Here is a 70,959-nt window from a genome sequence, read left to right on the forward strand (position 1 = left end):
GGGAGACCCTTGTGGCAGCTGCAGATTGTCCATGGAACGGACAGTAGCTCTCTCCCTCCAATCCGAAAGGAACAGAGTGAACTGCATTGGGGTCATTATAATCTTTGCTATCAATTTCCAGTCATGCGCGGCGAGCTGCCAGGAGTCTGCGGCACCCTCTATCAGATTTAAAGTATACGGGGCAGTAAGACAATTCTCCTGTACTGCTTTTCTAATTTCCTTTATCAACTCATAACTGATAGCCTCCCATCGAGGGAGATGATTTGCAGAAAATATCACAGGACATACTTGCAGGACATCAACGTCCCCTGCTGCCTTCGCTTGTTGCCGAAAGTTAGCCCACCGATCGTGAGTGTCTGAGGGAAAAGGGTCTGGTTCAAAAGGCTCAAATGGACATTCTTTCGGGGGTTCAGTTCCCACTAATGCCTCTATCTTGGCAGGCTCTGATTGTCGTGTACTCCCACCCGCCTCGCAGGAAGCTGGGGCAGGCGCGCCGGACCCTACATGCTCCTTCAAAGCTTCAAACAAAGTTCGCCAGGGGGCTAATAACTTGGCGGCAGTCTTGTCATTACGAGTCGCCCTGTCCCATAACCAAACACCAACCGCATCCCATTTCTCAGGCTCATACATATTTTGAAGATTAAGATCAGGGTCATTATCTCGCGCCCATGCCAGTAAACTTTTCAAATCATGGTCAGCAATACGCTTATGCTGTCGGGCCAAAATCTGTTTCAAGACTTCCAATGCATTTTTCTATTCAAGGGTCAGCGTATTGCCCATGTTGTCCCCGGTTGCTTACCTTCTCTCCGGCAGAGAGGCAATAGTGGTGCACCCAGCGAGCTTCCTCTCAGCCCCTCGCAGTTCAGCCGGGCTACGCCACCCAAGCTTCAGGTCCCTGTTCGGGCGCCACTTGTGGCGTATTGTTCAGAAATAATCAGCGCAACGCTCCGTGGAAGTAGCAAAAAGATCTTTATTCTTGCCCATCCGCACAGCTTATATACTACTCTCTGCTTGTTGTCTACGTGCTACAACACTGTCCATGTGTTAGCCCTTGTTGCAGTGTTTGCACCTCGTGACAAGCAGCCAATCTTTGCATTACTTTGTTTCCAAGGCATCAGTCACGGGGGTTTCGGCCACCTGCCTCACTGTTCCCTCTCGGTTTCAGGATCAGCAATATTCACTCCCTGCTTGCTGTTCTCATGGTTTCGGTGCCAGCAAGGCTTCAGCGCTTGCCCAGGGTTTGTTCAATGATACAAAGTCAAAACCATCCACTGTTGTTCTTGTCCCTACTCCCACAAAGGAGGATCATGGCCGGGAGTTTGGTGCGGCTTTCACCTGAGAGTGGTGTATCCCTGCATCTTTACCTGCAACTTGGAGAGCAGAATAAGCACATAACAATACTTGCACAGGACTCTCCCACTTGGGTTGTAATGCATCTTTAGTCTTACGGACCTTTGTCATGACACAATCTCTGCGTCGATACGGATGCAAATGCTTTCCTAAAGGTAAAGTTTGTGTAATTACAGCTTCATACCATTTCTTTTTAAACTATCTTGTAGCTATAAGACGCATTGGGTTGCTGCTTCATCCCCTGACAGAAGGCTTGTGTGTGCTGGAAAAAAGGTTCCTGGAATTCTATCTGGTCTTCCAAATAGAGTCTCAAAAGGAGTTAATTTATGACCTGAGTTTGGGCATCACCTTAATTCCCATAGTGCTAATGGTAAAACTTCCATCCATTTTAATTGAGTTTCTCTACAAATCTTTGCCAGTTTACTCTTTAGAGTACGGTTCATTCTCTCTACCTGTCCTGAGGATTGGGGGTGGTAAGGTGTATGCAGTCTTTGTCAAATTCCTAAAGCTTTATATAGGTTTTCTAATATTTCAGCTGTAAAATATGGTCCTTTATCAAAGTCTGTTTCTTCAGGCACTCCAAAATGTGGTATGATACCTTTCACTAAAGCTTTAACCACTACTTGAGTAGTTGCTTTTTGGGTAGCGAATGCCTCTACCCAACGGGATAATTGATCCATTATAACCAGTAGGTGTTTTTGTCCGTCTTTGGGAGGCACATCTTGGAAGTCAATCTGTAGTTTCTGGAATGGCATCCAGGCCCAAGGGCACCCTCATTTTGATTTTGCCTCTATTTTGGAGTTTGCATTACATTCTGCACATCTCAAACATCCTTTTGTGACTTGTAATATTGCTTGGGTCAATCCAGTGCCACCCATGATTGAGAGACCTGATTTTCTAGACAAGATGCTCCTCTGTGTGTCCAATGGTGGAGTTCTTCTCTGACCAAAGGTGTCAACATAATCCTGGGGAGAAGAGGTTTTCCTTCTAATGTCCAGATTCCATTTATCTGTTTTGCTCCTAAATGTTTCCATTTTTCAGTTTCTTCTGTGGGTAGGGTTTCATGTTCCCTTTTTAATTCTTCTTCAGTTATGGTTATTAGCATTTCTTCTTGTATTTTTCATTGGACCTGTAAGGATTGTAAAGCTGCTGCCTTAGCTGCACCGTTGGCAAGATTGTTTCCTTCAGTCAGATCAGAAATATCTCACTGGTGGGCTTTATGGTGTAATACTGCTTCTTGTTTTGTTTTTTCTAGAGCATGTAGAAGATCCAAAATTTGTTCTAGATGTGCTATTTTGTGTCGTGCTGATGTTAGAAACTCTCTTTCTTCCCAGAGCATATTTGGAGTCTATGTGGATGTTAGCAGTTTGATTTTCTGGTAAAATACATGCTCAGGTAAAGCTATTAATTCTGCAGCTTGTGCCTCGAGGTGTCCCAGAAGAGCTCTTGCTTCCAGCACCACAAATTGTGTAGTTACAACATATCCTGTAACTTGTCATCCCTTTTCATAGTAAGATGATCCATTGCAGAATAACACCAAGTCTGGGTTGTCGAGGGGCTGTTCCTTTAATTTGGCAACACTGTTGGTTTCAATTCCAGAGTTTCGAGGCAGTTGCGAAGCGATCCCCGTTCCTGCTGTAATATTTCTGGCAGTAGGGTTGCTGGATTTAACAGGTCCCACTGTTCTAAGGCAGTATTTGTTTTGGTTAGTAGTATCAATTCATAACGATGCAGGTGTTGACAGGTAAATAAGGAATGACTCCTCTGCATTAATACAGCTTTCACTGCATGGGGCACCGTTACCCTTAGAGTGCCCTAGGACTATGTTTCTTGCTTTCTCAATCATCACAGCTGCTGCTGCAACACCCTTAGCACCTTAAATCATGCCTTGAATTATGAGGTCTAGTTCTGCTGAGCAATATGCTATGGCTTGCAGACGTTTGGCTGTTTTCTGGGCCAAAATGCCACTGCCTATTCCTTTCTGTTCATGTAAATATAATATAAAAGGTTTGTTGTAGTCTGGCAGGGCTAAAGAAGGAGCTTCCATGACTGCCTGTTTCAAATCTTTAAATGCTTTTTTGGGCTTCCAGAGTCCATGCAATTCAGTCTGGCTCTTCATCTTTAGTAAATGTTATTAGGGGTTTTGCTTTTTCCCCAAACCCAGGTATCCAATATCTATTAAATTCATCTGCACTTAGAAATGCTCTGATCTGTTTCTTTGAGGCAAAGGTATCTCTTGTATTGCCTGTATTCATTCTGATGATATTATCCTTTCCCCAGGCTGAATTACCATCCCTAACTTGTCACTGGCACAGCTTCATTTTGGCAAGGGAGACTGTATGACCCTTTCCCGCTAAAGCAAATGACAATGTCTTAGTGTCTTGTAAGCAAATATTGCAGTCTTTGCTTGCAATTAGCAATCATCTATGTATTGTACTAGTACAGTATCATTTGACAGCGTTATTGCCTTTAAGACCTGTTTCAATATACATGAAAAGAGTGTGGGAGAACCAGCAAATCCCTGTAGCAATCTTGTCCAGGTATATTTTTGTCCTTTCCAGTTGAAAGCAAAAAGGAATTGTGATTCTTCATGAACAGGTATACTAAAAAATGCAGCTCTAAAGCAATTAGCATCAGAAGGTCGCCTAACTAAAATTTCATTTTTTAATACAGGTTCAATTCCTTGTTCAGCTTCTCGAGGAAGGGAGTATTGTTTTATTGATGGCCAGTCATAGTGTTTTACTGAAATTTTTACAGGTGTAGCTGATTTTAATAGTCCAGCCCCATTTCCAGACATAGCCCATAATCGCTTATGAAGTACCATCTTTCAATTCTTGGGGTATCGCTTGGAACTCCTCAGCCATCATTATCTGATCAATTACTTCTGGCAGTTCCAACGCAATGCCCTTGTTTTTAAACATAACTCCTGCCTGTAATTTTTCCAGTAAATCCTTTCCCAAAAAATGAATTGGACTGCCTTCCATTATCACAAACTGATGGTATAATAAATGTGGACCAACTTTTACTAATAAAGGGATTATTATCCCCAATGTCACCAGGTGGCCCTCGGTTCTCTGCACTTGTACTTTCTCTTGACTTAATTCACCTGAGTATTGATTCACAGGGTAGGTGGCACCCATGTCTATCAGAAATTCTAAAGTGTGATTAATGACTTTTATCACGACTCGAGCATGATCTCCTACCGCTGGCTCACATGCCGCAAGGGTTACAGACTCTCCCACCTCCTGTCATTGTTGAGAGTCATGCCGAGGGAATTCTGCCAGTTCCTCAACATTTTCTCTGCTTGGTGGCTTCCAAACAGGGGGATTCCCAAATCCTCTGGTCATTTGTGGTCAAAATGGACAATCTCTCTTCCAGTGGTCTGGTTTCTTACAGTATTCACAACAACTTGGGTCCAATTGTCCTCTTCTCATTGCTTCTGCTGTTCCTTCACCCCTTCTCATATTCATCCATCTTCCTCTCATCACCAGTCTTCCTCCCATTGCTACTGCCAACATACTCACTTCCTCTCGCTTACTTCTTTCCGCTTCTTTTTTTTATTTTTATGACCTATCATCATATACATGTGCTGCCGGAGACAATACCTTTTGTGGATTTTCCCTCTGCCATCCTGGAGCATGCTGCACAAAGTATTTATAAATGTCTGGGGCTGCTTGCTGAACAAATACACTCACTGTCAATTTGTCATTAAAGTAATCTTCAGTCATTCCTCCATATCGCAATAATGCTTGCCGCAAGTGACTCCAAAAGGTGCTCGGGTGTTCATCTGATCTTTGCCTCACTTCCTGAACACTTTCCCAGTTGACACCAGTTTGTCCTGCAACCTTTATTGCCAAGACCAGATTATGGCAAGCTGTTTCACAGGCAGCTTGGTCATTTGCATTGTTATAATCCCAATTAGGGTCCACACTTGGCCAAGGCTGTCTGTTTCCATCACGACTTGCTAATTCTCTGTCTTTTTCCAATATCCAATCTCTATCTCCCAACCAAAATATTTGCTGCAACAGCACTTGAACATCCCCCCAGGAGGGGTGATGTCCCTCTGTTATTGTAGAGAAGAGCTGGGCAACCTGTCGTGAATGAGTGGTTTGAGGCTTAAAGAATCACCATCAAAGGTATTAGCAGAAAATGATTTTAACAGAAATTTATAAAAGCGCAACTTAACAGAATTTGATGGCAAGGTTCACTCTATCACTTATTAAGCATACAAAGGAAAATCGTGTTAGAATTGAGTTGGAATGATTTATGCAGAGACTGAGGACGAAAAAGGTAAGGGAGACCTTCCCGTTGAGTCACAAGGTTCGGAGAAGACCCGGCTGGATCCAATCTTACTCTCAGACTTGGACAACGGTTTATGTCTAACACAAAAAGGGTAAGGAGACCCTCCCATTGAGTCAATGAGATTCAGAGTAGACCCCCTTGCTTTCTAAACTCCTTCTCAGAGAGGAGTCTAGGTGTGGGGGGGACCTACCCCTAGTCTCAAACTTGGTCAATCGTTTATGTCTAAGGGATTAGATGTGTCTAGCAGCAATCTAAAATACATTCATAGTTTTAAGCTGGATCACAAGATTTTAGCAGCACTTGATCATTGATTAATTTAACATTTACAAAGTGAGTTAACAGAATTTACTACAGTCACTACAATGACTTAATTAAGATTATTCTTACTATTGGTTATCTAAATCAATTTACACACACACTCACATAAGGGCCCAAAGCTAGATAAAAGTACCTGTTAAAAATTCCCCTTGAATCTCGTGAAATACTCACATTAAATGTCTTGGCATTTCTCAATGGGCGAAGGGTTGAGCCCCGGGGAGTGTCTTGGCCAAGGAGTGTTTCAGCCCAGGTCCCGACGGTCCTCCGAATATCGCAAACTCGACAGGTCGCGAGCTTTGAGAGGCGTCCCACTCAGAGGGAGATGCTGGGCGCAGCCCGCTGCGGTCCAGGAGAGCTCAAAGGGTCTTGCTTGGGACCACTGTTTATAGGTTCGCAAGATAATTGGCTTTAGTCATCCGTAAATTTTCATCCTGCCCACAATCTGGAACAATCCAGGATAATAACAATGGTATTGTTCCACAGTAAGAATGGTATCGTTCCATTTGAGCTACGATCCAGGTAGGGAATGTTTCAGGGCTGTCAGGGATGATGAATTATTCCCACCCTGGTTCCCTACCTTGGTCAGGCAACAGGAGTTCCTGGTACGATCAGTGCTGCTCCCCACCTTAGCCATGCAAGAATGGCTGGTACAGTCAAGGGACGCTTAACTGCCCAACTCATTACACAAAGGCTAAGGTCTGATGGGGGTTCCTGAAGATTGTAGAATGGTCCAGGGGAGGGGGGGGAAATGCACCACCACACAATATTTTCTGGGTCCTCTTGTACCCAGGGCATCCGTTGTGCCCATTGAGTCAAATATCCTGGAGCCCATGGCTGATAAACATAGGCATGTAATATTGGAGGGGGTGGTTGCTGTCCTGCTGCCACAGGCACTCCTTCAGTTGGACTAGCCATCACCGTCCCAATCATAGGAGCTTGCAAAGCAGGAGCGTGATTTTCAGGAGGAAGCGGCGGGTACAGCATCAGGGTCTGAGGAGCAGCAGGAGCAGGCGCAGGGTAAAGCACAGCAAGGGTAGAGTTTAGACTCGAGTCTCCCAGCATTTGTTGCACTACCATCTGTCTTACCTTAGCTGAATCCCCGTATTCCCCTGGTCATTTAAAAGCCCAGTTATCCCAGACAAACCAGTAGTTCGTTTGCTAAGGTTTCTGATCCCCCAAGTGTTGATGCAGGAAGGTCAGCTCATATCAAATGAACTTTCTAGGGACCACTGCTTGGGGGCATCTGCTCCCGAGTTTCAGCTGGCCCCTCAACCTGACAGAGAACTATAGCTTGAGCTTTCGAGCTTTACTGAGTCCTGAAGTACCATCAATTTTCTTCCAGTTTTGCAGAATTTCTGCCAGCGGCGAATCCGTTTTTCCTTATCTACTGGACCCCCCATGACTTATGCTGCCCCCAGTTTCAGTACCTTGCCGGTGAACGCAGACCCTGCAAGGACAATCGGGTGAATTTACCCAGTGCCAGCTGTGTTGTGTGTGGTAGCTACACTCACCAGGCTGGAAATCCACAGAGTCCCACCTGGGTCGCCAAATTGTTAGCAAAAAGGACTTGCTTGCATTTTCTTCTTTTCGTCTAGTTCGTGCGCGGGTACTGGAAAGAAGGCAGCAGAAGTACACACTAGGTAAAATCCCTTTTATTGCCAGCGTTAAGGTGCCTCTTGGCAAGAAGGACTCCATGTTACACTCTTAATTATACACAATTTTAAGACTACTCACATATTCATTTTTACAGTTTACATAATCTATTGGCTTTGGCCATGACATCACCTGTTACCATTCACTTTTGAATATTTGTTCACGCAAACCCCCTGTGCAAGTGTGCTTAATACATATTTATTTGCAGAGTTTGCACTATTTTGTTGCAACTTTGCCACTTTGGTCTGGTTTCTTCTAAGAGCAGACCCTCTTGTACAGGAGAGGTCACTGTCGGTCAAGTTCTCTTGCGCAGGTCTTGGAAACCATCTTTACATTGGAGCTTTTTCTTATGTAAGAGCCTCCATGGTCTGTCCAGCTCCCTTAGGAAAAGGCTTCTTGGCAGGCACCTCCCCTTGGGGAGAGGAACTATCCCTCAAGTCCAACTCCTGCCTAGGGCTGCCTCTGCCTTCTACTGAGGCACCTGGAGTGACCTTGGAGGAGTTGTACATGTCTGTGGTGGGGACACATGTCCATGAGAGCTCCTCAGCAGAGGAGCTCTCCCATGGTGACCAGAGGCAGGGCTTGCTTTAGTCTTGCTTGCAGATCTTGAGCTTAGACAGGTCTCCAACCTCGTTGTTCCAGTATCATCCCTCTCTCCGCGTCTGCCCTCTTGATGCATCTAAGGATGTCATTCTCCAGCCTGAGGATCCAAAAAGGGCCGACCGCAACTCTCCTCCCTCCTCTGCCAGGCCCAGCCTTGGAAAACAGCTGGTAGCATCAAGGAGCTCTATCAAAGGGTGGAAAGTTTAGGCAAGGAGCGTGGGGAGGCACGGCCCTAGTTCTGGCTGGGGTCTGAGATAGCATTCCCAGAAAAAGTCATGGACATCCCTCCCCACACTCTTCCCTCCCTCCATCCCTGACTAGTCAGGCAGCCCCAGCTCCAGCTGTGCTCCTCTGGCTCCAGCTGTGCTCTGCCCCTCGCCTTTCACCTTGAGGTGCAACGGGTGGCAAAACCCCTGTGCGCCCCAGAGCCTTCCTTCAGCCCTTGGATGAGCAAACTTACCCTCTCACCCCTCCTTCCTTGCTGGAAAGCCCTCTGCTCCTTGGGGCTCAGGGTGACAGGGCCAGACCATGGTGGGATGGCAGGGAAATCTGTCGGCCATTGGGGGGACACCGCAACTGAGGTGGGGTTTGTTCTGGCCTCTGGAGGGATTCCTGCCTGAAGTTTTGAGAGCAGCAACAAGGACAGCCACACGTGAGCCAGTCGCCCAGGGTGCCTGTTCTGCTCCCAGAGCAGGGAATGTCCCACAGCCCAAGAGCCTGGCCCCCCCCCCAGCCCGCCATGCACAGGGAGTGCCTGGGGACCCCTCACCTCCCACGGAGGTGGTGTGGCACAATGGGACAGTGCAGCCTGGTCATGCCCTGGGGAACTGTTTTAGAGTGAGTTTCGAGGATTCCTTTAGAAGGTGAGCACACATAGACAGACTATAAGGAAGGGGAAAAGCAAGCACTTAATTAACTACAATCATGCATTACACTAAGGGTATTTTGCAAAGCGATTGTCTTACCAACCCGAGGCCCAGAAGAAAGATGAACCATCTGTACATTCTTGTATCATCTTGCGCCACAAACTCAGCCCAGCAGTCGGTAGGTGCCAGGTTTGCGTGGGCGTCCCCACAGAGGCAACGGTGACCTCGCTGTACACCGGCCCACTGTTCTTCGGGAAAATCCGGGTATTTATACATTTGCAAAGGAAACGGGTTCCGACACCCGTGGCCAGCGGGTGCCGAAATACGCCTTGACTGGAACATAGGGAGCCTATAGCACATGAGCTCGCTGATCAGGCGCGCTGCACAAGCCACAGCCACCCCGTCTATTGGTTTGTAGGTCTTGTTCACGCAACATATTACCATAGTCCAGCATTTACGTATTAACCTATACTCATGCCAACAGCAAAATGTAACAAAGCAAGCAAAATTATACATTGTAGTTTATATTTCTTCATTATTGCACGTCTTCCACGTCCTTCACGTCCTCCCCTAACATTTTCTCAACCTTCCTTATCCTCCTGTATTCAACATTTTCACACAATAGACAATAAACCGTCTATGCTGACTACGGTTTTTTTAGCTATGTATTTCTCACCCAGTGTCCATCCACGGACCAAAATCCCATCTTTTAACCCTTCCATATACAGGAACCGTGGCCGCAGGATTGGGGCTGTGCTGGCTTGGGGCTCTTGCGGGCACTGTGCCCCTGTGGGCTGGTCCTCACCTCCCAGCCAGTGTCACAGGCTTCCCTCCAGCCACCCCGGCCCAGAGCTTCCTCATCTCCCAGGATTGGGGCAGGAGGGGGCTGCCTGGGGGAAGTGAGGTGTCAGAGTTATGCTTGTGTTTGCTCAGAGGAGACTATGCTCTGTAAACAGCCTGTCTTCAGCAGCTGCTGTTGCTGCTGTTGCTGCTGTTGTGGTTGCTGTTGTCAGGGGAGCTAAAACAGGCTAGCAGAGCTCAGTCCCTTCGAGCTATTGCCTACTGGAGCCTTCCCACTCCACAGTTTCATCTGTTCTCCTGGCCTTACCTGACATGAGAAACCTCCCCCAAAGACATCCAGGGACTCCACTCTTCAGGGACCTCTCCATGTTTCTGGCTTCTTGGTCCTTTGCTTTCTTTCAGGAGATGCAGCTGAATGAACGTGCCTGGTCCATGCGAGCAGCAAGTCAGGGGGAAATAGAAGTTACCAGCAGGGCTGAGAAGCTCGGTGGGGTTGGGAGGAGGCTCAGACCATTTGAGGGCAGTGCAAAGCCCAATGTGCAGGGAGCCAGGGCTCACGTGCCTGGGACCGACCCCCTGCAGCAGTGGGGCAGGACGGGGTCCCTCCGAGCCCCCCTCATACAAACGCCTGCTGTGGAGCACATCCAGCTCAGCTGCTTGGCACACTCAGCTCCCAGGACTGCCGGAGCCCTCGGCACTGCAGGTGCCCAGGGAAACTCCTGGTCCCGGCACCTCAGCCCTCGCTGGTGCCCCTTCCACAGCAGGAGCCCCTCTCAGCGTGGTGTTCAACCCAGAAAGGAGCTCGACTCCCTCTTACAGCTCCATCCTCACCTCTGTCAAGGAACATGACTGTGCAAGGCGGGAGCACGGGTTGTGTTTGAGCAAACTTTGCAGTCTTCAGTTTGGATCACACGTACGGTGGGACCCCTGGGACAGGGGACCAGAGACTCATATACGCTCGCAGCGGGGCCGGTGTGCACAGCAGCCCGAGGGACAAAACCACATCATCTGCCCCATGCAGATGTACCCAGGCCCACCGGGGCTGGGGAGCAGCACCAGTGGGGCCTGTGTTAACGGGCAGGGGTCCGATGGGCCAGCCAGACGCCTCTGCTACACTCCATCCCCCTGCTCAGCCCCTGTGCCATTGCTGGCCCTTTAAGATCCCCTCGACATTCCCCACTCGTCCCCCAGTGCCCCCCTTCTGCCCCCTGCCCACACTCCTGTAAACTCCTGGGTTCCCCCCACCCATCCCCCAGTGCCCCCTGCTCCCCCCAGTGTCCTCCTTTTCCCCTGCTACCCCTGCACTGTGTCCCTGGGCAAGTGCTGTGGGGGGTCCCAGTGTGGTGGACACCGGGGGCCAAAGCCTGCTGTGGTGGCACAGTCAGAGCTGTCCTGGGCTGTTCCCTGCGCCAGCCCTAGCTGGTGCTGGAGGTGGTCATGCCGTGGTGGGGGGGTGGGTGTCAATGGGATCCCCATGGGCAGTGGGAGGGCACGGCAAGTCCCCAGGACCCCATGGGGAGACCCCTGCTCTGGGGTCTGTCCTGGCATGACTCCATTATCCCCTGCCCGGGAAGATCTGAGAGGGGCCATGCAGCTGGCAGCCCCCCCCTCCGTGTCACCCACATGTGGTCCTGCCAACCACGAGGGTGCCATCAGGGAAAAAAAAGATACACTCCCCTTTAGGCATTTTGTGATGAGCTTTATTTAATTAACTCCTTGGTACTGGCTGGGCCCAGGTATCACAGAGGGAGTCCTCTAGTGCCTGCCTCACCCACAGGTCCCTGTCACACTTGCAGTCCCAAGAGAGCTGGAACGACACAGGCAGCGCCATGGGGACTTGGTCCCAGCCAGGCGCTCCCCTGGCCGCCCTGCACCAGGGACCCTTTCTGCAGGGATCTTCCCACAAAAAAAGACATCCCAAGCAGCAGTACCTCAGTAGAACTGAGATACCCTTCCTTCACAGAAGGAAGATACCTGTGAACCCTTCCTTCCCCACCCCCTGCCTTACCTCAGCAAAGAAAGCTGTAGCTGTCACCACCAGGTTAACTGAGCAGGAATCCAGCCATGGCGTGAGGGCGTGCACCAGACAGGGTGAAACGAGCCCAGCGCGGAGCAGGACGCTGCGCAAGGGAGCACAAGCGAGGGACACACAGTTGCCCAGGAAGGCCACAGGCCAGGTCTCCAAAATTCATTTGCGCTGATGCAGACACTATTCTTCAGCTCAGGATGGCTTCCCAGGCATGCCGGAAGGGCCCCAGCAGCCATTTCCCTGGGCTCAGGGGATTGCCAGATGCATCCCTGGGGCTCTTACCTGGTCAGGAGACACACCCCCTCAGGGTGAGCCAGGGGGTCTTCCAAGTGAGCCCACACTGCCCGATTCATGAGCAACTGTCGTGGTTTAACCCCAGCCAGCAAATATAAACCCCATGCAGCCGCTCGATCACCCCCCCCGGTGGGATGGGGGAGAGAATCGGGAGGGCACAAGTAGGAAAGCTCCCGGGTTGAGATAAAAACAGTTTAATAATTGAAATAAAACGAAGTAGAACAGTAATAATAACAATGAGAACAACAACAATAACAGAGTACACAAAGCAGGCGATGCACAATGCAACTGCTCACCGACCGCTGACCGCGTGTCACGAACCGGCGGCGAGCCCCCCCACACACCTGGTTTTTATACTGAGCATGATGTCACATGGTATAGAATACCCCATTGGCCAGCTGGGTCCACCACCCCGGCTGTGCTCCCCCGGTGCAAGCACCACCCAGCAACAGCCAAAGCATCAATGGGCCATCAACGCTCCTTTCACACCGAACCCAAAACACAGCACACCCCCCAAGCTACTGGGAAGAAAGTTAACCCTGTCCCAGCTGGAACCAGGACAGCAACCGCATCCATTTGTCTGCCATGCATTTGCCTAGCACCAACTCTAAAGCCAAAAGGAAAAGCCTGGCAAAAGAAACAAAACACAAAACAAATCAAAACACAGTCAAACAAAACAAAACAAATGAAAACACACAAACGCAAAGAAATCTCAAATCACAGCATGATAGGGGAAGATTTATCTTTAGCAGATCTAAATACCCCTGAAATGAAGCTTCGTAGCCTTCAAGACTGGAGCTAACGACACTGGAATTTTCTTCATGCCCCAAACCCACTGAAGCAGAAGAAAACGCACGTCCCTAGACTGACTCCATGCTAGACAACCAAATACTTCTTCCCACCAGTATTTTATGAAGAATTACGCCAGTGCCCACGAGAGTCATGCTCCCCCCAGCGGGGGTCCGTTGAGGGAGTGCAATGCTATTGTGCATGCAAGGGTATGCAGGAGGCAAGATGACAGCCATCCGCAGTACGAGCTGAGTAAGACCTTCCTGCCCGGGAGCTGGAGTTTCTCCATGAAGGAGCAGAAGTAAAACCAACCATGACGACCTGTTTGCACATTTAGGAAGCGGGGCAGGCAAAATGCTCCCACAGCCCCACGAATGCACATATCTTGGCAAGGGGAACTGAAGCCAACCACTCCACCTGCCCCTCCAGTTCCTGACCTGCAGGACTTCTCCTCAAGCACTCAGTCCTTGAGGAACAGCCCTCTCCAGCAGCTCATGGGGGAAAGCAGCCTGTCCTCGCCCAGTGTTCCACTGACCCACCTCAGGAGGCTGGGAAGGAGGTGAGGAAGCAGTTGCTTGAGCTCCTTTGTGCTCCTCAGAGCAAGCACCACCTCGGAGATAGCACGGGTGATATACAGAAAAATGTGACCAAGAACCACCTGTTCAGGCAAGGCCTCTTCCCACCGCCTGGTTCCCCCACCTGCCTGGGGCGGGGGGTTACTGTCTGCAGTTGTCACTTCTGCGACAGCCTTGTGGCTCAGGAGCACAAAACTGTCCTGGCTCCCCACACTCCTTGAGGCTGGCGCAGCACAGTGCCCTGGGAGTCTCCGCGGGCATCCGTAAAGGGCACCTGACTCCCTCATGCCGAAGTATGAATTAGAAAGCAGATGCAAAGCTGCAGAAATGTGTCTGCCGTTGAATATTCCATCAGAGTCTCTAGAGCAGTCTGACGGTTGTGCTGCTCACAAGTGGAGGAGTCAGTTCCCAGGCAGTTGTTTCCTGCTCTGTTTAGTTTCTCCACTAAGCACCTCAGGACCTGAATCCCAAGGATGCTTCTCCCCAGGCTCCTCCACAGCTCCACCGTGTCACTGCAAGGGAACAGACGTTCACCCCTGAGCCCGTATCCTCGCAGCCCTGCACTGCCCTCAAACCTCCTCATCTGCAACGGGGCTTACAACGCCCCACTCACAAGAGACACAAGCACGCAGTCTTGTAACACTCAAGACAGTTCAGGCAGAAAAAAGACCTGCTTCTTAACCAGACCCCCGCAGTACAAGCAAGCTGCGGGGTCTCTCTTTGACTACTGTGGGGGAAGTGGGTAGTGCACGTACCTGTCCATGGGCAGACCTTTCTGGAGGAGACTGCTGATCACGGGCTCACGGTGAAAGAGGGTGAGGAGAAACACCGCATGGAGAGACAACGGCGTGTGGGATGTAGGTGTAAAGGGTGTTCAGGATTTTGGCACCTGAATGGAAGAGGAGAAAGAAGGGCTCGGTGCATCCTTTACTCCATCCTGTGGGGCCCAGACAGTCATTCAACACACAAGCAATGCCTGTTCCCTCGACACAGAGTCCAGATCTAGCTCGAAACCTCACCCCTTCCACCCTGCCTGACCCTGGCTCATGTCTGGAGCTAAGCGTGCTCTTGGCAGTTGTGTGTGTGTGCGCACACACACACGCATGCATGCACGCACTCACACGCGGAGCCTCAGTCACTGCATGTGCCTGGGCCCAGCCGCATGAGCAGCTGCGTGCCCTCTGTGCACACAGAGGACACAGACACATTTCATACCCAGCACTTGAATAACTCTCCCCATGTGTCTGTAGCGATGCAAAAACAAAATCAAACACGCTCTTCAAGACCCTGAAGACGCTTTGCAGGGCCTGTGCAAAGGCACGTGACTCCTTCCAGAGGAACCCACTTCTCCAAGGACACTTTTCCTTGCCTCTACCCTCCTTTCCCAAAGCGCCAACCCCTTCCCCACACACAGGACCTTCCCCCAAAGGAAGGCATCTTTCTTTGAGCCTTTCACAGCTAGAAGCCATGGCCACGATAAGGACAAATAGGCAGCCAGGTCTCTCATCCTGTGGAAGAACTTAGCTTCTCCCGTGGCTGCCTACCTCTGGCCCCATCCCTGCTCTGTGCCTGGGGAAGCAGCAAGGGGTGACCCCGCAGCCCACGGATGTGGCGCTCCCGCCGCCTGGAGCGGCCGCGGGCTCTGCAGGGACAGCACAGGGACGCCCTGCCCTGGCTGTAACAGCAGCCGCCTAACGGCGCTCAGCTGGGCGCAATCCTATGGGCTGCCACCCGTGGTTGCTGTCACTGCCAGCATTAGACAGCCACACTGCAGAGTTAGCCTGGGCTGAGCGAGCTGCTGGTGGCCCTAGAGCCCAAGTGGAGCGCAGCACAGCGCAAGTGGAGGAGAACAGGAGCCTTGAAGGGCAGGCAGAGCATGAGGCCAGAGGCTCCCAGGCTACAAACGGGCAGCAACTGGTGGCTGAAGGAAGGGCACCTCGCAGGCTGGGTAACACCACAGACGGGGAAAGCAAGGAGAGCAATGAACAAGTATCCAACCTGTGGAAAACCTAGCGTGCCCAGCAAATCTCAGAGTAGAGGGAACTGGGGACCAGTGAAGAAAGAGCAGGATGGAGTGGGTCCCAGGGCAGGGAGGACTGACAGTGACCCCGGAGGAAGGGGAGGAACGGCAAGGTTGGTGCCTCCCAGTTATAACTGTCTCACTCAGGGGAATGACCTGGACAATGGGAGACTTTGGGCAAGAAATGCCCATATCCTTGTCACCAGATGGAGCAGACGCCAGTAGCAGGTGCTAATGCACAACTCAGACCATCAGTAGCGCGTCGGCTCGGCACACAGGCAGCATTTCTTGAGCCCATGTCAACTGCACAGTGTGTAGTGCAACAGCCAACAGGAGAAAAGACAAAGTCAAATGGAAAAAAGGTTCTCCTTTACCTCCTGGACTATTTCCTTACTGCATTCCACCAGGAAGATGAACACCCACTTCCACGCTGCCTTCACACATGTGAGTCTGACACGCAGCAAGCTGTCCAGGACAGCAGTCAGAAAGTCCGTAGCCTGTGCCGGAGCGATGCATTTGCAAACAGCCTGGAGAGGAGTCAGAAACAGGAGAGACTGCATCACAGCTCTGCTCCAGCAATTCAGAAAGGAAAGGAAACTTGACAGGACTGTTAGTTTGGCAGTCACGGAGGGGGCAATCACTTGCCAGCAGCCTCGGTGGAGCAGTGGGTGGTGGGTAACTGTCCTTATTTCAGCTGGGATAGAGTTAAATTTCTTCCTAGTGCTGTGTTTTAGATTTAGTATGGGAAGAATGTTGGTAACACACTGATGTTTTCAGTTGTTGCTAAGTACCCTGCTAGTTAAGGACAGCTCCCATGCTCTACCAGGTGCACAAGATGGGAGGGAACATAGCCGGGACAGCTGGCCCAGCTGGCCAACAGGGTATTCCATACCATGTGACGTCATGCTCAGTATATGAAGGGTAGGCGTGATCCAGGAAGTAGCGATCGCTGCTTGGTTATCGGTCAGCGCGGGTGGTGAGCATTGTGTATCGCTCATTTTGTATATTCTATCATTATTATTATTATTTTCCCTTTTCTGTTCTATTAAACTGTCTTTATCTCAACACATGAGTTTTTCTCACTCTTACCCTTCCGATTCTTTCCCCATCCACTGGGGGGGGAGGAGGGGGAGTGAGCGGCTGCGTGGTATTTGGCTGCCTGCCAGGTTAAATCACGACAGTAACGAACGCAGCGGCTTGGACATGGCTGGGCATCAGGAGCCGTGGCAGCTGCTGCCAGCTCTCCCCAGCTGCCTCCCCTTTCCTCTGCCCCCACATTCTTCGGGCCAGGCCCTTGGCTGTGCGGCACAAGGAGAGAAGCACCAGTGCCCATGGGAAAGGGCTCTCGCTGGCAGCATATCCCGCTGGGCCAGGCAGGGGTCCCGGCAGCAGAGTGACAAGCCCGAGCACAGGGCCAGGCCAGCTGCCTCTGGGTGCCGAGGCAGCAGCCCTCGGTTGTGGAGGGGTCACCACATGCATGGGGCTGGCATGGGGGTCCGTGCGCTGCACCGTACCCCTGTGCACAAGCTTCAGGGTCTGCAGAGCCTGGCTCTGGGGCACTGAGCCCTGGTGTGAAGCAAAGCTACCGCAGCAGGGACTGCTTGCAGCTCAGGCACCTTTCCAAACAGCGCTGGTCACTCACCAGCCTGCCCATGCAGATCTGTGGAGAAGGGGGTGGCCAATGGGCTGGCGAGGAGCCTGTGTTGTCTGTCCTCTCCCTCTGTGCCCTGCTGTCCCATGTCCCCATGGCTTTGCTGGTGAGCCCTGCCTGCCAGGACCTTGCCCCGGTAACCCCCATACTGCCTCTCAAGAAGCCAGAGGGGAGGCTGGTGTTCAAGTAGAGGGTTTTTGCCCATGCAATTGGTCACTGCTTTACGAAAAGGGATGTGTTTCACACAGGCAAGGAAAACACTCATCCTGCTGCCTTACATCACGGAGCAGCTGCAGGGTGCCACCAGCGACACCGCTGTGGCAGCCCTGCCTGTGCTCAGAAACATGCTCCGGCTCCTGGAGGGGAAGACACCCAGTCTTGTTGCTCTGGTGCTGGCTGACAAGCTCCAGCCACTCTCTGGCAAGAAAGGCTGGTGCCCTGTTAGCAGGGCCGCAGGGTGTGTGCATGGCCCTGGCCCCTGCCTGTGCCCACTGGCATTGGCACTCGTGCCTCCCACCACAGCCCTCGTGCTCTGCCAGGGGACATTGTGCCCCGCAGTCCCCAGACCATGGCCCTGTGCCAAAGCAGCCCCGTCACTGCCCTTGGCGGCTCCATGCCGCTTCCCCCCCTGCAGCGCTCACTGTGGCTGGGGCTGAGAAGAGCAGAGAGCCAGGAGTGGGCCTGGGAGCAAGGGAGAGGCCATGCCCCATGGATGCCCCTTTCTGTCCCTCCATTCTGCCTGGGGGCAATGGGGAAGCGAAACATGTCCCCCCAGACGGGAGAGGCAAAAGAGCCTGGGGAAGCCGGTCTTGCTGCTGCAGGACAGCCCCAAGCTCCCCACCTCCCTCTGCAGAGACTCGCCCTGGCTTGGCCTCCCTGCCACAGGGGGGACGACGGTGGTGGGACCAGGCCTTGCGCTGATGTGCCCTGTCCTTGTGCCAAGCCCTGTGGATGTGCACCCTGCCCTGGCAGCATCCCCTCAGCCCTCCCAGCCACTGCAGGGTCTCCCTCTCTGGCCCCCAGCCCCGGGGACCCCAGCCCCTGCGCACCCAGCGCAGCCCCTGGGCTGACCTGCAGGACTCAGCTTGCTCACTGTGGAGCAGGGCTGCCTGGGGCCATTTCACTCAGGCTGCAGGTCTGCCCACAGCTGCTCAGGGCAGACTTGGGCATGTCCATCTCCATGTCATCCAGGCTGGCCCCTTTGGTCTCCATGGGGTTGGGGCAGCTGGGGTCCTTCTCCCCTCCCTCCCACCAGGAGTCGAGTGCCGTGCGGGAGCTCTCCATCTGTCTCTTTTAAGACACGATGGGGTTTGTGGTGGGCAGTGAAAAAAAGAAGATGAAGCGGGAGGGCTGCAAGAGCCTGTTCCCGCTGCTGTTCCACCTGCATGACCAGGATGAGCACGTGGATGAGGTTGGAATTCCCAACGCACTGACCAGTCCTTTGGGGACGGTGATGCTGGCACCCCCTGGGTGGGCCCGAGCACCAGGGGCCAGGGCTGCTGACAGCCGGACACTTCGAAGATGTGTCACTGTGAGGTCCAGCTTGCCAAGTCCCTGTGGACCAGGCAGACCCCCCCTCCATGTCTGCAGTGTGCCCACTGCTGCCTTTCTGCTCCTGCTATGTCTGCTATGCTCCTGGTGCCCGGATGGACAGGGAGGTGGGTCCCTTCCCCACCCTGACCCCTCCACACAGCTCTGTGCCAGCACAGCCCATGGGAAGGGTCCCAGCCATTCCAGAGCTGGCAGGGGCCAAGAAACTGGCCAGGGACATTTCCCAGACCTGCCCTGCCTGGTCCCACAGGGATCAGCAACAGTCCAGGGCCATCAAGGCCCAAATGTTCAAGTCCCGAAGGGCTTCCAGCACATCCCACAGCACCCCCAGTCTGGGGAGGGAAGATTTGGGCAGGACTGTGTGGGACGCAGCCAGGGGAGGGGACTGGTCCTGCATCTTGGGTGCTGGGCTCTGGAGCAGCAACCGAGCGGGACAGGGATCTGCACGTGTGCTGGGAGTCCTTATGCCAGGCGCTTCTGGCCGAGTCCTGCCCTAGTGCCTCAGCGACTGCAGCACTTCAACCTCCTCCTGGCCTTGGCGACTGCTCAGAAACGCTTGGGGATCTGTCCCACTGCCCCAGCAGCACAAGGTGCCTGAGGTGGCAGCTGCCCTCTTCTCCCCCCAGGGTGTTGAACCCAGTCGCAGCATCAGTCCCCAGCTGCTGCATCTTCCCCACATGGGACGGGACAGTCTCTGAGCCTTGCCAAGGCAAGGGAGGATGCAGAGTCTTCCACCCCAGGCAGTCAGTGGTGGCATCTCTGCTGCTTGGCAGGCCTCTCAGGAAGCCCTCCTCAGCACCCCTGCAGCTCGTGCACCTAGCCAAGACAGCACAGGCATGGAGGATCGGCTAGTGCCTGGTGAGCACAGCCCCAATGCCCCCAGAATCTGGCCTGGGCAAGCTCTGCCCTGTGCCCAGCGTGCAGGATGGAGAGCTGTGCCCCCCTACCACTGCAGCCCAGAGCCTGCAGCTGGGTACTCCACATTTGCTCCCTTTCCTCCAGCACTGGCCAGCTCCGCTCCTGGCTCCTCGCTCCCTGCTGGAGTCCTGAAGAGGACCCTGCCACCAGGATGGCACTTCAGCATCCACTGAGAGCACTCTGCTCCCTCTCAACCTCAACACTCCCAGTGGGAAGCTGGGAATGTCCTGGTGGGGGGAAGGAAGGGGAGGGTGGCGCTGGGCAGGGTGATGGTCCGGCTCGGGGGCAGCTCTGCGCCAGCCCTGCACCCTTCTCTCTCCAGCTGGCCAGGAACAGGAGCAGAACCGAGGACTACCTGTGCCAGAGCTGGCCATACCTGCAGAGCCCGCAGGAGTCCTTGCGGTGGGAAGCTGTGAGGTTCATCGGTGAGCCATGAGCCCCGGGGCCCCGCCTTGTCCTGGGGTCCCTCTGTCCTGAGGCAGCAAGTCAGGAGCCCTGACGGCCAGGTGCAGGGCACAGGCACCTGTGGGGCACCCTGTCACCTGCTCCCACCCCTGCCTGCACAGGTGGGGTTGGCAGGAGGCCTGTCAGACCCACACCCCTGATGCTGCGCCCTGGGAGCACCCCAGGGTCAGCCCTGCCTGGGGGAGTTCTGCTGCTGGGCGGGCCAGGCAGCAGAGTCCCTGATGGGCTGCGCGTCCCTAGGGCTTGTTGGGCAGCATGAGGTGGAGCAGCGCGAGGAGAAGATCCAGTGCATCTGTGAGGGTGAGCAAGGGCAGTGGGGGCTGGCGGGGAGGAGGAAGGAGACTGGCACTGAGCTCCTGTCCGGCCCAGGTGAGGGGGGCTCTGCTCCCAGTTCGTCTGTGGGGAGGGGGGTGTTTCAGGGGCCCCTGGGGGATTCTTGACCAGCAGCCTCCAGCTGAGCCATCCGTCCCCCAGCTCTCTCCTGGCCCTGGGAAGAGCTGGCTGCAATGCGCTCTGCTTGGACAGGAGGATGGGCTCTCTGCAGATACAGGCATGGCAGCTCACCTTTGTTTCTTTGTCCTCTCAGTCCTTCAAGGCTTGAGAGAAGACACCAGCCCCTTGTTCTCTTCCCTGCCAACTCAAACACTCCTGATCCTGAGAAAAGGAAGGCCAGCACCAAGGTTTAAGCTGGGACAGCTGTGCTTCAGGCTCCAGGGAGCATGGAAGAGGCGGCGCTCTGCCCTGAGGGATAGCACTGCTTAAGCAGAGACAAATTAGCAGTCCTAACCCCGGAGTGCTCCTCATCCTGGGGATATCTGAGAGTGCTGGTAAGTTCCTGGCATTTCCTCCTGCCCACAGCACAGCTCCACTCCTTGGGCACATCCCTTCACGCTGTTGCGCTTTTCCCAAAAGAGCCCTCCTTCCTCAGCAAGTGTGTGCATCTTCTCTTTGTGAAGACTAATGCCAAAGGAATCGGCATCATCCTGAGAGTGGCAGGACATCTGCTCTTTCCAGCAGTCTGTGCCATTGCAGCGCGTACCCACGTGCTTTGTCTTGGCTGCAAAGCACCAGCTGCTCTGCTGGGCCACAAAACAGAGGAAAGGAGAAGCTGAAGCTGAAGCCTTCCCTCCCCTCTTCAGGGCCACACCCAGGCAAGTTCCTTTATCCGCCACACCCTGCCCGAGGGAGGACATGGGGCTGTCTCCCCTCACCTGCGCTCCTGGGTTTGGACACATCAGCTGAACCCTGGAGCTACAAAGCTACCCACACCCTCTGGCTGCAGCAGCATCATCCCCTTCACCTCCTCAGCAGCAAGGACAGCTCTGCATTTGCACGTGTCACTAGCAAGCACACAGTGCAGGATGGCAGCTCTACAAGTGGAGTCTCCTGACCTTGTCTCCACTCCAGAAGGTGCAACTTCTCCCACCTGTGGATGTGCATTTCTTATGGCAAGGCAGGTTGCAGGCTTGAGAAGGGAGAGATTGTTGCAAGTCCTTCAAACCATGTTCAAATGCTAGTGTCTGGCCTTACTCGCTCCTGAGACAGCCTGCATTGCCTCACAGATGTTTTTGAAAAACTTTAAGGTGGCTTTGGGTTTTCATTTCATCTGTTTCTACTCTTTTGCCTTGGTCTCCGTAAAACCAACAGCTGGTGTTTACGAGTGCACAACCCCCTCCTTGAGCAGTTAATACAGTCTAACACTAATTGGATTTGTATTACCATTGGAGATATAGATTTGACCTCTATTTGTAAGGCTTTTATGCTACAGTCTACTGTAGCATTTGTAATACTTTCTATGTCCCTGGATGTATTTACTATCACCTTTTTCAATGCTGTTATTTCTAACAATGGCGTGCAGGCTCTTGAGAGTTTATGAAAGCTGGGTGGGTGTAACCCTGGCCAGAGGGTTACTGTTAGTTTCACCTTGGCCTTTTTGGCCATGGCTGATGATGACGATGAAGGATTCTTCTGGAAGGGGCTTTGGTGTCATGAGTGCCAGGAAATAACACCCCAGGGTGCAAGTGCCTTTCCACCCTGGCTCCATCCTCTGCAAGCATTGTTCCCCCATAGTCAGAAGTACCCATTGGCAATGTGAAAGGCAAGATGCTAACTGCAATATGACTTGCTGAGAAGAATGAACACTACCTGGGACTATGACCTTTTACCTCAGGGACGATGTGACCTTAAGACCCAACCTAAGCTAGCTAGCTCTTACCAGCTGAGAACATGCCATACTGACAACAAAACACTAGAAGATATACCTTTCAAAAAAACCCAGGCATATAACCACAGCCAGAAGAGCAATCGACCAGAATCCAGAATAACCCCCCCACACACCTGCACAGGACATCGGTTTAGAACAATGAAGATTAACACATCCACCATACGCCCACACCACCTGCTCGGGACAAGCACGTACTGATCCTGCATGGTACAAGCACTTATTGATTACACAAGCAACAGTAACTGATTAGCCCACTCCTTAACACGAGTGATGTGATGGGTCTACACAACTGCACTGTAACATATATAAACCCTGCTCTCCTCTGTATTGGGGTCCCCCATGCATTAGGCTGGCGCAGCACAGGTAGTAAGAGATAATAAATTCCCTTGTTAATTCTATGCCAAGCGTCCTTGTCTCCCTCCTTGGCTGGCAAAGAACTGACTTCTACAAAGATAACCCTGATAACACCAGAACAAATGACCAACATGGAAATGGCAGCGCTGACTGGCAGCTCCTCCTATGAGCTCTTCGCCAGCCACGTAACAAGGCAAAACCAAGGACGATCAAATCAGATGTGACAAGAAGTTGACCCCAAAAAATTCAAAATGACAAGAAGTCTATTTGAAATATGGATTCAGATCCACTATCATGGATGATGAACTTCACTGTAAGCCTTGAGATAGGACCTAAGAACAGTATGAAGCTACCACCATTAGCACATGTTCAAAACCAAAGCATCCAGAAGACACAAACTACCACTTTTTTTTCAGTGATGTTTGTAGTCATGCAATACCCAACCTAGTACTTTACAAAACATCACTAAACTTAACAATAGCAGCCTCTTTGCAGGTTTCTTTCTCAAAAGCAAAACAAAAAGCCATGTACCCTTGGGGAAAACTTGCCTTTCTATGCAGCTGGTGTCTTCCCATGGCTTTTCCACAAGGCAGGAGAAATGACCATGAATTTGGAAGTCTCCACAAACTCAGAAGTGCACTTAGTCCTCCAGCAGTCATTATCTATGGGCCAGAAGTGCCCGTTAGTCATCTGGCAGTCGTTCTCCATGGACAGCAAGTCCTCCACACCTATCTAAAAGAGTCCAACACTCAATAGAAATGAGTTGAACTGCATCAGAAGTTACTCTGGCCGATGTAGTAGGCCATATTAGAGTGAAAATGATTGTTACAAGACAGAAAATGTAACACAAACCACCAGCACAGAAAAAAAAAAAAAAACAGAAGACACATCATACACAAACCAGAGGCCCCGATCCAAACCCTGAAAAAAAATAAGCTAAAATAGGACTCTCTCTCCCCCTGCAAAAGACCACCCAGAACACAAGATAAGGCAAAAATAACAACCCCAGGAAGCCAGGACCAAAAAGCCCAGATCCTGTCCCTAATAATAACAGGCTTTAATCCTATCCCACTTACACTCTGGCATCCCGTAACCCTACCACCCCATAACCCTAGCACAGTGTAACCCCAGAACCCTATAACCCTGGCATCCCATATCCTTAGCACCCAATCACACTAGCTCTCTGTAACACTAGCATATAATCCTAGAAAACTGTTAGCCCAGCACTGCATAACTCTAGAACCCTATAGCCCTAGCAGCCTGTAACCCTAGCACCCCATAACCCTAGCCATAACATTGTAGCTCTAAGATGTCAAAAAATTGAACACAAACTCCTTGAAGATCTCTGGCAGGGCCTTCAGATGGCCCCTGATCTCAGACATCACAACTTGGAAGTGTGAGTGAGACGGAGCCACCAGGACATCACCAGCATCTATCTTCACACCCTGAAAAAGTGCCTGGGTTAAACACTCCCAGGAAGAAAGGCTGAGGCCCTTGGAGACTTTGAACCCGCCAGCCACGGCCACAGGGCTTCACCTCATCATTTCTGTGCCAGAGCCACTAGGCAGATGAGCCCGTCCTCCCTGCAAGACCCCTCAGGACAGCTGTACCCAGCTCCGGGGGGCTGGATACGGCCTCGGCTCTATGGGAAGGTGCTCCCCGGAGCAGGTGTCTCACGAGGGCACTGGGAAACCCTCGTCAGGCCTGGATGCCTGAGAAACATCTCTGCACTGATCCATCTCTCACCAAAACCAGGGGCAGAGGAAGGCTGCTTTGCTGGCCTCCCAGAGACCCAGCTCACCTGGGCTGCTCTGCGGCCACCAGGCGCCTTTGTTATCAGGCGGGTCTCAGTGTTGTCCTGCAATCAGCTGTCACCTCCCTGCAGGACACACTCCAGCACACGATATGTCTCTGCTTGGTCACCCTGGGGACAAAGATCGAATGGGGGCAATTGGGTTTGCTTTGCCCCTATTCCCAGGGTGCTGTGAGAGAGACCTGCCACCCCCAAATCAGCTGTGTGACATGGACACCACGTATGACCTGCAGATGTGGGTCAGGACAGCCGTGGAGAGCAGGCAAGCCATTCTGCGGTGCCATTAGCACTGGCAGAAAGCAGAGCTGGAGACAACAGGGGCGAGCCAAGGGCAGTCAACAGTCGGGCCTGGCGGGGTGCAGCACCCACAGAAATGCCTGGCTCCTTGAGCCCTGGCCCCGGGCCAGCACCAGCTGGGGCTTCGCTGGAAAAAACCAAGCAGGGGTGACCCTGACACCTCGCACATGTACCCAGCCCCGGGATCTGGTAGCCTGTGCCTTTGCCCTTCGTCACCACGGGATCCAGAAAGCAACACCACCAGCCCTGGCGTGGTCCTGAGCCATCTCCTGATGGCTGCCTAACATGGACCAGTCTTGGGACTCAGGCCTGCCCCTCAACAGGACTAAAAAGAGCAAAAACTGCCCAGAATTAAGCTGTTCTCAAGTTTTTGCTGGCAGCAGGTTTTTTGAGCTGCCTGGTGGTGCTGTTCCTGGGGATCGCTCAAGAAACAGGGCAGCTGCCTGTACCTGCAGGCAGATGTTGGAGTGTGCACAGCAGGAGTGAGCGGTGGTTTGTGCGGCTGTTGAATGGGTTCAGGCTTTAAATGTGTCCACCCTGGTACGCCTGGTTCCTTTTTCCTTGCAGATTGTATTTAGAGTTCAGATAGTATTTTTTTTTAAGCAAAACCAACCAGCAAACAAAGAAAGAAATAGCTGGGTGACTCCCCTCGCCCCAGGTGAGCTTTTTTCCCCCAGTCCTGGCTCTGGGTCCCTGTTTTTCAGTTGCTTCCTTTCTGCCCTGTAGCCTGTTGCTATTTTTTTCTTCCTCTTTCTTTCTCTGTCTGGCTCCTGGTCCCTATTTTTTTAAATTCTACTCTCTCTGCCCTAAAGCCTTTCACTATTTTTGCCTTTCTCTGTCCAGTTCTCTGTCTGTATTTCCTAATTCCTCCCTGTGCATCCTTTAGCCTGTTGCTCTTTTTTTCTTTCTCTACATCTCTGTCTCCCGCTCCCTGTCCGTCTCTTTTTTCTATCGCCGTGTCCTGCTTCCTGGCCTTATCTTTCCTCTCTGTCCTGCAGCCTGTCCCCTCTTTCCTGGCTGTACCCCCTGCTCAGCTGGCTGGGCCTTTTCTCTCTCCTCCTGCCCCTGCTCCACGGGGCTAAGGGACTGCGGCAGCCCCGGGGAGGCGGCCAAGGGGCTTGCGGGGCGGCCGGGCCCAGCGGGGGGACGGTGTCCCCGCAGGGTCAGAAAACAAGGGGCGCCCCGTGGCATACTGGGAGCTGTAGTCCTGGGGCACGTGGCTGCTGGGCGGCCATGTTGGCTCCCGGGGCATGCTGGGAGCTGTAGTCCTGGGGCATGCAGCTGCTGGGCGGCCATGTTGGCTCCTGGGGCATGCTGGGAGCTGTAGTCCTGGGGCACGGGGCTGCCAGGCGGCCGCGGTAGTTCCCGGCGCATGCTGGGAGCTGTAGTCCTGGGGCATGCGGCTGCCAGGTGGCCATGTTGGCTCCTGGGGCATGCTGGGAGCTGTAGTCCTGGGGCACGGGGCTGCCAGGCAGCTGCAGTGGTTCCCAGCGCATGCTGGGAGCTGTAGTCCTGGGGCATGCGGCTGCCGGGCAGCCATGCTGGCTCCTGGGGCATGCTGGGAGCTGTAGTCCTGGGGCACGGGGCTGCCAGGCAGCCATGCTGGCTCCTGGGGCATGCTGGGAGCTGTAGTCCTGGGGCATGCGGCTGCCGGGCAGCCATGCTGGCTCCTGGGGCATGCTGGGAGCTGTAGTCCTGGGGCACGGGGCTGCCAGGCAGCCATGCTGGCTCCTGGGGCATGCTGGGAGCTGTAGTCCTGGGGCATGTGGCTGCTGGGCAGCCATGCTGGCTCCTGGGGCATGCTGGGAGCTGTAGTCCTGGGGCACGGGGCTGCCAGGCAGCCATGCTGGCTCCTGGGGCATGCTGGGAGCTGTAGTCCTGGGGCACGGGGCTGCCAGGCAGCCATGCTGGCTCCTGGGGCATGCTGGGAGCTGTAGTCCTGGGGCATGTGGCTGCTGGGCAGCCATGCTGGCTCCTGGGGCATGCTGGGAGCTGTAGTCCTGGGGCACGGGGCTGCCAGGCGGCCGCGGTGGTTCCCGGCGCATGCCGGGAGCTGTAGTCCTGGGGCTGGGGCCAGCCGTGAGGCACGAGGCCCTTGGGCGGGCGCGGGGGTGTCTCCTGCCCGCGGCCACTCGGGGGTGGCAGGTGGGGCTCCAAACTGCCCGGTGCGACAGGCTCCCGGTCAGCTGTAGCCAGGCCCGGCCGGGGCAGCCCTGGGAGTGACCCGAGAGAGGGGAAGGGACGGAGACAGAGACAGAACCCCCCGGGCACAGGCACCCTCCCTGCGCCGCCCCGCCACACTCGCCCCTGCAGCTGCCCCAGCCCCAGCACCTGCCCTGAGGCCTGTCCCGCTTCCCTGAACCTGTCATCTTCTCCCTGTTCTTGTGTCCTTCTCCTTGTTTCACAAATCCTTCTCCCCGTCTGCCCCTAACTTCATCCCTGGAGAAGAACCAGAACACCCACTCACCCACTGTACGTTTTTCACTCTCAACGTTCTCCAGCACATGCAGATGTCCCAGTGAACAGGATTCAGCCTCGATGTCCACGACAGACCTCACACCTGCTTTTGTAAAGCTGAAGTTCACGAGTATCAGTAATGCAGGGTGGGGAGGGACAAAGGCACACTGGAGAAATACCTGCACTCCAGTCACAACAACATGAACTCAAGTGGGAAGTTGGACCAGAAGACTCCAGAGGTCCTATACCACTGATACTTCTACAGCTCTGGGCTGTTGCAGTGCCAAAGGAAAAATTGCTCCTGGGGGATTTCAGTTGCAGTTTTCCCCTTTACCTTCCATGTGCCCCATAAAAACACAAACTGGCATCCACCTCTGATGCAAGTTTTAAGCAGTAGCCCGTCTTTGGCAAAGAAAGCTGGTGAGAGAAGCACCAGGATGTACGCAAAGAGAAAGTCCAACACACGTTTCCTCTGCCAATCTAAAAATTGAAGGGAAAAAAGGACTTGGAAACTGGAGTGGTCTTTTCCATCACTGTAATTTAAGCCAACTTCTGAGCCTGGATTGCTCTGGAGAGAAAACAGAGCAAGCAGCTTTTATTTTAACACTGTTGAAGAAATCGCTGGTAAGGCCTCCTTCCGAACACTACTTCAGGGTTCAGTAGACTCATGTAGACCAGACTAAATGCTCAGAGCTACCAACACAGAACAGGGGAATGAAAAGGCTGTTATATGAAATAATATTTGTTCAAGGAAAAAACACACGTACAAGATCTAATGGAGTAAAAATTCAGCCTTTTCATGATTATCACAACTGTGATGTTTCCTTCAGAAAAAGATGGGAATGAGGAAAAGAAACCTACCTAGGCTGAAGGTAAGAGCAGGACCAGTTAACGAATGATCAGGGATTACTTGGCCCAGAACGGACAGGAAAGAAATCCCAGGATTAGGATTAATTTTACTTCTGTTGAAACAGCATCAACACCCTGGCAGTGTGAAGGCTACAGAAGACTACTGAGAATGCTTTTTGTGGGACCATTATCCTGCAATGGGCTTTGCCTTGGCAAAGCGACAGCAAACCAAACATTTCCACTCGAGTGCTCAAACTACAACATCATGATCCCATGGGGCTCTATTCTGTAAGACTCAGAAAGATGTAGTTGAGAAAATAATGAGTACAAATGAACAGTATCTCCAAGAGATAGAGCTCCATGATCTGAGCACAGTACTACACTATAAACTTTACTAACTGAACCTCTACTTTTCTACACAAATGCTAGTGATGTCCATAGAGAGAAAGCTGGTTTAACCAGTTATCCTCCAAAGCCCTTACATTGGTTAAATCCAAACAAACAGAGGGCCCTTCTGCAGATAGCCACAGCAAGCAGAAAGGCAATCATTTTTTAAATCCATCTGGAAACCCATTCCAGCAGAAAACAGAATCCTTACCGGATAGTTGGCAGAACTCCCCACATCTCCGGGCCAGGGGGACATCAGCAACATATCCACACTTTTGCCATTTGGGGTCCACAACAAAGATGGTTTCCATTCTGTCACATCCTCTGAGCTTAAACTGTCAGCAGGAGTTGGCTCATCCTGGGACTCGGTACCACTCAGGCATGTGACCTGCAGTCCAGAAGTACCCCTGAAAAGACCTCAACGGCCTGCATTAATACACAGGCACGCATTTGAGATGTAAACACTGCCAAGTAATCTCTTATTTGCATCAGATACAGAGGTGCAAACTTAACAAATTTAGCAAATTTTGCCTTACTTCTACTGAAACTTTCCTTACAGACAGCTCAGCTTCTGTGTTCATAAACTGTAGTAAAGACCTGTTTTAGCGCAATGGCTTGAAGCCTGCCTACAGTGAAGAAGCCGTTTAGACAAGCCCCAGTTTTCTTTCCTCACTGCTGTCTTGCCTCCCACAAATCAATCAATATCAAAAGCTCTGTATGAAGACTGCATAAAGAAATCCAATTTTAAGTGCCTTTGCTTGTTACTATTTTTGTCATGCATCATTCTAGGAAGAAACTAGCTTTTCCCAATAGTTTTGCTACAGCTTCATTACCTTCAAAGATGACACTTCTTACCTCTGCTACTCCAGTACAGTCTCACAGCCCACCAAAATCATACTTCAGGTAGAAAACCTTCACCATACAAACACAGGCACACTACAGTGTTTAACTCCAGCCGACAACTAAGCCGCTCGCTCACTCCCCTGCAGTGGGATGGGGGAGAGAATCGGAAAGATAAAAGTGAGAAAACTCGTGGGTTGAGATAAAGACAGTTTAATAGGTAAAGCAAAAGCTGCGCACGGAAGCAAAGCAAAACAAGGAATTCATCACTTCTTCCCATCAGCAGGCAGGTGTTCAGCCATCTCCAGGAAAGCAAGGCTCCATCACACGTAACAGTTACTTGGGAAGACAAATGCCATCACTCCGAATGTCCCCCCTTCCTTCTTCTTGCCCCAGCTTTATATATTGAGCATGATGTCATATGGTATGGAATACCCCATTGGCGAGTTGGGTCAGCTGTCCTGGCTATGCTCCCTCCCAGCTTCTTCTGCACCTGGCAGAGCATGGGAAGCTGAAAAGTCCTTGACTACTTAGCAACAACTAAAAACATCAGTGTGTTATCAATATTCTTCTCATCATGTCTTCTAAATCCAAAACACAGCACTAGGAAGAAATTTAACTCTATCCCAGCCAAAACCAGGACAATTACTCTCAAATAACAGACTCTTTCAACCGCTCTTCCTTTTCCTTACCAGAGTTCAGAGTGTGTTAAAAAACAACCACAAAAAAGCGGGATTCTTTTCCACATTTGATGGAGCCTATTATATCAGCTGTTCAACATTAAGTCCAACTCCAGTCTGAACCCCAGAATAAGAAAAGTCATCCTAAAATTTCTGGAAAATGGAAGGGCTTTGAACTAGCAAGATCAGAAAACATTCATGAAAGCACCGTCATGCAAGTACACAGACCACCTGCCCCTTTACCTAAATAAGTAATGTTCTCAGCTAATTTGCAGCCACTGACATCAGGAAAATAGTGCACCTCAAGGTGGGGAATGGGGGAGCAAACTCCCTCCCACTGTAAAAGAAGATCAGGTTTGAAACCACCTGAGGAACCTGAACATACATAAGTCAATGGGACTCGACGAGATGTATCCTAGAGTCCTGAGGGAACTGGCTGATGTAGTTGCCAAGCCAGTCTCGAGGGAGACCTTATTGCAGCCTTTCAATACTTAAAGGGGGCTTATAAGAAAGATGGGGGGTAGACTTCAATAGAGCCTGTAGTGATAGGACAAGGGGGAATGGTTTTAAAGTAAAAGAAGGTAGATTCAGGCTAGATATAAGGAAGAAATTTTTTACAATGAGGGTGGTGAAACACTGGCACAGGTTGCCCAGAGAGGTGGTAGATGCCCCATCCCTGGAAACATTCAAGGCCAGGTTGGACAGGGCTCTGAGCAACCTGATCTAGTTGAAGATGTCCCTGCTCATTGCACGGGGGTTGGACTAGATGACCTTTAAAGCTCTCCTTGCACCTTTCTCACCAATGCTGTCCTCCTGGGTATGAAGCATGAATTGAATACTATGTGTACACACACCCTGCAGTGGATGTTTTACTAGAGCACAGGGTTTGCGTTTTTTTATGAAGGATAGTTTTGTGTTTCTATCCACACTCCTGTTATCTCTGATGAGTTTCCAACCATTACTGCGTCTTGTTTTCTCAGTCTTACTCTGTCCAGTTACCAGGATGCTACCACGCCAGTAATATTCCGGCCCTTCAGGGCTGTGGTGAGTGGCCTGGCAGACACACGTGGCTCCACAAAGAAACAAATCTTTTTTGTGTGAGCAGGGGTAGAAACTGGCAGTACGCAGCACCCAGCTTCAGTGCAGTGTTCCAGTTGATGAAACCTCTCTCAGACAGACTGCAATAACTGACAGAAAAAGCTTTATCTTCCCTTTCACAAAAACCCTTAAACTTCCCTTTTGAATAAAAGCTTATCTGCTAATTGGTTTGACCCCTGATTCACCTATTCAATAAAGGAGTTCACACTTTAACTTTTAGCCATCAGACTGGTAACTCTCACTGGGTGTGTGAATGAGACTCTGTTTTTTATTCCTGGGCAACACACTGTTACATTGATTGCAAAACACCTGCAGTACCATTAATAGAGATTTTTAATCCTCATAAATCAAACAGGATCTGTATTTTATATTTAAGGGCAATTCAAGGAAGATAGTAATAAAAAAAAAAAAAAATCTGTGCTTGATCATCCATTTAAAGACTTTCAGAAAGGATTGATAATTATCCTGGCATTATAATGGTTTGATTTCTGCTGGCTTTGCATCTCTTTACATTACTTTTGTATCAATGACTTTTGAGGTATTATTTCTAGGTTAATTTTTTACAAGATTTCGTAGTCTCATACTTGATGACAAGTCTCTACAAGTCTAAATGGGGTTGCAGTTCCTAAGGGGAGGCTTGTTAGAAAAGAGTTTATGTGGTACTATCTTAATACTAGAGTATTCACTTCATCTGCATCTTGCAGGAACCTCTGGAGCAGGAACCTCTGGAGTCTGACATGCACAAGTGTCGTGGTTTAACCCCAGCCAGCAAAAATAAACGCCACGCAGCCGCTCGATCACCCCCCCCCCCGGTGGGATGGGGGAGAGAATTGGGAGGGCACAAGTAGGAAAGCTCCCGGGTTGAGATAAAAACACTTTAATAATTGAAATAAAACGAAGTAGAACAGTAATAATAACAGTGAGAACAACAACAATAACAGAATACACAAAGCAGGCAATGCACAACAGAACCGCTCACCGACCGCCGACCGCGTGTCACGAACGGGGGGCGAGCCCCCCCCACACACCTGGTTTTTATACTGAGCATGATGTCACATGGTATAGAATACCCCATTGGCCAGCTGGGTCCACCACCCCGGCTGTGCTCCCCCCTCCCGGTGCAAGCATCACCCAGCAACAGCCAAAGCATCAATGGGCCATCAACGCTCCTTTCACACCGAACCCAAAACACAGCACACCCCCCAAGCTACTGGGAAGAAAGTTAACCCTGTCCCAGCTGGAACCAGGACAATATCCACCCCTTATTCTATACCATCTACATCATGCCCAGGTCTCACATTTTCCCATACATTCCAATTAGTCACCGCTACTTTTCCCTGCCTTTTGATATATACACACACAGAGATATCATTCCCTTAGTCCATGGGCCATCCCTCTAAAACGTCCGTTGAGTTCATGTAGTCCATGACTTCGGGTTCCACCTGTCGTAACAGTCTTGCAGGGCAGGAGACATGGTGTGTGGTGTCGGGCTCTTGCATGCGGAGGCCAGTTCTGGGCGCTCGTCTGGTTCTATCATTGTTGCACCTTGCTCAGCTTCATCAGCGTTCATCCTAAATTAATCTGGGTGATTCTTACTGTAATGCTGTTAATATGGCATATGGTAACCATAAAAGTGATGACATACAGTACTATGTAATAACTAACATAGTACAATTCAGTTCATTGGCTATTTTCACCCAAAATTAAATCCCCTTGAGGTACACACCGGACTTGCCCATCCTTTCTCATCACCCAAGTGCACCCAGGTCCTTGAGCAAAAGCAATCCCACGGATGGGTTTTCCCTTGCCAGAGGCAGGAGCAACCCAGACTGTCTTCCCCAGCATATTTCTCATATGCACGACAGGGACTTTATCCCCCTCTACAGCACGTAAGGGTTTGGACTGGGCAGGGCCAGCTCGAGTGACAGATCCCCTAGTGTTGACTAACCAGGTGGCCTTTGCTAAATGTGTGTCCCAATTCTTGAATGTCCCACCACCCATTGCCCTCAGTGTTGTCTTTAACAGCCCGTTGTATCGTTCAATTTTTCCGGAGGCTGGTGCATGGTAGGGGATGTGATAGACCCACTCAATGCCGTGCTCTTTGGCCCAGGTGTCTATGAGGGCGTTTCGGAAGTGAGTCCCGTTGTCTGACTCAATTCTTTCTGGGGTGCCATGTCGCCACAGGATTTGCTTTTCAAGGCCCAGGATGGTGTTCCGGGCGGTGGCATGGGGCACAGGATATGTTTCCAGCCATCCTGAGGTTACTTCCACCATGGTGAGCACATAGCGCTTGCCCTGTCGGGTTTGTGGGAGCGTGATATAATCAATCTGCCAAGCCTCCCCATATTTATATTTCAACCATCGTCCTCCATACCAAAGAGGCTTTACTCGCTTGGCTTGCTTGATTGCAGCGCATGTTTCACATTCATGGATAACCTGTGCAATAGTGTCCATGGTTAAGTCCACCCCTCGATCACGAGCCCATCTATATGTTGCATCTCTTCCTTGATGGCCTGAGGCGTCATGGGCCCACCGAGCTATAAATAATTCACCCTTATGTTGCCAGTCCAGATCTACCTGAGCTACTTCGATCTTAGCAGCCTGGTCCACCTGCTGGTTGTTTTGGTGCTCTTCACTGGCCCGACTCTTGGGTACGTGAGCATCTACGTGACGTACTTTTACAGTCAGGTTCTCTACCCGGGCAGCAATATCTTGCCACAATGCGGCAGCCCAGATGGGTTTACCTCTGCGCTGCCAGTTGTTCTGCTTCCACTGCTGCAACCACCCCCACAGGGCATTTGCCACCATCCATGAGTCAGTATAGAGATAAAACACTGGCCATTTTTCTCGTTCGGCAATGCCCAAGGCCAGCTGGATGGCTTTCACCTCTGCAAACTGACTCGATTCACCTTCTCCTTCAGCAGTTTCTGCAACTTGGCGTATGGGACTCCATACCGCAGCCTTCCATCTCTGATGTTTTCCCACAAGGCGACAGGACCCATCCGTGAACAGGGCATATTGCTTCTCGTTTTCTGGTAGTTTGTTATATGGTGGGGCCTCTTCAGCACGCATCACCTCCTCCTCTGGGGATATTCCAAAATCTTTGCCTTCTGGCCAGTTCGTGATCACCTCCAACATTCCTGGGCGACTGGGGTTTCCTATTCGGGCCCGTTGTGTGACCAGCGCGACCCACTTACTCCACGTAGCATCAGTTGCATGATGTGTAGAGGGGACCCTCCCTTTGAACATCCAGCCCAGCACCGGCAGTCGGGGTGCCAGGAGGAGCTGTGCTTCTGTACCAACCACTTCCGAAGCAGCTTGAACCCCTTCATATGCTGCCAATATCTCCTTCTCAGTTGGAGTGTAGCGGGCCTCCGATCCTCTGTATCCCCGACTCCAGAACCCTAAGGGTCGACCTCGAGTCTCCCCTGGTGCTTTCTGCCAGAGGCTCCAGGTAGGGCCATTCTCCCCGGCTGCGGTGCAGAGCACATTCTTCACATCTTGTCCTGCCCAGACTGGCCCAAGGGCTACTGCCTGAACTATCTCCTGTTTAATTTGCTCAAAGGCTTGTCGTTGCTCAGGGCCCCATCTGAAGTCGTTCTTCTTCCTGGTCACTTGATAGAGAGGGCTTACGATCTGACTGTAATTTGGAATATGCATTCTCCAAAAATCCACAACGCCTAAGAAAGCTTGCGTTTCCTTTTTGTTAGTTGGTGGAGACATGGCTGTTATTTTGTTGATCACATCTGTTGGGATCTGACGACGTCCGTCTTGCCATTTTATTCCTAAAAACTGGATCTCCTGTGCAGGTCCCTTGACCTTACTTCGTTTTATGGCAAAGCCGGCCTTCAGAAGGATTTGGACTATTCTCTCCCCTTTCTTGAAAACTTCCTCTGCTGTGTTGCCCCACACGATGATGTCATCAATGTATTGCAGGTGTTCTGGAGCCTCACCCTGTTCCAGTGCGGTGTGGATCAGTCCATGGCAAATGGTAGGGCTGTGTTTCCACCCCTGGGGCAGTCGGTTCCAGGTGTACTGGACACCCCTCCAAGTGAAAGCAAACTGTGGCCTGCACTCTGCCGCCAAAGGGATGGAGAAGAATGCATTAGCGATATCAATTGTGGCGTACCACTTGGCTGCCTTCGACTCCAGTTCGTATTGAAGTTCCAGCATGTCCGGCACAGCAGCACTCAGTGGTGGCGTCACTTCGTTCAGGCCACGGTAGTCTACTGTTAGCCTCCACTCTCCATTGGACTTTCGCACTGGCCATATGGGACTGTTAAAGGGTGAGCGAGTCTTGCTGATCACTCCTTGGCTCTCCAGTCGACGAATCAGCTCATGGATGGGGATCAAGGAGTCTCGGTTGGTGCGGTATTGTCGCCGGTGCACTGTTGTGGTAGCGGTCGGCACCTGTTGTTCTTGGACCTTTAACAACCCCACAACAGAAGGATCCTCCGAGAGACCAGGCAAGGTGGACAGCTGTTTAATTTCCTCCGTCTCCAGGACAGCTATACCAAAAGCCCACCGGTACCCTTTTGGGTCCTTGAAATACCCTCTCCTGAGGTAGTCTATGCCAAGGATGCACGGAGCCTCTGGGCCAGTCACAATGGGTCGCTTCTGCCACTCATTCCCGGTTAGACTTACTTCCGCCTCCAACACAGTTAACTCTTGGGATCCCCCTGTCACTCCAGAAATACAAATGGGTTCTGCCCCTTTATAGCCTGATGGCATCAGGGTACACTGCGCACCGGTGTCTACAAGAGCCTTATATTCTTGTGGATCTGATGTGCCAGGCCATCGAATCCACACAGTCCAGTAAACCTGGTTGTCCCTTTCCTCCACCTGGCTGGAGGCAGGGCCCCTCTAGTCCTGGTCATCATATTCGCTATCCACTTCTTGTAAGTATGAGTCAGAAGTCCCTTTGTTAAGGTCGGAAGTGGAATCAGCCCTTCTACTCTGTCTGGGGAACTCACTGGAGACTGGAGCAGCGGTTTTCCTGGAAGAACCCCCTTTTGTGGTTGTTTTCCCTTGCAACTCATGTAGCCGTGCCTGTAGGACTGAGGTAGGTTTTCCATCCCACTTCCTCATGTCCTCTCCGTGGTCACGCACGTAAAACCACAGGGTGCCCCGGGGTGTGTACCCACGATGTCTCCCCTCTTGAGCAGAGGGACGCTTGCTCCTAATGGCTGAGACAGTGGCCCATGCAGGGGGGGAGCAGGACATATCCTCTTTGAGTTGCTGGACCTCCAGAGACAGTTTCTCCACAGCAGAGACGCAGGCCCGTAGGGAGGAAGAGAGACTTTCTTCATATTGCCGGAGTTGGCCAGCCAGTTCATCCACTGTTTGTTCCTCTCCATCTCTCCAGGTCATTATTGCCAATGAGTTTGCATGTGACGCTGGTGCGCTCCGTACAAACTTCCGCCACATGGGTCGGGTGCATTTGACTTCATCTGGGTCTTTGGATAACTGCTCGTTGTTCAGGTCATCATAAATCACTTCCAGCACGGCTAATTCTCTCAGGTACTGGATACCTCTCTCCATGGTGGTCCACTTGCCTGGGTGGCATATAACGTCTTCCTTGAAGGGATACCTTCCCTTCACACCTGACAGGAGTCGCCTCCAGAGACTGAGGACTTGTGCCCCTTGTCCAATTGCTTTGTCAATGCCCCCTTCCCTAGAAAGGGATCCCAGCTGCTTGGCTTCCCTACCCTCTAATTCCAGGCTACTGGCCCCGTTATCCCAGCATCGGAGCAGCCAGGTGACAATGTGCTCGCCTGGACGACGGCTGAAGTCTTTTCGCATATCTCGCAGCTCACCCAGAGATAGGGATCGGGTGGTCACCATCTCATTTACGGGTTCTGCCTCCTCCTCCTCCTGTTCTCGTGATGGCCCTGGTTCATCTTCATCCCTTACTAGACGAGCTGATTTTCTTGTGCATTTTCTTTTTTGTATAGGGGCGACTGATACCGGTGTGGGTTGGTTCTCTGTCGCAGGGGGCGGAGTAGCTGCCGTGCCTGCCCTGGGGGGCGAGGGAGCCGCTGTGCTTGCCATGGGGGGTGGGGTAGCCACAGGGCCTGTTGCTTTGTCATCAGCTGCAGAGACGTTTCCTTCCCCTTGGGGGTTCTGAGTGGTGTTAAACAGGGCTCGGTAGGCGTGGGCCAGGCCCCAGCACATTGTAGTGATTTGCGTCTCCCTGGAATGGCCAGGGTGACAGCATACTTCTTCCAAATATTCTACTAATTTTTCAGGGTTCTTCACTTGTTCAGGGGTAAAGTTCCAGAACACTGGGGGTGCCCATCGCCCTAGGCATTTGCCCATGCTATCCCACTCGCCCTGCCACTCATAACTATCCAGCCTTGGGGCAGATCTCTGGATGACGTTCTTAAATTGCTTACTAACCTCGGATAAAACCACAACAATATTCCCAAGGAGTACCAATAGATGTATCTTAACTACCCAGGGATGTTCAAGGTACTGGCAAGTTATTTTAACAAAGGAGATGAAGGTAGTGAGGGTGCCATTCTCTATTTCCTCCATAAAAAATCTCTCGGAGGAAAAGGTATAATTGCTAATGGTCTCCATGAGGTGGTACCCGAAATGCAGAAACGGCTTCATTACGAATCCCAAATACCAAATAACCCCCAATGCCAGCGTTTTAGTAACAAATCTCCCAGGCAAAACATCATTAATCACGGCAGAGCACAACAGACTACAAAACCCAACTCCAATTTTTAACAGGTACAGTAAAAACAAGAGCATGGTGCAGAACAAACGAATATGTTACCAGATATAAATTCCTTAATATGTTCTAAATAATCTGTTGTTATCTCAACCCTTCGTGCCCCACGTTGGGCGCCAAAAAGGACTGTCGTGGTTTAACCCCAGCCAGCAAAAATAAACGCCACGCAGCCACTCGATCACCCCACTCGGTGGGATGGGGGAGAGAATTGGGAGGGCACAAGTAGGAAAGCTCCCGGGTTGAGATAGAAACACTTTAATAATTGAAATAAAACTAAGTAGAACAGTAATAATAACAGTGAGAACAACAACAATAACAGAGTACACAAAGCAGGCAATGCACAACACAACCGCTCACCGACCGCTGACCGCGTGTCACGAACGGGGGGCGAGCCCCCCCACACACCTGGTTTTTATACTGAGCATGATGTCCCATGGTATAGAATACCCCATTGGCCAGCTGGGTCCACCACCCCGGCTGTGCTCCCCCCTCCCGGTGCAAGCATCACCCAGCAACAGCCAAAGCATCAATGGGCCATCAACGCTCCTTTCACACCGAACCCAAAACACAGCACACCCCCCAGGCTACTGGGAAGAAAGTTAACCCTCTCCCAGCTGGAACCAGGACAACAAGCCTCACGCTTATCAATTGTTGTGGTTTAACCTGGCAGGCAGCCAAATACCACGCAGCCGCTCACTCACACACACACACACACCCACACACCCAGTGGGACAGGGAGAGAATCGGAAGGGTAAGAGTGAGAAAAACTCGTGGGTTGAGATAAAGACAGTTTAATAGAACAAAAAAGGGAAAATAATAATGATGATAAAATATACAAAATGAGTGACACACAATGCAATTGCTCGCCACCCGCGCTGACCGATAACCAAGTAGCGATCGGTACTTCCTGGATCACGCCTACCCTTCATATACTGAGCATGACGTCACATGGTATGGAATACCCCATTGGCCAGCTGGGCTGGCTGTCCTGATTATGTTCCCTCCCATCTTGTGTACCTAGCTCAGTCAGTAGGCACGGGAGCTGTCCTTGGACTAGGAGGGCACTTAGCAACAACTGAAAACATCAGTGTGTTATCAACTTTCCCCTCATACTAAATCCAAAACACAGCACTAGGAAGAAATTTAACCCTATCCCAGCCGAAACCAGGACAGTATCTACCCCTTATTCTATACTATTTACGTCTTGCTTAGGTCTTACATTTTTTTTTAATACATTTCAGTTAATCACCACTATCTTTCTTTTTACATATACATATATATATGCACACGCAGATATCATTCCCTTAGTCTATGGATTATCCCTCTAAAATGTCCACTGAGTTCATTTAGTTCACAACTTTGGGCTCCATCTGTCATAACAGTCTTTCAGGGCCGGAGAGATGGTGTGTGGTGTTGGGCTGTTGCATCCTGAAGCCAGTTCTCATTTCGGTACTGCTGCACTCGTCCAGTTCTATCATCGTTGCACTTTGCTCAGTTTCATCGGAATTAGTTCATTCTTCATTAATCTGGGTGATTTTTACTGCTATACCATTGATAGCAACCATAGAAATAATGATATACAATATCATATAACAATTGACATCATAAAATTCAGTTCATTAGCTATTTTCCACGAAAATCAAATCCCCTTGAGGTACACACCGGACTTGCCCATCCTTTCGCATTACCCACCAAGTGCACCCAGGTCCCTGAGCAAAAGCAATCCCACGGATGGGTTTTCCTTTGCCAGAGGCAGGAGCAACCCAGACTGTCTTCCCCAGCATATTTCTCATATGCACGACAGGGACTTTATCCCCCTTTACAGTACGTAAGGGTTTGGATTGGGCAGGGCCAGCTCGAGTGACAGATACCCTGGTGCTGATTAACCAGGTGGCTTTTGCTAAATGTGTGTCCCAATGCTTGAATGTCCCACCACCCATTGCCCTCAGTGTAGTCTTTAGCAGTCCGTTGTATCATTCAATTTTTCCAGAGGCTGGTGCATGGTAGGGGATGTGATAGACCCACTCAATGCCGTGCTCTTTGGCCCAGGTGTCTATGAGGATGTTTCGGAAATGAGTCCCGTTTTCGGAATTCTTTCTGGGGGGGCCATGTCACCATAGGACTTGCTTGTCAAGGCCCAGGATGGTGTTCCGGGCGGTGGCATGGGGCACAGGATATGTTTCCAGCCATCCTGTGGTTGCTTCCACCATGGTGAGCACATAGCGCTTGCTTGTCGGGTCTGTGGGAGCATGATATAATCAATCTGCCAAGCCTCCCTGTCGCGAGTGAGTGGTTTAGAGGCCGCTTAAAGAATCACCGTCAAAGAAATTAGCAGAAAGTGATTTTAATAGAGATTTATAAAGGTGCAACCTAATAGAATTCGATGGCAAGGTTCACTCTATTACTTATTACATGGGTGAAACATACAAGGGAAAATCATCTAAGGGTTTATATTTCAGGGACAGTCTAGGTTTCATTCACAACTTAGCAACACTTAGTTATCAACTAATCATTAACAAACTTTAGTAATGTCTAATCATTAACTATTCAATATTTGCAAAATAGATTAGTAAGTCTACTACAATCACAACTTAATTACAGATTATGCTTACTATTAGTTCACACACACAGAGAAACATATATATATAAAAAAATATACAGAAGGTATACCTGTTAAAAATTCCCCTCGATTTCAGTGAAGAAATATTCACGTCGAATGTCTAGGCATTCCCTCTCAACGGGCGAAGGGTTGAGCTTCGAAAGGCACTCACCCAGGACCCAGTGGTCCTCCGAATATCGCAGGCCTGAAAGATCGCAAGCTCTGAGAGGCGTCCCACTCAGAGGGAGATGCTGGGTGCAGCCGCTGCGGTCCAGGAGAGCTCAAAGGGCCTCACTTAGGACGACCGTTTATAGGTTCGCAAGATGGTTGGCTTTAGTCATCCGTAAATTTCCACCCTGGCCACAGTCCCAAGTGGTGATTACTAAAGAATTCTCAAGGTTTCGGTGTTGTTCTACTGGCCACCTGGGCCAGGCAGTAGGAGGATGTTCCCAGCCTCAGCTGTGCAGAGTTTCTGATACAGTCAAGGAGCGCTCAACTGCCAGGCTCAATACACCAAGGCCGAGGTTTCATGGAAATTTCTGAGATCAACAGGCAGCCCAGATCAACAAGTGGCCCAGGGAAGAAGGGGGGTATGAATGCACCACCACACTCCCCATATTTATATTTCAACCATCGTCCTCCATACCAAAGAGGCTTTACTCGCTTGGCTTGCTTGATTGCAGCGCATGTTTCACATTCATGGATAACCTGTGCAATAGTGTCCATGGTTAAGTCCACCCCTCAATCACGAGCCCATCTATATGTTGCATCTCTTCCTTGATGGCCTGAGGCATCATGGGCCCACCGAGCTATAAATAATTCACCCTTATGTTGCCAGTCCAGATCTACCTGAGCTACTTCGATCTTAGCAGCCTGGTCCACCTGCTGGTTGTTTTGGTGTTCTTCAGTGGTCCAACTCTTGGGTACGTCAGCATCTACGTGACGTACTTTTACAGTCAGGTTCTCTACCCGGGCAGCAATATCTTGCCACAATGCGGCAGCCCACATGGATTTACCTCTGCGCTGCCAGTTGTTCTGCTTCCACTGCTGCAACCACCCCCACAGGGCATTTGCCACCATCCATGAGTCAGTATAGAGATAAAGCACTGGCATTTTTTCTCGTTCAGCAATGTCCAAGGCCAGCTGGATGGCTTTTACCTCTGCAAACTGGCTCGATTCACCTTCTCTTTCAGAAGTTTCTGCAACTTGGCATCCAGGACTCCATACAGCAGCTTTCCATCTCCAATGTTTTCCCACAAGGCGACAGGACCCATCAGTGAACAGGGCATATTGCTTCTCGTTTTCTGGTAGTTTGTTATACAGTGGGGCCTCTTCAGCACGCGTCACCTCCTCCTCTGGGGATATTCCGAAATCTTCTTCACATCTTGTCCTGCCCGGACTGGCCCAAGGTCTACTGCCTGAACTATCTCCTGTTTAATTTGTTCAAAGGCTTGTCGCTGCTCAGGGCCCCATTTGAAGTCGTTCTTCTTCCTGGTCACGTGATAGAGAGGGCTTACAATTTGACTGTAATTTGGAATATGCATTCTCCAAAAACCCACAACACCTAAGAAAGCTTGTGTTTCCTTTTTGCTAGTTGGTGGGGACATGGCTGTTATTTTGTTGATCACATCCGTTGGGATCTGACGACGTCCGTCTTGCCATTTTATTCCTAAAAACTGGATCTCCTGTGCAGGTCACTTGACCTTACTTCGTTTTATGGCAAAGCCGGCCTTCAGAAGGATTTGGACTATTCTCTCCCCTTTCTCAAAAAATTCTTCTGCTGTGTTGCCCCATACAATGATGTCATCAATGTATTGCAGGTGTTCTGGAGCCTCACCCTGTTCCAGTGCGGTGTGGATCAGTCCATGGCAAATGGTAGGGCTGTGTTTCCACCCCTGGGGCAGTCAGTTCCAGGTGTACTGGACGCCCCTCCAAGTGAAAGCAAACTGTGGCCTGCACTCTGCCGCCAAAGGGATGGAGAAGAACGCATTAGCGATATCAATTGTGGCGTACCACTTGGCTGCCTTTGACTCCAGTTCGTATTGGAGTTCCAGCATGTCCGGCACGGCAGCACTCAGTGGCGGCGTGACTTCGTTCAGGCCACGGTAGTCTACTGTTAGCCTCCACTCTCCATTGGACTTTCGCACTGGCCATATGGGACTGTTGAAGGGTGAGCGAGTCTTGCTGATCACTCCTTGGCTCTCCAGTTGACGAATCAGCTCATGGATGGGAAGCAGGGAGTCTCGGTTGGTGCGGTATTGTCGCCGGTGCACTGTTGTGGTAGCGATTGGTACCTGCTGTTCTCTGACCTTCAACAACCCCACAACAGAAGGATCCTCTGAGAGACCGGGCAAGGTGGACAGCTGTTTAGTTTCCTCCGTCTCCAGGGCAGCTATACCAAAAGCCCACCGGTACCCTTTTGGGTCCTTGAAATACCCTCTCCTGAGGTAGTCTATGCCAAGGATGCACGGAGCCTCTGGGCCAGTCACAATGGGTCGCTTCTGCCACTCGTTCCTGGTTAGGCTCACTTCAGCCTCCAACACAGTTAACTCTTGGGATCCCCCTGTCACTCCAGAAATACAGATGGGTTCTGCCCCTTTATAGCCTGATGGCATCAGGGTACACTGTGCATCGGTGTCTACGAGAGCCTTGTGGATATTCTTGTGGATCTTATGTGCCAGGCCATCGAATCCACACAGTCCAGTAAACCCGGTTGTCCCCTTATTCAGGTCGGAAGTGGAATCAGCCCATCTACTCTGTCTGGGAAACTGCTCACTGGAGACTGGAGCAGCAGTTTTCCTGGAAGAACCCCCTTTTGTGGTTGTTTTCCCTTGCAACTCATGTAGCCGTGCCTGTAGGACTGAGGTAGGTTTTCCATCCCACTTCCTCATGTCCTCTCCGTGGTCACGCAGGTAAAACCACAGGGTGCCCCGGGGTGTGTACCCACGATGTCTCCCCTCTTGAGCAGAGGGACGCTTGCTCCTAATGGCTGAGACAGTGGCCCATGCAGGGGGGGAGCAGGACATATCCTCTTTGAGTTGCTGGACCTCCAGAGACAGTTTCTCCACAGCAGAGACGCAGGCCCGTAGGGAGGAAGAGAGACTTTCTTCATATTGCCGGAGTTGGCCAGCCAGTTCATCCACTGTTTGTTCCTCTCCATCTCTCCAGGTCATTATTGCCAATGAGTTTGCATGTGACGCTGGTGCGCTCCGTACAAACTTCCGCCACATGGGTCGGGTGCATTTGACCTCATCTGGGTCTTTGGATAACTGCTCGTTGTTCAGGTCATCATAAATCACTTCCAGCACAGCTAATTCCCTCAGGTACTGGATACCTCTCTCCATGGTGGTCCACTTGCCTGGGTGGCATATAACGTCTTCCTTGAAGGGATACCTTCCCTTCACACCTGACAGGAGCCGCCTCCAGAGGCTGAGGACTTGTGCCCCTTGTCCAAACGCTTTGTCAATGCCCCCTTCCCTAGAAAGGGATCCCAGCTGCTTGGCTTCCCTACCCTCTAATTCCAGGCTACTGGCCCCGTTATCCCAGCATCGGAGCAGCCAGGTGACAATGTGCTCGCCTGGACGACGGCTGAAGTCTTTTCGCATATCTCGCAGCTCACCCAGAGATAGGGATCGGGTGGTCACCATCTCATTTACGGGTTCTGCCTCCTCCTCCTCCTGTTCTCGTGATGGCCCTGGTTCATCTTCATCCCTTACTAGACGAGCTGATTTTCTTGTGCATTTTCTTTTTTGTATAGGGGCGACTGATTCCGGCATGGGTTGGTTCCCTGTCGCAGGGGGCGGAGTAGCTGCCGTGCCTGCCGTGGGGAGTGGGGTAGCTGCCGTGCCTGCCGTGGGGAGTGGGGTAGCCGCAGGGCCTGTTGCTTTGTCATCAGATACAGAGACGTTTTCTTCCCCTTGGGGGTTCTGAGTGGTGTTAAACAGGGCTCGGTAGGCGTGGGCCAGGCCCCAGCACACTGTGGCCCCTAGAATGGCCAGGGTGACAGCATACTTCTTCCAAATATTCTACTAATTTTTCAGGATCCTGCACTTGTTCAGGGGTGAAGTTCCAGATTGCTGGCGGTGCCCACCGTCCTAGGCATTTGCCCATGCTATCCCACTCACCCTGCCACTCATAACTACCCAGCCTTGGGGCAGATCTCTGGATGACGTTCTTAAATTGCTTACTAATCTTGGATAAAACCAAAACAATATTCCCAAGGAATACCAATAGATGCATCTTAACTACCCAGGGATGTTCAAGGTACTGTCAAGTTATCTTAACGAAGAAGACGACATCATAGAGGAAGGTAGTGAGGGTGCCATTCTCTATTTCCTCCATAAAAAATCTCTCGGAGGAAAAGATATAATTGCTAATGGTCTCCATGAGGTGGTACCCGAAATACAGTAACGGCTTCATTACAAATCCCAAATACCAAATAACCCCCAATGCCAGCGTTTTAGTAACAAATCTCCCAGGCAAAACATCATTAATCACTGCAGAGCACAGCAGACTACAAAACCCAACTCCAATCTTTAACAGGTACAGTAAAAACAAGAGCATGGTGCAGAACAAATTAATATGTTAACAGATATAAATTCCTTAATATGCTCTAATTAATCTGTTGTTATCTCAACCCTTTGAGCCCCACATTGGGCGCCAAAAAAGGACTGTCGTGGTTTAACCCCAGCCAGCAAATAAATCCCAAGCAGCCGCTCACTCACCCCCCCTCCGGTGGGATGGGGGAGAGAATCGGGAGGGCACAATTAGGAAAACTCCCGGGTTGAGATAAAAACAATTTAATAATTGAAATAAAACGACATAGAACAGTAATAATAACAATGAGAACAACAACAATAACAGACTATACAAAGCAGGCGATGCACAATGCAACTGCTCACCGACCGCTGACCGCGTGTCAGGAACCGGGGGTGAGCCCCCCCCACACCTGGTTTTTATACTGAGCATGATGTCACATGGTATAGAATACCCCATTGGCCAGCTCGGTCCACCACCCCGGCTGTGCTCCCCCGGTGCAAGCACCACCCAGCAACAGCCAAAGCATCAATGGGCCATCAACGCTCCTTTCATACCAAACCCAAAACACAGCACACCCCCCAAGCTACTGGGAAGAAAGTTAACTGTATCCCACCGGGACCAGGACAGGTGGCCGGTGTGTGTAAATCCATAACAGTACACAATTAGCTGGGAGGGGACACAGCTGGAACAGCTGAACCAAATGACCAAAGGGATATTCCATACCATATGACGTTGTGCTCAGCAATAAAACCGGGGAGTGGAGGTTGACAGGGGAGTGGAGGTTGGCAACAATCTTGTGTTGTAGCTGTCAAGATAGTGAATGGTAACGTCTAAGATGCCTCCCCACACTCTCCAAATCATAGAATCACAGAATGGTTTGGGTTGGAAGGGACCTTTAAAGATCATCTACTTCCAACCCCACTGGGCAAGGACATCTTCCACTAGTTCAGGTCGATCAAAGCCCCTTTCAACCTGACCTTTAAGACTTCCAGTGAAAGGGCATCCACATCTTCTCTGGGCAACCTGTTCCAGTGTCTCACCCTCCTCATAGTAAAGACTTTCTTCCTTATATCTAATCTAGATTCACCCTCTGTCAGTTTAAAACCATTACCCTTCATCCTATCAGTACGGGCCCTGGTAAGAAGTTTCTCCTCATCTTTATGTATTGAAAGGCTGCAAGAAGGTCTCCCTGGAGCCTTCTCTTCTCCACGCTGAACAACCCCAACTCTCTTAGCTTTTCATCACGGGAGAGGTTCTTCCAGTCCTTGGATCATTTTCATGGCCCTCCTCTGGACCTTGTCTAACAGGTCCATGTCTTTCTTGTGCTAGGACCCCCAGAGGTTGACACAGTACTGCAGGTGGGGTCTCACGAGAGCAAAGTAGAGGGGCAGAATCCCCTCCCTTGACCTGCTGGCCACGCTTCTTTTGATACAGCCCAGGATACAATTGACTTCCTGGGCTGCAAGTGCACATTGTCATCTCATGTCGAATTTTTCATCCACCACTACCCCCAATTCCTTCTTCACAGGGCTGCTCTCATTCCCCAGTCTGTACTGATATTGGGGATTGCCCCAACCCGGGTGCAGGACCTTGCACTTGGCCTTGTTGAACTTCACAATGTTCACATGGGCCCACTTCTTAAGCCAGTCAAGGTCCCTCTGGGTGGCATCCCCTCCCTCTAGCATATCAACTGCACCACTCAGCTTGGTGTCATCCACAAACTTGCTGAGGGTGCACTCAATCCCCACTGCCTATGTCATTAATGAAGCTATTGAACCGCATTGGTCCCAATACGTACCCCTGAGGGACATCACTTGCTACTGATCTCCATTTGGACACAGATCTGTTGACTGCAACTCTTTGGATGAGGTCATCCAGCCAATTTGATATCCGTCTAATAGTCCAACCATCAAATCTGTATCTCTCCAATTTAGAGGCAAGAATGTGGTGGGGAACTCTATGAAAGGCCTTACAGAAGTCCAGATAGATGACATCAATTGTTCTTCCCCTGTCCACTGATGCAGTCACTCCATCGTAGAAGGCCACCAGATTAGTCAGGCAATATATGGCAAAGGATTATGGAGCATCAAGGCCCTGCACAGAGCAGGTGGCAGCCATCAGCAGCAAGAAGGGAAAACCGTCATGCTTTCAAGCCCATTGCTGAAGTGCACCAAGCACTTTGTCTCACCAAGCACAAACCAAAACCAAAGAATGCTCATCGAATGTCTGGCTCACAACAAGTATGTCATTCAGCACTGTATTTCCTGCATATATTATCACATGAAATATTTCTGGTCTGTCCCCACTAGAATATCATGGCTAGCAGATGGGCTGCATGACTGCATTGTCTGGTCCCCTTAACTTCAATGGTGAGGAGACTGGCATTCACCTTTCAGGCAGGCAGTGTGTTTTTCCTAGCAACTGCCACTGAGCTGAGTGGAAAGATCTGAGCCCACAGACTTTGAGGGTAAACTCAAAAGTATCTCTCTGAAAGGGAACTCTTCCTGCTTAGCAGGACATTGAGTATTTTTTAGAAGCTTACCATAAAAAGGGTATTTTTTAATGTCACCTGTGATCTGATGCAAAATCATTCACCCAAAGCTGGAATGTTCTTACTTAGTCTTACTGTGTATTACTTGTTAGGCATTTTCATTGCCAGTGGCATCAGCAAATTTACGGACCCCAAGCCTTAGCCCTACTTTGGCTTCTTCTGGGATCTTGGACCAATTACATAGAGTTCCCGCTGTCAGAGGTAGGAAGCTGTTCAGAAGAGAGGCCAAGACCCTTGAAGAGGCAAGAGCCAGGCATGCCGGAAGTGCCAGGTGCTTCTGTTGTCGTAATAACAACAGGAAGTTAAACCATATTGCGTGCTAGATGTATTCTGGAGGAACAGAACGTCAGCAACCCCATTATTGTTAGCCACGTATAGCGATCTGCAATACAAACCCACAGGTAACTTTATCGCTGATCTGGAGTCGGTGGTGGAGGGCACCCTCAAGTTCACACCTGATATCAAACCAGGGGGACCAGTCCCTATGTGCAAGGGCAGGGCTGCCATCCAGGGTGACTGGGACAGCAGGGAGGGACCCTGTGCAGCTCATGGACTGCCCTGGCAGTGGTGCTGAAGGGCTTGGGAGCAGCACTGGGGAGAAGGTGCTGGGCGCAGGGGCCCCACCGTGCGCCCAGGCAGCCGTGAGGGCGGCAGCAAGGGCCTGGGGCAGTATGAGCACGAGGGAGGAGTTAAAAAATAGGGACAGGGAGCCAAACAGAGACGGAGAAGGAAAAAAATAGCAACAGGATATATAGCAAAGAGGAAGGAAGAAAAAAAAGAGGGACAGGGAGCAGGACAAAGGGACGGTGATAAAAGGAAAGGGACAGGTAATATGACAGAGAAAGAGATGGACTTGGAGAATGAGAGGGAGAAGGAGCAGGACACAAGAACAGAGAGAAAAGGAGAGGTGCAGGAAAGCAAAAAAAAAATGGCAGCAGTGAGGGAAGGGGGGTGGAGGCCAGGCAAGGACCGGGATGGAGAAGAGGGGGACACAGCCCCAAGGGCCTGGGACTTACCGCAGCTCCCGTTTTCAGCGCTGCTGGGAGAATTTTACAGTTCAGACACTTTTTTTTCTGGTCTCTCTCTCTCTCCCCCCCCGCCCCTTTCCTCTTCTGTAGCTCTGGTTGCTCGACTATTAACCACCCGAGAGAATATATTAGTGTCTTACAATACAAGGTTTCCTAGATACACAGCTTCATGCACACACGCTACATGGCCATACCGTACTTTTGATTACATATACAGACCCTGTGGTGGATATTGGTGACCTGGTCTGCTGAGAACTACTCACCGGAGAGACAGGCTGTCTCTTGTCTGCAGCTGGACGCAGCTTCTGCCTGGATCCTCTTCATTTCATTCTCCAGCTGCTTTACCTTCTTCTGCTCTGTTGAACCTCTGCCGCAGCAGCCCCCGCCCGGGGCCGCTCCCTGCCCTGCTCCACCCCACGGGCCGCGCCCAAGGGCAGCAGCGACCCACGGCCCTGGGTGGTGGCAGCAGCACGCCGGGGTCACCGCGCATGCGCCCCCCGGCCCCTGCCATAGCGCCCTTTCCTCACCGAGACGCCACGGCGCGCGTGCGCGGTACCCACCGTGCAACACCGAGCTTCGGTCACCAGGAGGCAGCGGGGGGGCGAGACCGCGCCATCGCGCATGCGCTGCCCTCGCCAGCAAGACCGACTGTCGCTCGCGGGGCAGCGGCAGCGCGGCCAGCCCACTGCGCATGCGCGGCACCTGACTGCGGCGCCTGCGCTTACTCGCTGGGCGGGGCGGTGCCACCGCGCATGCGCCTCCGGTGCCCCGCAGCGCGGCCTTTCCGCGGAGGGATGCAGCACGAGGCCCGCAGAAAACGCCAGGTGCTGCCGGGAAACTGCAACTCCCGTCGGGCAGGCTGCACCGCCCCACACGCGCCCGACCGGCAGCCCGGCGCTGGAAGACTACAGCTCCCGGCACGCCCCAGCAGTGCCCGAGCGGTGGCCCCTGCAGGGACGCCGAGCCCCTCGGCGCTGCTGAAGAAGCAAAAAAGAGCAATGGGCTTCAGGACAGATGGAGAAAGAAAAGATATGGATGGGGAGCAGGCCAGAGAGAGCGGGACAAGGAGCACAACAGAGAGATGAAGGAAGAAATACTGACGGGGAACAGGACAGAGGAATAGAGCAAGAAAGAGAGGGACAGGCAGAAGGACAGAGGGATAGAAAAAGGGACAGGAAATGGGACGTACAGACAGAAAAATAGATAAAACAAGGATGAGGACAAGATGCTGGAAAAAAGGAATGCTGATCAGAACAAAGAGAAAACAGCATTTGGCTGCAGGACAGAGACGGAGGAAGAAAAAAAACTATGGGGAGCAAGACAGAGCAATAGAAGGAAAAAGGGACAGCCAGCTGGGCAGAGGTATATAGCAAGACATGACAGAGCAAGGAGCTGGACAGAGAGATAAAGAAAAAAATAGGGACAGGAAGGCGGACAGAATGACAGTACCAGGACAGAGAGATGGAGAAAGAAAAAACAGTGATGGGCAGCAGGACAGAGGAAGAGAGAAGGAAAAAGAAGGACAGAATGATAAACAAAAAAGTTGAGGGACAGAATGCCAGAAAATGGGATACAGAGAAAAAGATAGGGACAAGGAGCAGGACACTGGGATAGAGAGAGAAATAGGGGGACAGGGCAAAAACAGAGAATTAGAGAAAGAAAGGACAGGGAGCAGCACAGAGGGATAGAGACAGAAATAGAGGGATGAGGAGCAGAACAGAGGGATAGAAAGAAAAAAGGAGGGACAGGGAGCAGGTCAGAGGGATGAAGAAAGAAAAAAACAGTGATGGGGAGCAAGACAGAGAGAGAGCAAGAAAAGCTAGGGATGGAGAGAAGAACAGAGAGAGCAGCAGGGACCAGGACTGAAGGATAGAGAAAGAGAGGGAATGGGAGCATGATGCAGAATAGAGAGAAGAACAGTGGTACAAGGAAGTGGAAAAAATTACAAAGGGGAAAGAGAGGGTTGGGAAGCCAGATGGAGGGACAGGGAGCCAGGCAGGTGCATGGATAGGCAGAGAGAGATGGAGGGACAAAGAACAGCACAATACATGAGGTAGGGACAGACAGAGAGGAGGGCAGGGATCTGGAGGCATGGGGGATGCAGAATGGGGCAGGGAGGGACTGGGATGCAGAAGATGGGGACATGGCCCCAGGTGCCTGGGACTTACTGCAGCTTCTGCTTTTGGGGCCACCCAGAGAATTTACAGTTCAGATTCTCCCTCCCTCTCTCTCTCTTTCTCTCCTGTAGCTCTGGTTGCTTGACTGTCATCCACTTACGAGAATACCTTGGTGTCTTCAAGCTCTTAAAATACAAGGCTTTGTAGATACATAGGGTGACCCACACACAATACACAGATATACTGTACTTTTGGTTACATATACAGAGCCTGTGTTATATGTTGGTGATCTGGTCTGCTGAGGATAGGGATGGAGAACCAAACAGAGAGAAAAAGAGGGAAAAGGAGCAGGAAAGAGGAAAGAGAGGAACAGGGAGACAATGAGATAGAGAAAGAAACATAAGGATGGGGAGCAGGACAGAGGAATGGAGAAGAGGAGCAGGGAACTGGAGCAAGCCCTGGGGCTACTCTGGAGCATACGCTCCAGGAACTCCACAGCTGTGTCCTAGGGATCACCACCCTCTTACCGTCTATGCCACCCCTGGCACCCCACACAGGCACCAGGGGAAGATGCCTCCCTGCAAGGGTTGAGAGCCCGAGCAGCTGCCCGAGCAGCCCGAGGGGGCAGGAGGAAGGGCAGGCAAGAGGCTGGGATAGGGCTCGGGGCAGGCACAGCAGCAGTGCAGGGTGCCCAGGAGATGAGGCCGGGCCTGGTCTTGACGAGCCATGGTGGCCAGCACATGTGGCAAGCCCCTGCCCCTGGCCCCTGACCGGCAGCACGGAGCTGGGAACAGAAAACGTTTTCTTCAGAGTTCACCCTGTGAGCTCAGAGAGGCCAAGTGCTGCAGAAACTTCAGGGTTCGTCAGGGACCTCTCTCAGAAGGGCAGCAGCCCCTCGCTGACCGAGGCCAGGGTCTCCTAGTCGACGTGCCAAGCAGGTGTAGCTCTGCACCGGTAACACCCAAGGTAACACCCACTGCCGCACACAGCAGGGTCGTGCTGTGAGCCGTGGAGCACCATGGCGCCTGGCACCAAGCTGACAGCCAGCTGCAGGCAGGCAGAGAGCAGGCAGAGGGGGACAGCGCCAGGAAAACCCACCCCAGGGACTTCCCATCTGCAAAGCCCACAGCTGGCCAGCAGCTCCCCGGCAGCCTGGGCCCACCAGCCCAGCTGGAGCAGGCATCCAGCCCATCCCACCCATCACGAGAGCCCAGGCGCAGGCCCTAGGGTGCAGGGGACCCAAGGGGACAGTCGCTGCAGCCAGAAAGTGACGCTGCATCTCCTCACCAGCGCATCCCTCTTCTGTGGTCCAACAGAGAGTGGGGACACATCTGGGTCCTGGACCACCGGTGACAACTCCAGGATGGGGGCTCTGCGTGGGACTGCATGATGTCCCTCTATCTCCACCCTGCACAGGCACACAGCCCTGGCCTTGGCCAGGTGCTGCATGGACCTCTCTTGCCAGTGAGACCCTGCCAGCTGCGCAGGGTATGGGCTCGCCCCCTTACCAGCTGCGCTTCTACCACCTCTGGCAGCACAGGCTCCTGCTCCACCTCAGCCTCCTGCTCTGTCTGCAGCTTACTGCAGGCAAAAGGCCTCAGCTGGATGACCTCCATCATACCTCCCCCCAGGGCCAGGACAGGGGTCTCCTGTCATACATCATGCTGCACAGACCCCCACACCCCCTTTTCCAATGCAGCACCATTGCTCTGGGTGCTGCAGCAGCCTCCAGCACACCATAGCGGCCACAGGGAGCAGGGAAGGAAGAGGAGTAGCCATGGAGATGCCTGGGTGTCCCCCAAGAGAGGGGCTGGGGCAGCCCTGCCGTGACCCTGCGGCTGCTGGGGGGCTTGCTGCTGTGCCCCGGCGGCCTGAATTGTGTGTGTGCGTCCCTGAGGAGCTAATGCCTCCTTGGGTTTCCTTAGGGTCATCCAGCCTCTGCCCAGTGCTCAAGACCCTCCCGGGGGGAGCTGCTGGGGGGGGCTCCAGCTGCCCCTCCATTCCCAGGGAACCCCTGGAGCCTTCCCCGGTGCTCTCCTGGGACAGGGGAGTGGCGGCTGGTGCTGAGGGATGTGTGTGTGGATGTAAGTACCTGTGCGGGTGTGTCAGGGGTTGTGTGTGCAAGGGGAGGCATGCGTCAGGTTGTGCTCAGTGTCAGCGTTCAAGAGGCTTGTGCTTGCTGGTGGATTTTGTGAGTGTGTGCTTTGGGGGGAGCGTGCCTGTGGTGCGCGCTCTGAGTGCGTTCTGCCTGCGGGGCGGCGTGTGTTGTGGGGTGCAAGTGTTCACACATGGGTGTGCTGGAGTGTGCATGTGTGTTACTGCCAGTGTCGCGCGTGTGTGTCTGTTCACGTGCATGTGTGCGGGAGCGCGTGCGTGCACGAAGTGTGTGCGTGTGCGTGTCCAGGGCTGCGCTGGGCAGGGGCGGAGCCGCCGGCGGCAGCGGGCTCTGCCCGAGCGGCGCCGGGCAGCGGCCCCGGCAGCGGGAGCTGAAGTGGTACCGGCACAGCAGCAGCACCGGCAGCGGGCAGCTGCCCTCAGCGGGGCGAGCGGCAGCGCGGGCCGGGGACAGGTAGGGTCCCGCCGGCGCGGGCGGAGCGCTGGGTCCGGCCGGTGCCCCGTGGCGGGCAGAGCGGCTGGGAGCGGAGCGGGGCGCGGGGGACCGGCGGGGCGGGGGCCGGCGGACCCTGCGCCGGGCTGAGCCGCTGCCTTCGCGGGCAGGGCCGGGGTGGGCAGCGCAGGGCGAGGGGAGCGGCTCCGGGGGACAGGCAGCCCAAACGGGGCGCCGGCAGCCGTGCCTGCTGCAGGACGGGGCCGAGCTCGGGCTGCCCGACCCTGCCCGGTGCCAGGCTGGGCACAGGCGGGGTGGGGTGCCTGGCAGGGTGCTGGAGGGCAGCGGTGGCTCCCAGGCGGAGCCCCCGAGCTGGCCGAAAAAGGGAGGCTCTGCCTTGTCCCCCCGCAGAGCGAATGAGGCGCCTGACTGCAGCTCTGCTGCGCAAATGGGGAAGTGGAGGCACTCTACAGCAAAGGCGGCAGCAGAACGAGCTGGGGGAGCTGGCTCCCAAGCCCACTGAAACAAGGAGTTCAAACTGCCTGCTCCCTGTTGCCCCTCTTCTCTCCCTGCTCCTGTCTGGCCAGACCACCAGGGTCTGTGTTGTCCCCCCAGCACTGCTGTGTCTGTCCCCTTTCCCTGCCTCCTCCTGCACTTCTTGGCCTTCCCTTGACACAGGAGCTGGCTATGCTGGCTCACAGGCATCCCTGGTGTGACCTGCTGCCTGCCCCCTCCAAGGCTCTGTGTTGGTCCTTTCGTTACCCCACCAGATAGGTACTGGGAGCCATTCTCCCTGCCAATCCTTTACTGAACCCTCGTTAGAAAAATCAGGTCTTTTGAGTCCCAACTTTGCCACTGATTGGATTCTCATCTGTGGGAATATTACCTCTTCTGTCACATCGCCTTTGCTCCTGCTAGCCCTGAGTAGCAGATGTGGGAGAGGAACCCTCTTGCCCATGCTCTCCATTTTCCCTCTGCTCAGAGCAGCTGTCCTTCTCACTGCTAGTCAAGGCTGTTCAGAACCAAGTGAAAATCAGGAGCATTGTCATAAACCTGTTCACAAAATGGTAGGGTGTGAAATGGTTGCAAAATGCTTCCAAAGGACAACAGAGTGGGGGTGAGTGGCAGCTTCCTGAGAAGATGCTAAATAGGGACTGGGAGACATCTCACTCTGCCAGAGATGCTCTGAATGACTCCGTGTGAGTCTCTTAGCATCTCAGTGCCCCAGCATCAGTGTCACAGTTTATGTATGTCACTTAAGAGACCCTGCTTTCACTCTGTCCTGTTCTATCGCTGTCCTGTCTGCAGGCAGCGTGTGCGCGGAGCAGTGGATCAGAACTAACCCAGTGGAGATAAAGATTTGCTTCTCTGCTGCATGAGTGAGTTCCCTCATCCAACCAGTTACAAAGCCACCTCTTCATGCTCGCTGTGTCTCAACTCCCATCTGTAAAGGGGACTGAAGCACTACTTTGACTTCATGTAGATGGGTCATGAGCCACGGGTGACCAGGGAGAACCTCAAAGCTGTGGCAAGGGTACAATTACCAACCTACTACCACATCCTTCCTGGCACTCTGCTCCTGGCCACTGGCTGTCCCTGAAAAGAACTCACCAAGCTCCCCAAATTCCCATTCCTACAGGCTCAAGAAATAAGTTTGGAGCTGAGTGGTAAATGACAACAGTAGTGGCTCCCTGACAGCCAGAAACAGTTTTTCGAAGTAAAGCATGAGCTGCTCATGTGCACATCAAGGGATGTCAAATTTGGACTGCAACCAGGCTATGTGATGTGCCAGTACTCCAAAGTGATTTCATTGCAGATCTCACCAGTGAGGGGGATGTTTGCAGGGTTGCCTTCCTTGATTTGCAGGGGTTGCACAGGTAGTCCCTGTCTTTTTGTTCTCTTTAGAGCAACCTTTGAGGAGGGCTGACTAGCAGCTCGTCTGCCTTGCAAGAGACAGCAAAGAAAGGACGCTTGGCCATGAGAAGGATGGGGGGGAGATGCAGGGTGAAGCAGCCAGAGACTCTACCACGCAACACAGGCACTGTCTGGGTGGATGGTAAGATGAATTTGGTTTCTGGCTAGGCTATCAGCTCTTCTCCAGCTTTGCTAATACCTTTCTCAGCCCCATGGAAGAAGGATCTCAGTGCCACAGCCTTGCATGGGTTATAATCCCGAGCACAGCCTAAGCCACTGCAATCAACTAGCGGTAAGAATAAAACACCAGTTGCAGCCTGAGTTGCTCTCCCCTGCATACAGGGAAGCTTCCTGGTCCCAGAGGAGTTAGGCAGCATGAGAAGAGACCAAGGTCCTCAGCCAGACTCTGGCACCAGATCTTCTGGCAGGGTCCCATCCATCTATCTCTCCCACTCCTGCCAGGGCCTGTGTAAGCTCCCCTGCTTCCCACACATCCATACTGCATGGGGTACTCTCTTCTTCAGGCGGCTGCAGGGGGACTTTTGCCTATAGCGAGAGCTGACGCTGCCATTTGAATTGTTTGGACACCAAGGCAGAGCTAGCAAAAATAAGTAGCATGCACTTCAGTACTGGCCATCCCAGCTTTCCAGAGGAAAGCTCATCCCTCTGCCACACAAGCAGCATTCATGGAGCTCAAGGTTACTATAAAACAGAAGAGTCTAAGCCAGACATAAAATTTCTGCGATGCACTTGCCACAAGGCAAATTCGCATTCAGAGCAACTGATGCCGTCCCTGTGAAATCCCCTCTGCTTCGGGATGGGCAGGTGCTATGGGAGCAATCCACACATTCACAAATGAGGTGCGGTGACCTTTTGGGTGCTAGAAAGCAGACTCCAGCTCCCAGGTAGCAGCATGAGCTTCCTGCTGCCCGGACAAAGGAGAGGCTGCCATGCCAAGTGGGGTATTTGACTTGTACCAACTGTTGGGCAGTGCACAACAGGCCAACAAAAAGACCACATCCCGCTTCCTAGACTTCATGAGTCTTTGGCACTTGCTTCTGGGGATACCTGCAACTGTACGGGAATGGTCTCATTACAGCTGTGGTAGTGTTGAACAGGGCTCGCTGCGATTCCAGGCAGCTTGCTGGCATCCCCAAATCTGCACCAATACCAGGAACACTTGCATGCTCACATGCCCCTTGCAGTGCTTCTGCTCAGGCACTCGCGCTGCCAGTGCTCCCCAGGGAGCACTTGCTAATTCCCCAGCCTGAAAGAGAATGCATAAGCTAGAGGTTGGTTTCTTGCACAGTGTATTGGGTGGTGGCAAGGTTTTGGTAGCGGGAGGGCTACCGGGGTGGCTTCTGTAAGAAGCTGCTAGAAGCTTCCTCTATGTCTGATAGAGCCAATGCCAGCTGGCTCCAAGACAGAGCCGCCGCTGGCCAAGGCCAAGCCCATCGGCGACGGTGGTAGTACCTCTGTGATAACATATTTAAGAAGGGGGAAGAAAAACAGCAATTGCAGCCAGAGAGGAGTGAGAATATGTGAGAGGAACAACTCTGCAGATACCAACGACAGTGAAGAAGGAAGGGAGGAGGTGCTCCAGGCGCCAGAGCAGAGATTCCCCCGCAGCCTGTGGTGAAGACCATGGTGAGGCAGGCTGTCTCCCTGCAGCCCATGGAGGTTAACAGTGGAGCAGATATCCACCTGCAGCCCATGGAGGACCCCATGCTGGAGCAGGTGGATGTGCCCAAAGGAGGCTGTGACCCTGTGAGAAGCCTGCGCTGGAGCAGGCTCCTGGCAGGACCTGTGGACCCATGGAGAGAGGAGTCCATGCTGGAGCAGGTTTGCTGGCAGGATTTGTGACCCTGCGGGGGACCCACGCTGGAGCAGTCTGTTCCTGAAGGACCGCACCCCGTGGAAAGGACCCACGCTGGAGCAGTTGGTGAAGAACTGCAGCCCATGGGAAGGACTCACATTGGAGAAGTTCATGGAGGACTGTCTCCTGTGGGAAGGACCCCACACTGGAGCAGGGGAAGAGTGTGAGGAGTCCTCCCCCTGAAGAGGAAGGAGCGGCAGAGACAGCGTGTGATGAACTGACCGCAACCCCCATTCCTTGTCCTCCTGCACCGCTCAGGGGGAGGAGGTAGAGAAAATCGGGAGTAAAGTTGAGCCCAGGAAGAAGGGAGGGGTGGGGGAAGGTGTTTTAAGATTCAGTTTTGTTTCTCGTTATCCTATTCTGGTTTGATTGGTAATAAATTAAGTTAGTTTTCCCCAGGTCGAGTCTGTTTGCCTGTGATGGTAATTGGTGAGTGTCGTGATTTAACCTGGCAGGCAGCCAAATACCACACAGCTGCTCGCTCACCCCCCCTCCCCATGGGACGGGGAGAGAATTGGAAGGATAAGAGAAAAACTTGTGGGTTGAGATAAAGACAGTTTAATAGAACAGAAAAGGGAAAATAATAATAATAATAATAATAATAATAATAATAATAATGATGATGATGATGATGATGATGATGATGATGATGATAGAATATACAAAATGAGTGATGCACAATGCAATTGCTCACCACCCGCGCTGACCGATAACCAAGTAGCGATCGCTACTTCCTGGAACACGCCTACTGTTCATATACTGAGCATGACGTCACATGGTATGGAATACCCTGTTGGCCACCTGGGCTAGCTGTCCTGGCTGTGCTCCCTCCCAACACTTGTTTTGTTTTTTTTTTTTTTAAGCTGAATGTCCTTAACTAGCAGGGTACTTAGCAACAACTGAAAACATCAGTGTGTTATCAACATTCTCCTCATACTAAATCCAAAACCCAGCACTAGGAAGAAATTTAACTCTATCCCAGCTGAAACCAGGACAGTGAGTGATCTCTCCCTGTCCCTATCTCAACCCACAAGCCTTTCATTATGTTTTCTCTCCCCTGTCCAGCTCAGGAGGGGAGTGATAGAGCAGCTTTGGTGGGCACCTGGCATCTGGCCAGGGTCAATCCACCACATACAGCCTCTGCAATCTCCATACTCATGGTGAGCCAGCCTTGGGCCACACACTCTGGTAACCACAGCACATCCCTACAAACACTGCAAAGGGGGGGAAGAACCCAAACCATGTGTTTATTCAAGGGAAGCTGTGCCTGTATCCGTATGTGATATTCCCCCAGCTCCAGAACTGAAAAACCTGCAGACAGATTTCTATGCCTGTGACAGAGAAACTGGTGTTTCCATGTGCAACCTCACCTTCTGCTTTCAGTCCAAATGCTTATTTTGGGGGCAGGGGCATTATATAAAAAGTCCAAGTCCTGGGGAGAGCTGTCCTGTGAGACATAGAAAGGGAATATGTACCTGGGTCACTGAAATCAAAGCAGGAGTGGTCCCATCAGAGCTGTCTTCCTCAGAAAGTCCCCACCTGGGCACAACACGGAGCTGTGTAGTAGCTGTCACTGCCAAAAGCATTTCCAGCCCTGTGCCTCTTGTGTGAGGTTAATTCTAGGAACAGGTACTAAAAGAGCTGGGAGGAGGGGAGAGATAAAACTCTGCATGTCAGTATCGGGGAGCAAACATCTTGGCTTGTCCAGCTGGTTGGTTTGGGGCTGGAGCCCCATTGCTGGACCAGCTGGGAGACGGAGATCCTGGCTCCATTCTCCCATAGAAGAGGAAGCTGGGGACAGATGCCATCCTCTCCGCTCCCCCAAACCTCACCTCCAGCATCATCAGTCCAAGGCAGCATCTGAACATGGGCTGTGGATTCATTCCAGGGCCAGAATAAAGGAGCAGGGCACCCCTTACCCCCAAGCTAACCCTACCTGTCCTCCAGGCCACTAGTGTCCAGAGGAACCTGCTGAAAAGCATGTGGGTCACAGAGCTGAAAACGGGGCTGTGTCTCCAGTGAGCCAACAGGCCCATCGCCAAGCTAACAGGCTAGGCAGCGTTTCTCCAGTCTCTCAATTCTTTCCCTGTGTTGCCCCAGGCTCCAACGTCTCACCACGACACAGAATGACAGAGCATGAGGATTTCGCGAGCTTGCCTGGGTACTGGAACTCCTCCGACAGTTACCAGTTCAGCCCTGCCAGTGTGATTGTCCCTGTGGTCTTCTCCCTCATCTTCCTCCTGGGCACAGTGGGCAATAGCCTGGTGCTGGCAGTGCTGCTGCGCAATGGGCAAATGGGCCACAACACTACCAACCTCTTCATCCTCAACCTCAGCCTGGCTGACTTCTTCTTCATTGTCTTCTGCGTGCCTTTCCAGGCCACCATCTACTCCCTTGAGGGCTGGGTCTTCGGCTCCTTCATCTGCAAGGCTGTCCACTTCTTCATCTACCTCACCATGTATGCTAGCAGTTTTACTCTGGCTGCCGTCTCTGTGGACAGGTAACAGTCTAGAGACGCCCTTGGGCTGGGGAAGGAGGGCAGTCTGAGAAGCTGGGCTGAGTGAGAGCATGGGAAGATCGTGGCCCACCACCATTAGGCAGATGATTCAAACCCCAGTGGTATCGATCCATGCCAAAGGTAGTCTGGGGACCAGGTGTGTCTCCCTTGCCTTAACAACCCCCAAGCAGCACTTCCAGATCTCTCGAGTGCAAAGCCGGTGCTGCTCTTGTCCGTGCTTTCTGCAGGAAAGACCTGCCTTGTGGTTAGAGCACCTGAGACCCAAGCTCAGCTCCCTGCTGTGCCACAGACTCCCCCGAGAGTCACCTAGCTCTGTATTAGAGATGGCACTCAGAGGGTAATAGCTATCCCCAAGCCACCATTTCAGAAAAGCATCATGTGCTGGCAGCAAGGTAAACAGAGGGCACTGTAAGAGAAGCCACATAAACACCCAAGAGAGGTCCCAGTCCTGCAGCAAACACATCTCATTCCCCGGGGGCTGCCAGCCCAGCACAAAACCTGTCATCTAGCAATTCCTGTTCCCTCACCGCCCCCAGCCCTCATGCACCCTGTGCAGAAAGGCATCCTCATCATGAGCTGAGTCCCTTCTTGGGAGGTCAGCCAGGACACTCTGGCCCCAATTGGTGCCACCTACATTGTTCCCAAGGGCTCTGTGTCAGCTGCCCCACTTCTGACTGAGCCCACACTTATGGTCCAGGATGAGGAAGAGGTCCCCACTGGGGTAAGCTCCAGCCTTGACTGCCACAGGGAACACATCTTGCTCCTTGTGTTTGCTTCCAAGGTACCAAGACAAGATAGGGCCAAACAGCCCTCTGCAATGAGGAGCTTCACAGCACTGCAGGCAGAAGGAAACTTCAGTGCCAGGGAATATCTGGGATGGGTTAAATCCCAGCAAAAAGTATGGTTGGGCTACTCTTCCAGCCCCCTTCCATTTTGTCCTGCTCGCAGGTGTCACCTGCAGAAACCAGCACCTGGACTCAAACAGTGATCTGACACTTCAGCAATTCACCCACCCTGAAATGCGAGCATCCCCTGGTTGGGGCGAGAGGGTCGCGCGGAATCCCCAGCAAAAATATCCCAAGCCTCTGGGATTCTGGTCGTTACACAGTTTGGCTGTTGTCATGATGAAGACCTGAGATTTCTCATGGTCTAAGCCTCTTGCTTCCCAGCACCTACATCACATGAGTGCAGTCTGCCTCTCCGGCCAGCTCAGAACTGGGGACGCTATCTCAAAAAACCCGATATTTTGGCAAGGTGCTAGTGCCTGTGTTCTCTCCCTTTCTGGCGGCACTTGTGTGCTGTAGTGCAGTGCTCCACCCAAGAGGTGGCTGCATTTCAGCATGACACGAAGTGATTCTCACAGAGCTGCTGGCAGCTTTCAGGATGACAGGACTGGCAAGCAACAAGGGGTTTGTCACGCATGTGACCCTTCACACCAACTGCATGTCTTATCTACGTGCTCTGCGGGCCTTACAGTGCATCAAATGAGCATCCTGTGGATGCTGGCAGGCTGAGGCTATAGCAGTTGCACTCCTGTCTGTGCTGACAGCTCCTCTCCATCCCCTACCCACATGCACCAAGCCACCTTCTCTCCTTGCTGACGTCTACATCTTTGCCCTATGGTGTTGCCTGGAGGTGGGGGAGCAGAGCTGGCCATCACACCGTATCTGGCCACTGTTGCTGGAGGGAGCAGACAGACCATCACTGCCTGCTTTGGGCTGGCCTGAGAAAGCAGACAGCACCAAAAGGCAAGGGCCTGCCTGGTCCCTTTGGTACCAAGGTGGAGGCAGCCACAGCTCCAGTGAGCAAATCTCCCCCCTGCCAGGCTGATCTGAAAGCTGGAGAAGGATGGAAATATGGCCTCAGTGGGCAGGAGCCTGCATGGTGCCCATCACCCAGTGAAGCTTCCCCAGGTCTTGAATCCTCAGTTCAGACCTTTCTGCTGGATAAATTCTGCCAAGCAGTGGATATCTGCATGGTCTCCACAGCACCGTCTCTCTGGCCCCAGCTCAGGGACATAGCCCACTCCACCATGTACAGACGGGTGAGTCAGCCTAAGCCTGTGGGAGAAGCATCCTTGCTAGAAAAAGAAAAGCTGCTTTACCCAGGACTCTTATCTCAAAGAAGGTGTGAGATAACATGTAGGGCCACTGCTCAGGGACCTTCAGGAGAATGAAGGAAACTCTCTTGACCCTGGAGTTTATGTGGCCAGGCAGAGCTTGGCTGAAATCTCAGTGCTGGTTGCTTTGCTCTCCCCTCCAGGTACCTGGCCATCCGCTATCCGCTGCGCTCCAGGGAGCTGCGGACTCCCCACAACGCAGTGGCTGCCATGGCTGTGATCTGGGGCCTCTCCGTGGTCTTTGCTGGGCCCTACCTAAGCTACTATGACCTGATTGAGTGGGAGTCCAACTACATCTGCATGCCTGGCTGGGAGGAGTGGAGGCGCAAGGTCATGGACACCAGCACATTTGCCTTTGGCTATGTCATCCCAGTGCTGGTCATCAGCCTCTCCTACACCAGGACCATCAAGTACCTGTGGACCGCAGTGGACCCGCTGGAGGACATATCAGAGTCCAAGAAGTCCAAGCGGAAGGTAACCAAGATGATCATCATTGTAACCATCCTTTTCTGCCTCTGCTGGCTGCCCTACCACGTAGTCATCCTCCGATACCTCTATGGAGACTTCCCCTTCAACCAGGCCACCTATGCCTTCCGCCTGCTTTCCCACTGCATGGCCTATGCCAATTCCTGCCTTAACCCCATTGTCTACGCCCTGGTCTCCAAGCACTTCCGCAAAGGCTTCAAAAAGGTTTTCAGCTGTCTCTTGAGGAAAAAGCACCGCAACAAGGTGCAGGTGGTGCACGCTGCCCACATTGTGCCTGGATTTGAGGCACGCTCCACTGAAGTGTCCCAGATGCATGAAGACAATAACAGGTGCGAGCTGAACCCAGCCTCCATGGCAATCCCCTCCAGTTCCTCCAAGCCCCTTCATATTTCTTAGTGGCCAAGCTTCACACCATCTGCCAGCTCAGCTCCGTCACCAGCTTCAGGCCGCTCTTTCCCACTGAGTGAGAGAGGATGCTGGAAAGGCAAGCCAGAAACTGCTATACACTGCTTCTGGCCTTGTCGTTCCTTCCCATTCCATGCACCAACTGTTCTCCTGAGCCATCTCCCCACAACATACTGTATGCAAGGGAAGGAATGGACCCAGACTTGCACCTGATCCTCAGACCACCTGGACTCCAGGGACTAAAGCTCCAGCTCCTCTGTTGGCTCTCATCCTTCCAACTCCCCTGCTCCATGGCCCTACTGCTCTGGACACATTGGTTAATTGTCAAAGGGTCTTTTCTGCCTCCCAGTGCCCCATCTGGCCAGACTGACTTCCACAGTAAGAACAGCAAGGGAGATGGCAGTGCAGGCAGGGCCAGGCAAGCAAAGGTGGTGTGGAAAGTGACTGGCACAGCCCATGGATGGTTGCAGTGATGGCTTTGGTGGTGGCTGCACGGCTCTCCCAGTGACTGGGTCCTCCCCTGGGATGTGGGGCGGGCTGTTTGCTCTCTGCATGTGTGGGATGTTGCTGCTGTACATACTAGAGAAATGTCTTTCTAATCCGGAGCAAATAAATGCACTTCCCTCATCCAGGCAATAGTGGGGCCTGTGGTGGTCATTTGGGGTAGGGAAGGGCTACCCCGTATCTCAACGGGGCCTTTTTCCTAACTGGTGTAAATCACAGCGCACCATGAAAAACAGCACTGAGCTAAGTCTGCAGAGCCAAACCCTGTCTGGTGTCCCCACTCCTTTCTCCACAGCTGTGTTTGCTGACACGGTCACCAGGTCCCTGTGCAGGTCAGTGCACAGTTGATATTTTCTCCCAAGATAAATGACCTCCACCCTCCACAGTTAGGAGTCTACTGTCAGTGCATAAAAGCAGCTTTACCTGACCACCACACTTCAGAGGTCCCATGGGCAGGCGAGGAGCTAGTAGGCAGAGGCAGGGTTAAGCGGTTAGTTCAGTTATGGTTCCTCTTGCCTGCATGGCACAGTCTTTGTGCAGGGGATTGAGGAGGCTCACCCTTCATAGTGGAGCAGATGCTCTTCAGGGCATGCTGAATCTCCTCTCAGGATCTAAGCATGCACTTGACCCCTGGAGCTTCAGGAAGGAAAACTCTCATCTCCCTTAGCAGCGCTGATTAGATGCAAGTGGGTGCCTTCCTGACATTGCTAAATCACTGGAGATCATAGAATCATAAAATCATAGAATATCTCAAGTTGGAAGGGAACCATAAGGATCATCAAGTCCAACTCCTGCTGCTCATAGGACTACCTAAAACTAAACCATATGACTAAGAGTGTCGTCCAGACGCTCCCTGAACTCTGACAGGCTTGGTGCCATGACCACTTCCCTGGGGACCCTGTTCCAGTGACCGACCACCCTCTCAGTGAAGAACCTTTTCCTAATGTCCAACCTGAACTTCCCCTGACGCAGCTTCATTCCATTTCCTTGTGTCCTGTTGTTGGTCACCAGAGAGAGGAGATCAGCACCTCCCCCTCCGCTGCCCCCCTTGAGGAAGCTGTAGACTGCGATGAGGTCACCCCTCAGTGATGAGGTCACCCCTCAGCGTTCCCTTCTCCAAGCTGAACAAGCCAAGTGACCTCAGCCGCTCCTCATAAGTCTTGCCCTCGAGGCCTTTCACCATCTTGGTCTCCCTCCTCTGGACACACTCTCATAGTTCGACGTCCTTCTTGTATTGAGGCGCCCAAAACTGCACCCAGTACTCGAGGTGGGGCTGCACCAGTGCAGTGCAGAGTGGGACAGTCACCTCCCTCAACCAGCTCGCTATGCCGTGCCTGATGCACCCCAGGACACAGTTGGCCCTTTTGGCTGCCAGGGCACGCTGTTGACTCATGTTCAACTTGCCATCGACCCAAACCCCCCGATCTCTTTCCGTGGGGCTGCTCTCCAGCCTCTCGTCCCCCAGTTTGTTCGTATAACCAGGATTACCCCGTCCCTGGTGGAGAATCCAGCACTTGCTCTTCTTGAATTTCATATTGCCCAGCTCTCTAGCCTATCCAGAGCTCTCTGTAAGGCCTCTCTACCCTCGAGGGAGTCCACAGCTCCTCCTCATTTAGGATTGTCAGCAAACTTACTTAATGTACATTCGATTCCTGCGTCCAGATCATTTATAAAAACATTAAAGAGCGCTGGCCCTAAAATTGAGCCCTGGGGAACCCCACTGCTGACTGGCTGCCAGCCTGATGTAACCCCATTTGCTCCAACTCTTTGATACTATAACCCATCAGCCGGTTGCTCACCCAAAGTATTATGGACTCGTCTAGCTGTGTCCTGGACAGTTTATCCAGAAGGATACTGTGAGAGACAGTATCGAAAGCTTTGCTAAAATCCAAAACCACCACACCTACTGGCTTCCCTTGGTCAACTCGATGGCTGACCTTGTCATAAAAGGAAATTAAGTTGGTTAAGCAGGACTTGCCCCTCGTGAACCCATGCTGGCTATGGCCAATGACTGCATTGTCTCTCAAGTGTTTTTCAGCAACTCCCAGAATAACCTTCTCCGTAATTTTACCAGGCACTGAAGTGAGACTGACAGGCCTGTAATTACCAGAGTCTTCCTTCTTCCCTTCTTGAAAATTGGGACAACATTTGCCAGCTTCCAGTCGACTGGGACCTGTCCAGACTCCCAAGATCATTGAAAAATAACAGAGAGAGGTCCCATGATAACATCGGTCAGCTCTTTCAGTACGCTGGGATGAATCCCTTCAGTCCCCACAGCCTTATGTGCATCCACTGGAGCAGCCGGTCCCGTGCAAGTTCAGGGTCAGCTGGGAGTTCATCATCCCCCCAGTCACGGTCTTCCAACACAGGGCTCTGGGGGTCCCAGGGCCCATCATCGGTGTTAAAGACAGAGGCGAAGAAGGCTTTAAACGTCTCCGCTTTGTCTATGTCCCTATTTGTGAGGTGACTGACCTCATCAATGTCATCTCTGGTCCATCTTTTGCTATTAATATATTTTAAAAAGCCCTTTTGTTGTCCTTCACAGTCCTGGCCAGCTTGAACGCTGATCGAGCTTTGGCCGCATGAATTTTCTCCCCACAGTGGCAAACAGCATCCCCATAGTCCTCCTGTGTCACCTGTCCTTGCGTCCAATGTCCATACACTTTTCTTTACTCCCTAAATTCTAGAAGAAGGTCCCTGCTCAGCCAAGCCGGCCTTCTGCCCCACTTGCCTGACCTCTGACACTTTGGAATTGCCTGCTCCTGCGCTCTTAAGACACGGCTCTTAAAAAGTGACCAGCATTCACGGACCCCAATACCTTCAAAAGCAGATTCCCAGGGGACCTTAATAACTGGCTTCTTCAGCAGCCCAAAGTCTGCTCTCCCCATACCCCGGGTCAAAGTTTTGCTGGCAGTTTTTCTCCTATCACCAATGATTTGAAACTCAGCTACTTCGTGTTCGCCGTGTCCGAGCCAGCCACCAATCACAACTTTGCCCACAAACTACAAATCTAGGAGGGCACCTTCCCTAGTCGGCTCCCGCAGTACCTGCACCAAGAAGTTATCTTCAACGTGCTTCAGAAATTTCCTGGACCTGTTTGCGTCTGCTGTATGATATTCCCAGTTGATGTCTGGAAAGTTAAAATCACCCATAAGGCCAAGGGCAGTTGAACTAGAGAAATCCCTTAATTCCTTGTAGAGTAATTCATTGGTGTCATCGTCCTGGCTGGGTGGTTGACAGTAGACTCCCACAACAGCATCCATTTTATTTGCTTTCCCCTTCATCCTTACCCAGAGGCTCTCAACCAAAAGCCACTCCAGCTGGCTGAGAAGCCAAGGAATGCTTGATCTGAGAATCACATTTCTCACTGTGACTGATGGTAACTCACAACAGCCAAGTTTTACAAGGCCAAAATTTGCAAGCACAAGACACTTCTACACCAGAGGCTAGCACCTAGGCAGTCAAAACCGGGAATAACTTACCACTCCTTCCTTGCTGTGCCTGATATAGTCCAACCAACTCTCCTCACTAACTCAGGGGCTACCCTACCTTTCTAACAGATGATCCCAGTCTTGTAGAGCTGGGCAAACACTCGGGAAAAGCTCTAGGACTGGGACATGTACGGAGCAAAACATGTCTGGGGCTCAAAACCAGCCTGCTACATTCTCTGCACTTTCCCAGTCTCACTGGCAAAGCCCTGCCACTCGTCCAGCATTGCTACCAGCTCCATTGCAGGACAGCTTGGAAGTCCCAGCTATGGTCCCTCACTGCACATGCACAATGCTGTAGGAACCCAGAGCAGAGGTGGTCCCTGTCCCAAAGACCCTACACTCCAACCAGAGCCAGGCAGCAAGAGCAGGGTATCCAAGGCAGCAGCTTGCCCAGCAAGCGTGGGTGCAGGACAGTGCAGCAATGGAGTGCCCTCTCACAGTGCTTCTGGCAAGTCCCCATCCCGATTCTTAAGGAAGCTTCTCAGATACGCATGCTGAAACCCCTGCCCCCGGTGCAAGGTCTTACTTTCTTCTGTCCTCTGTGAAGGACACATTACTCCCTTATCCTTCCCTGCTCCTCCACCGCCAGGGCAGCTTTTTGAGGCCCCTCTGGTAAGGCAAAGGGGATGAACAGCGATTTACTCTCCTTCATTCACAAAAGAGTTGGACTTAACAAGCTGGAGAGCAATTTCCAGACTGTTTGAAACTGATACAGGACTCTCAGGATTTGCTCTTGGCTGCTGTAGTAAATTCACCCAATGGTGAGTGCCATAAACAAACTACTTATTGGTTTGGTTCCTGCCAGGGAAGGAATCCCCTGGTGCCTCTGCCAGGCAGCTGTAGTTAGTGACAGAGAGCTCCCCCCAGCCCAGAAATACTTAGTCAATACTCATAAAACAACAGAAAACCAGTAGCCACTCCAAGGTTTAAACTCCCACCTCCACCAGTCATACCATGCCTGATGCATCAACAACACCAGACTTGGCTCAGGAGCAAACCAGGCAGAGGAAACATTGGGCTCAGGAGAAGGGGAACCAGATGCGGCATGAGGCTGGTTCTTTAGGCCCACTGAGCCCTTGCTAACGAAACAGGATCTTCCCCTTCCATTTTGAGCAGCTGCCTCCTTCCAGTCTGATCAACTGTAAAGGGCATTGACAGGAGATGGGGGGACTCCTGATAGGCATTTTATGTGGTATCACCTTGTGGTGCCTGCTTTGATACCAGTGTAACTCATGCACAGTAGGCAACTCTCCTTTGGCTGATCACCAAGGATTGCTGTTTCTAGTTCAGGCCCTGAGGTCATGAACATACATGAGTTTTCTAGGAGACAACTCCAGCGCAGTCCCTCTGCATCCCATCCTTCACTAGCGTTAGTGAAGTTCTGCAGCTAACCACACTTCCAGAGCTAACCACACAGCCTCCAACTGCTCCATCCCATCCGGAAACACCTTCTCTGCCTTACCTTCATCATTAAGGAACCAGGTTTGATTTTTCTCTGCTTGAATCAGATTGATAGCCATGGCCTTTAGCAAAGCTTTAGTTTCTGCTAGAGCTTTCTCACCAGAACTCTTCACCTGGGGAAAAAAAAAAAAATTCTCTGCAGGAGCCACCAGACAAGAACTTATCAAACTGGGATGCATCCATCATTGCTCATTAGCCCTGCTGGTGAGCTCCAGGCATAGATAACAGTACAGGAAAGATAGGTGCTGAGTGGTAGCTGCATTTTAGATTTCTTGCTCTCTGGAGGAAGGTGACTGCAGATTTTCCAAGCAGTTCATCTGGACTTGTTCTCCTGTGGGAGAAATCTGTCACCCCATTCCCAAAGAAGAACATTGTGTTCCTAGATCTCATTCACCTAAGCCTGTTACTTGCATCGACCCTGAGAAGTGCACACTGAGTTCAATTGCTAATGGCAATTTCAGACATTTTGCTGTCAAGCTAGTGCTGGAAGTTACCTGGGAGTTGATGGGAGGACACAAAGTGGGATGGAGGAAGCTGGGGCCTGGGGTATCAACCTGGGCTGGGAAGAAAGCAGCCCCCTACTTACAATGCACACAGATAGTTAACCTGTGTCTGCATCTGCTCAAATAGAGGAAAAGCTTTTTCTCTCAAAATAGAAATCCACATTTGTTTGCAAAGATCAAAAGAGAGCATTTTGGAAAGAGATCACAGCAAGATGGAGAAGACGCTTCATGAAATAGTACCTAATTCTTTTTAAACACAGAAATGCTCTCAAGAATCTCCCCAAATTGACTGAAAATTCAGCTTGCAGCACAAGAAGAGCTCCTGGTGTGCTCAGACCAGGAAAAGAATTTCAAATGTGATTTGGATGGAAGAGTTCGATCTAATGTAACTGTGGATTTGTTCCCACCAAAAGAAAACTGGATTGAGTTTGTTTGTTTTGCAGAAGGTAGATAATTTCCTCCCTCCCAAACCCAAAAGCTAGCAGAACACCTTCACTCCCCGTATAGATCCCAGCTCAGCTACAGTCACACTTGCTCTTTGGAGAAAACCCAGTCACAGAAGTGCGTTATCCCATGCAACTAGCCACATTGCCTCTTGCATAAAAATCTCTGCTGGCAGAGCAGTCGGAAAGGGGCACATGCAGGGATTTTGGGAGCTCACCGTACCTAGGCTGGGCTCCCCTCCAGAACTGCTGGCAGGTACCGACATGCCCTGCCATATGCATGCTATAGAGGGGCTGAAAACAGCCCTTCACCCCAACCCTGGTAATGGTGCTGAGCCAGGATGGCGGATGGAGGGCAGGAGGCTACAGTGAAAAGCAGAGGCATGTGCTCTGGCTTAGATGTCCTTCTGCATCAGCTGCTATAATAAATACAGTGATTGTGCTTACTGCAAACTGGGCCCAGCCAGAGCACTTGAAAGCTCTCACTAAAGAGAAACAGTTAAGCCCTACCTCCCACACGTGTCTACAAGACAGCACAGGCCACCCCTTGGAGTTTGGCTTGGGAGGACAGCAGACCTGGTTTCCCAATATCCCTTGGTCACAAACAGCTCTCTCAGGAAGCCCTGGAAATTACAAGAAAGAGCTGCCCCAGGTCTCTTGGGTGCATGGCTGGCAAGGTTCTGCTGTATTGCTAACAGGAACCACACGAGCAATTATGCCCAAATGCAAAGATTTTCATCAGGGGTGAAAATCCACAGGTATTCTGTAGGTATGACCTATAGCTCCTGTTACAAAGGCTCAGTGCTGGGCTGATACGTGGCTTTGTACCTACTGAGTGGCTGCCATGCCTCTATCCTTGCTGTACCTGCCTTCCCTGGAGAAAACCAGCTGCTTCAGCTCCTCTGTGTTGGGTAAGGGATGCTCAAACAGGGGCCAGGGCCCAGCAGAGATGTGGAGGGGCAGCAGGTGAACTCGTCGTCATAGCTGTGCTATCACCTATTTTACACAGCACCCCCAAATTCAATCCCCATGTATGGAGCGATTGCAGTAAGGCGAGCTCCATAATGGCCAGGCTTGATTACCAGTAAGCAGGCACTTACCTGTCGGCTCAGCAATTAGAACCAAATCAGACACTGACCCAGAAAGAGGAAGGAGATGTTTCCTTCCTCGGGGCGTCCCATGCCAAGATTTAAACCCTGCCAACCCCTGTGGCCCAAAGAACCTCTCTCCAGGGCTCAGTCACCTGCACAAGTGAGGTCCCCATTCTGAGCCCAGGCACATGGACCACCAGCCAGCTCCACGTGGGGCTGTGTCGGGGTGCCAGCTACGGGGCAAACCCCATCTGGGGCTGCGGGCCCCAGGGTCCGGGTGCCAGCAACTGCAGACCTGTCCTGAGCGCGGCGGGGGATGACTAGCAAACTTCAGGTCGGAGTAGCCAGCAAATAGGACAGGTAGAGCTGTGAAAGGGATGTTCCAAGCATCGAGCTCTAAAATCAAGATTATAAATCAGGATTTGAGGGTGCCAGCAAAGGTGCTCCCTCCTATCTGTGTTTGTCTGTGGCTGGGTGTATCTGTGCATACTTGTGCTCATTCCTGTGCAGATTCCTCTTGGTTTTAGCAACTATGGAGTTATTTTCTACTTGTTTTCTGGTCATTCAGTGGTTTTTTTTAAGGAATGGAAGATATACAGGGGCTAGGGGAGTTCTGAGGGACTTTACTTTTGTCAGCAGAGAGGTTTTTCTCCTAGAATAAAATCCCTCCTCAAAGTGCCTCTGTGCCAGAGCTAGTGGGGTCAGAAGACTAGCAATCTTAAATTACAGAGAAACAGCCTCTTAGTTCTGCAAAATGTGCCCAGTGCAGCCTCCGCCACCTCCAGCCAGGGCTCCCCAGCCAAGGGCAGCTTCCACTGCCTGCAGTGCCTTAATCAGCTCTCT

At 52.0% G+C, this 70,959-nt stretch overlaps 1 protein-coding gene and 1 long non-coding RNA gene across 2 annotated transcripts; one reads left to right on the forward strand and one right to left on the reverse strand.

Moving 5' to 3' along the window:
• Positions 1-12,394: 12,394 nt before the first annotated feature.
• Positions 12,395-49,173, reverse strand: LOC142089323 (uncharacterized). The gene is made up of 4 exons (XR_012676170.1): positions 48,904-49,173; positions 15,975-16,127; positions 14,336-14,469; positions 12,395-14,092 (listed from the first exon to the last, which is right to left on the reverse strand). It is a non-coding gene; the product is annotated as an uncharacterized LOC142089323 (long non-coding RNA).
• Positions 49,174-59,130: 9,957 nt separating this feature from the next.
• Positions 59,131-63,081, forward strand: LOC142089338 (galanin receptor 2b-like). The gene is made up of 2 exons (XM_075165707.1): positions 59,131-59,595; positions 61,876-63,081. Exons 1-2 carry the CDS (start codon positions 59,222-59,224, stop codon positions 62,612-62,614), a joined length of 1,113 nt encoding a protein of 370 aa, XP_075021808.1. The 5' UTR covers positions 59,131-59,221; the 3' UTR covers positions 62,615-63,081.
• Positions 63,082-70,959: the final 7,878 nt, after the last annotated feature.

The sequence above is a fragment of the Calonectris borealis genome, chromosome 16 (genome assembly GCF_964195595.1).
Source record: "Calonectris borealis chromosome 16, bCalBor7.hap1.2, whole genome shotgun sequence".
In the NCBI taxonomy this organism is placed as follows: Eukaryota; Metazoa; Chordata; class Aves; order Procellariiformes; family Procellariidae; genus Calonectris; species Calonectris borealis.

Excerpts from the sequence above, each read along its gene's own strand:
- LOC142089338 (XM_075165707.1), top strand. The coding sequence starts at position 59,222 with ATGACAGAGCATGAGGATTTCGCGAGCTTGCCTGGGTACTGGAACTCC. Across the intron at positions 59,596-61,875 it reads GCTGCCGTCTCTGTGGACAG|GTACCTGGCCATCCGCTATC; the intron begins GTAACAGTCTAG and ends TCTCCCCTCCAG.